Source organism: Alternaria burnsii (assembly GCF_013036055.1).
Source record: "Alternaria burnsii strain CBS107.38 chromosome Unknown 701, whole genome shotgun sequence".
Classification (NCBI taxonomy): Eukaryota; Fungi; Ascomycota; class Dothideomycetes; order Pleosporales; family Pleosporaceae; genus Alternaria; species Alternaria burnsii.
This window is the reverse complement of record NW_024066124.1, coordinates 6,476-72,621: the sequence shown is the minus strand read 5'-3', so window position 1 is coordinate 72,621 and position 66,146 is coordinate 6,476. Positions and strand designations below refer to the sequence as shown.

The following is a 66,146-nucleotide window of genomic DNA, read 5'->3' as shown; positions in this document are numbered from 1 at the left end:
CAGAGCTTGCCATTGGAGAGACTCGTCAGAAGCACGGCAGAAAAGAAAAGTCGTAAACATGCCGTCACCACTTCTCATCGGCATCTCAGGACCCTCTTCATCTGGCAAGACAACACTCTCCCGCCTACTCCGCGACATATTCCCGCCATCAAAGCTATTCATTCTACATCTCGATGACTTTTACCTCACCGACGCCGAGATTCCCGTCAAGAATGGCGTCCAGGATTGGGACTGCATAGAGTCGCTCAACCTACCTGCACTCCAACAAGCCCTCCAACACATCAAAGAACATGGAAACAGCCCAGACTGGTTAATCAGTCAAGAAGATCAAAACAGCGTCGGAGAACACGGTGTACCCGAAGCCGAGATTCAGAAACTAAGACAGGATGTATCGACGTGGCTGGGTAGTAGTACGCCGGGGTGGGAACAAAGACGCATCTGTATCGTCGATGGCTTCCTCCTCTTCTCAGAAGACATGAAGGACATTCGCTCCCTATTTGACGTCAAACTCTTCCTCCGCACTTCCTACGAGACTGCGAAGCGCAGGCGCGAAGCGCGGAGTGGGTATGTAACTATTGAAGGGTTCTGGACAGATCCACCGGGGTATGTCGACAATATCGTATGGCCAAATTACGTCAAAGATCATAGATTTCTATTCAGGAGCGGAGACGTGGACGGGGAGTTGGATGGAAGTGTTTGTGAGAGTGTTGGAATATGTGGCATGCCGAGGGAAGCAGAGGGGGATATGACGCAGTGTTTGCGCTGGGCAGCCGGGGTGTTGGAGCGAGTGGTCAGGGGAACATGAAGGCAGTTTTCAAGATTGTATTATTATGCCTGTATGCATATCACTTTGGAGCTCTTTTGACCACAAAACACGACATGCTCCAATTTCCGAACCAGATTGTTAATACCCGTCAACGCCAGTGCGCCGTACGACCATGCGTCCAGACCTACCAGCCATGCAGAAGTGATGATACACGGATGACAAAGCGAAAAGGCTGACCTGTTAAAGCTCGAAATCACTCATTCCCCTAGGTACTGGACTTGACCTTGTCAATATAGGCTTGTCCCGGGCTCTCATAAGTAGGCACAAAGAAGGTGTTGATCTGAGCTTCTTTGGAGAGCCACGTAGTCATTTGGCTCAGCTCCTCACGCAAGCGCGTGACAGCCTGGTGGTCCATGTTGGTCTGCGCGATGAGTTCGGGCATGGTAACTGCGTCGCCCTCGTCAGCCGAAGATCAAGCTTCTCCTAGTCGTAAAAACACATACCCAGAAGACGCAAGAGGTGCTCGCCGCCGTAGATGTCCGCCAATGGTTTCCCAGCAAGCTCATCAGTCGGTTGTTGGATGCGAGACCAGATGTCGTAGAATTGCTCACGCTCAAAGCGGTACAGAAGAAGACGACCAACACTCTTGTTGAAATACTCTTTTAGTCCTGCTATGACTTCTTCGAGAATGTCGCGCTCGATACTGGTACGGTTGCTGTTATCATTGACGTGCTTCATGTATTCGTCTAATATGACGCCTGCAGGATAATTCGCAGGAAGCTGCACTAGCTGTAGGTTCTTAGTGATGTTCTCCCAGTCGTCGACTAGGAGACTCTTGAGCCTGTCTGGCATGTAGATCCTGACTGCGAGCTTGTTCTGGAATGCTTCTTCCTGAACAGGGTTAGAAAATCACTCCACATCGCTTTTTGCGCCAAGATGCTAATATACATACCTTCTCTAGGTCGTTGTCGCGAACCCTCTTCTGACCGCGAGGGGCAGCAGAGACGGAGGTTTGGCGCTCTTCGCTACCACGTGCCGAACCTTGCGCCTTCTTCTTTGCTGGTGCGGGCTGGGCCCTTGCAGCACGCTGGGCAGCTAGCATCTCGTGCCTGAGGTTGTTGGCCAACTCTCTGTTCTCAGGCGACAGTTTGCGAAGCCGATCCTCAGGAACCCAGTCGTCCCAGCTGCGAGGTGTTAGCAACTGGACCCAACGCCAATCCACGACTCGTTGAATGCTTAAATTAGGAGTTTGAGATGGAGTGAAGATAGATAAATGGCAGTGGTGTTGTGCATGGATTGAGAGAGTGAAGTGTACACGCGGACAGATGTGACTTCCGCAGTGAGGAGCGGAACGATGGGCGAGCGGAGAAAATGTCAAACAAAGTGAAGATACGTACGTGTTCTTCCAGCCCTTGTAGTGCACCCTATATTCGAAGCCATTCTTCCTGTCTTCCTCTACTGGTCGGGCTTCAAGTATCTTGGCCTCGTACAGCAACTCATGATGAAAACAGAAGACTTTCTCGTCCTTTTTGAACGCAGCCTCTGGAGTGGCTGCAGGCGCCATGATTGCGATGAAATGCGATGGATCTGGTGTTGATGTGTTTGGTAGTCAGAAAAGAAAGCGGTCAGGGTGCTTGAGATTGCACGTCCAGGTAGCGCGTCCCTATGGTAGTGATGACAGTCAGACAGAGATGCTCAGCAGCGCAGAACACCAGTTCTCGTTGCCTGGTTAATGTGAGCAAGTCGATGAGCCTGGTAATAGATGGTCCAGTCGATGTTTGCTTAGAATCGTCGAAGGCACGTCTCACGGGAGTTTTCTGGGCACGGGCCAGCACGCGTCGCGCTTTCCGATGAGCCTCCTTCGTTGGGCGATCCCACCACGATCACTGCCTCACCAATCACATGTATGAGTTGCATTTCATCTGAACATAACGTCTCCCACCGTAGTCATGCCGTCGCAAGAGGCCAAGATTCTCGGTGACTTCCTCCTCGCCCCTGCTCCTCTGCGCGACTTCATCACCCTACGCGACTTCACCGACATCTTTCCCCGCGCCCACCGGTCCAATCCCGCTGTAGAAGAGATTTATCGCGAGCTTCAGAGGATACGCGACAAGGATGTTGAGTTCGTCCGTCAAGACATCATCGACGAGGTCAAACGGTCCAAGCAGCTGAGGCGGGAGTATGCACGGGAGAAACGCCAGATAGACGATGCCACCGTCGCTGGACTGGACCCTGTTGCGCTTCAAATGGAGGAGGAGGTAGCTCGTTATACCAAAGAGACTACTACGACCCGTGCTGACCTCATCGCCAGATGTCCGGCCAAGTTCGTAAGAAACCGCACACCCTACAGACGGTCCACTCCGACATCGACGAAGCGTGCCAAAGCCTTGAGGCTCGGATTGCAGAGATAGAGCAAGAGAACAGAACAGCCTTGACAGAGGTTCAAGACATTGTGGGCGCGCTCAGTGAATTGCGCCATGGCCGATTTGCCCCATCGTCCAGCGGCGAGGGCATTGGGGAAGAGGTCATAGCAACGCTCAAGCGACTTGAGGCCGTATGCGACAAACCGGGGGGATGACAATACTTCACTCCTGCATATCGTGTCTCACGTACAATGCGTTGTACAGATGCAAACAGTGTGCTGATGGCTAGGCACTTTGATCCTTGACTGAGTAACAGACATCGCATGCGTAGACCGGCAATTTCGCACATCCGTCGCGCAAGCTATAGGTGACATCGCGCCTGGATGAACAATGCACATCGAACAGCTTTCCGTCGGAACCAAGGTCACGACCGAAGTAGCCAGGACACACATCGGCGCGCATGAGGCAGGAAGGCGGCTTTGCTACACTCTTCGCCGTTTGAGAATTTGCGCTCCTCATACCATCTTCCCTTGGATGCATGTCGGGACATATGCAGCATGATGACATGTTGCCAGTTGTGAGTTTTGGACCGTTCATTTCTTGGCGTATCGACTATGCAACCCGCCGTCCGAGAACGTGACGAGCACTACAACAGCATGATAGACCTAATCACGGCTTTAGAAGAATCACCTCGCTAAATAACATCATTCCGCCGTCCAGGCTAGCAGCCCCGCGTGTATCAAACTTGAGCGACCCGTGATTGGCTACACGAACGACCGCAATTAATATATGTATATGAACAGCTTCAATCCCGCAACCTGTGGCAACTAGTTTCCGCAACAGAGATCTGTCTATACCACGACCTCTATACGTGTCCAGTTGAAGATGAGTGACTTATACCGCGTTGTAGTCCGGTCCTTTGCAGTTCCTCCGTCGCCTTCCATGTACCTGTCGCAAACATGATGCTTCACTCACTTCTAGCAGTATTTATCTCCCTAACCTCCTGGACACCGCCGGTATCTGCCTCGCTCAGGATAACAGCTAACCACCATTCCTTCGGTGGTGTCAACTACCCACAACTCCAATTCTTCGCCCCCCAACACCGCGATGACAGCATCCGTGAGATTGTCAAAAGTGGCGCGCGAGTGATCCGCCTATTCATCCGTCCAGATGCCCAACACCCGGATCCAGAAGGCGAGCTGGGCGGCTTCGACAAATCTCTCTTGGATCAATTCGACGACACACTAGCCGCCATCCACCATCTGTCAAAGGGGCAGGTCAAAGTCATCATCGCACCCCATGACGCGCATGCGCTTCGCGGCTCAAACGACGTTCCCTGTGATGCCTACTGTCAGAAACTCGACGGGGCCTTTTTGGATTTCTACAGCAGCGAAGAGTACCGCAATCTCTATAAAACACGCCTCGAAGTCTTCTTCAAACACTACCCTTCCAGGAACTTTGATGGGCGGTCCTGGGGCTCCCTCTCTGAAGTCATCTTGGGTGTCGATCTGCAGAACCAGCCATTTTCTGGCATCAGCCCGATACCGTCCGGCGAATCCTGGCTCTGTGATATGGCCTCGTATCTGAAATTTAGCATCGGGCTTGATAGTGCTGGTATTGCGGTTATTAGTGGTGGGGTTTCTGGACCACAAAGTGTGGATGGGAACGAGAATTTCCCAGACAGCGTCTTCGACTGCAAGGCTATTGACGTCATTGGCATCCATGGGTATTTTGACAAGACGGCGGAGAGAACGGCGGGGACGCCGTGGGCGGAAATGTTCTTACCAGGGAACACGCTGACAGGGAGGGTAATGGGCAAAGGGAAGAAAGGAAAAGAGGGCAAATTGTTGTTGGTGGAGGAGTGGACATATGTGCACAACCCGGAATTTGGCTTGTTTTACAAGAAAGAAGCGGTTTTTGATCAAGGGAATGCGCTGAACTATCGGGGAATCCCTTGGGTACGTGGCCTCGTTTTCTCACCGACGACCGCCTTTTCAAGAGAAAAACATGCATCGTGATGCTAACGAGAAGGAATCTAGATATATTCCCACCTAACCACCCTTTCCGAGGGAAAGACCTCGCGCATCAATCCCATCCATCCCACCTACACCACCTGGACCGCCCTCACGGACGTTCTCAAACGCTCGGTAACAACCCGTAGTAACTTCAACTGGACCAAGTACCTACCCCCACCCGTCTCCATCATCCCGCCTTCTGCCGACGAAAAAACAGCGCAGCACCTCCAAGCCATGCTCACGGGCTCCAACACGCAAGAATGGAAGCTAAAGCCCCTGGGTCTTTCCAACGTCTCGAGCGTAGTCTTGAACCCTTACATCATCGAGCAGAGCGATTGCACATTCGGCTGTCTGGGCCACTTGTGCGACGCTGCGGATTCATGCTCACCGGACCTCTTGTGCAAGAATAGTGTGTGTCAGCCGTATCCCGAGACACAGCCTGGTAAAGTGGGAGAGCGGTGCAACAGCAAAGCAGTTTGCCAATCGCATCTGAGGTGTGATGAGAAGCAAGGCACATGTCAAGCGTGTTCAGCGCGTAGCACGATACAACCAGCGATCGAGAAACGAAAAAGAACGATTGAGGGCGACGAGATTGAGATACAGCGGGGATTAGTGCATCCAAATGATCCAAATGGGTCGTGCTACACAGACTCTCTAGAGCATCTTTTTCACATTACTCGCCTCCTCGAGTCTACAACCACCGCCACCGCCACCACTTCATCCTCCCCATCGTCCTCTTTGAACACATGCCTTTCACCGTCCCACCACCCCTCCCCGTGTACGTCGCCACTGCACTGTTCGGCCGACGAATACTGCTCCTGGGGCTCCTGCGTCCCCTGTCTATCCACAGACACGTGTCTCGGCGCCCCGTGTCGGAGCAACAATGTATGTAAAACAGGGTATTGCAACGACTACGGCCGGTGTGACTATGTTCCCGACGCGTCGAAGAAGAAGAGTAGTGGACCGGGGGGTGCGAGGGGAAAACGGTGAGTTAGTTTTGCCCCAAACCTACCTTTTTTTCTTTACTACACAGGGCTATCATTTTTTATTTTATTTCCAAGGACGAGAGAGAGAGAAGGATGGCATGAGGTCGAGATGAAAATGGGGACTGGACTGGCAATGGCGTAGTCAGTTCAACGGCTAATGATACGTAGGAATTCGAGGATCGCTGGCGTGCCAAAGGGACATGAGCGCGGACCGGCGAGAGTAAGGGATGAGGCAATGAGGATCAATATACCAAAAGAGAAGATTGCTGAGACTGGGGGCCCTGCTGCTACAGCTACGGCATAACGTTAGTGTTGCTGTGGGAAGATTTTGACATTCGAACGTGTGTGTGTAAGCATCGGAGAGAGAGAGAGAGAGAGACATCCACCACCGGTCCCCACTTACACAACAATTTGCATTGTAGACAAATAGATTTGGTTATAAAGTATGAAACAAGAAGATTATTTACTTTGGTTGGGGTATCGTAGCCTCCATAACTCCGGTTTTTTGTGTATGTGTAGCAGATTGCCTGCTCCAAATCCTCCTTCCTCCTTGGTGTGTCAGATGATTCGATACGACGGAATCGTCTTCGTAACTCGTAGATGGCATGCACAGTATGATGATACTGCCATGAGCCGTGCCGTCAACCTAGCATCAAGCGAGAAAACATGCACCGCCTTCACCCCATCATGGCCGATTACTCTCGTCGTAATTCGTGAATGTGCATGCACAACATGTTTCTTACGCAACGGGCCATGTCCCCTGAACTCTTTGACGTCGAACGCGATGTCGGTTCGAGTCTCTCACTCAAGGGCACATCATCTCGCAAACCACATGGCACGTATTAGCCGACCACGCTCCGATATTTCTCATTCCCCTCAATCAAGCCTTCCAAAAAGTTGGCAGCCTCGACAAGAATCTGGCTCTTACTCAACCCCCCACCCCTCACGGCAGGCACAACCTCATTCAAGTCCTTGTACCCCTGCTTAATCAGATCTCTCCGCTTCTGCTCCGACAAGATGTGATTATTGCGTTTCTGTTCTTCAGTCAAGTTCTCGCGATGAGTCTTTTGCGTCGTAGTGGCAGATGCCCGCTTCTTCTTGTTCGTGTTATTATTGTTGCTGGTGTCGTCGGCCATGGTCGCCGTTTTCCGCGCCTTACCATTCCGCACGGCTTTCTTGGGTGTCACGTTGCTATTCCGTGCTTGGCTCTTTTTCCGCTTCTTCGCTGGGCGGTCAGAGGATTCATCTTCAGATGTTGCTTCGTCGGATCGTTCGTCGTCGTCGCCGCCACCGCGCTGTCCCGGTTTGTATGCAGTAGGAGTCGTGGTTGGCCCTTGGATGCCTGCGACGGCTCGTAGTATGTGGTGTGAAGTCTCCTCGAGATCTTGTATCGACGCCCTTGCCGCAATCTCTTCGCTTCGATGACCGTTCGGCCCCGAATAGCCGGATGGGCTGCCGAAGGAGTTGTCTGTGCCAAAGGCGTATGACCTCTTCAAGTCCAGCTTCTGCAGCGGCGGACCGAATTCGGCTTGGTGCTGTTGCATTGCTTTGCTCGATGACCACTGCGGCGCAAAGTGGGCGTCCATGGCTGGCGTGCTGTGGTTGGGAACCAGAGCGCCCAAGCGTTCGTGTAAGAGCCCATGCTGCGGACCCAATGGCAGAGTGCCGGCATTCAGATCGTGGACAGGATTTGTGGGGAAGGTGTTGGACGTGCTCGGCAAGCCATGGAAGCTGTGTGAGCGGCCGTTGGCATAGGATGGCTGTGCCTGATTGAAGAGAGCCGTGGCTGCCTGGAGCTCATCTTCGGTATTGCCCAGAAAGTTTGCGTGTCGGTATTGTTGGTCCTGGTGGAAGCTGTTCTGGGGACGGGCTTGGTCTGGTATGGTGCTGGTGACTCGATGTACTGTCGGCGGGGCTATGAAGTCCTCCCAGTTGTTGTAGTCGTGGGCGCTCGCTTTGGCGTCGAGGGCGGGTGGCAGCTGATGCGAGTCGAGCGAGTCGAAGGGGTTGGTCAGAGAGAAGAAGTTGTCGAGCTGCTGGTTCTCCATGTCGCTGAGAATGGACTGGCCATTGTTGTCGCATTGCGAGGCGCCGTTATCGAAGAAGTCGTTTGAGAAGGTGTCTGCTCAGTCAGCCAGTGACGTGGGATTAGTAGCAGTGCAACGTACAGCCAAATGGCGGCGGATCTTTGTCGTTCATGGCGGGACGTGGGAGGCCTCTGGCCGTAGCACCCGCGAGCCCCGCGAACGACTGATGCGACAACGCCTCCAGCTTGAGTCGTTGCCGTGGTGGTGATGGAGGCCGAGCGACAGGCGACCGTCTACCGTGTGTCGGCTTGGCCGGGCCCAGGAGTGGCTGGATCGAGACTGGCGACCAGGCTCTCGAGTGCTTATGCGTCTAGAAGCGTCGAGATTGGTGTTGTGCAAAGCTGTTGGGAGAGTCGCGCGCGATATGACGTGAGGAACGAGCATTCGCAAAGGGCCGCTTGTTGCGCAGCCGGCTTCAAATACGCCGTGTCGATGAGCAGTCGCATTCCCGGAAGGCGCCGACCATGAAGCCAGGTGATGTACGCAGGAGTGAGAGACTCGGGTGAGAGAGTTCAAGTGGTTGCATGCGTCTTGTTGCGCGTGAGAAGTTCACCTTCACATGCCAGCGGATCTCTTGCGCCCACCTGCCCACTAGCGCCGAACGGCTCGCTTGCTCCTTCCCTGCCACCCAAACGCCAAGTCCTCCGAGATGACTTGCATTCCCTCTCCACATCTCGGAATGCGTTCCTGGCCTGCTCTGTATTGCCAGGGACGCATTCGAGTCTAAACAGCCTTCAACTTCTCCTGTAACAAGGCCCTCTACACGCATGCTCCTCCATGATCATTCTGCTCTCCTTCATCTCGGACAAACCTTCTCACCGTCTCTCCGCGATCCGAGTGCGCCTAAAGGCCAAAAGGGCAGCTCCTCCGTGAGTATTTTGACTGGCGCCCATTAGTTTGCTGCGGTCCGAAATGCTGCAGTGGCGTCAAACGACTTTCTTCTCCTTGGCCGAACCTACCGTAGTTCCCGTCCGATCACCTCTAGGTTTGGCCATCCCAGGGGTCAATCTGGGGAAGTCATGGCTGTTTCTACAGCCCATCCCCTTGCATCCTACAGCCTAGAGTCATGAACAACGGGTGTTTCCGATTTGACCCGTAACTTCTCCTCACTCTACATCGATGCAGCGATCGTCTTGATCACTGCCTCGGCTGCCTCGCAGCATCGATCTACAGTGGTCATATCGGAGAGCCCGAGGCTCGTACGACACTAGACTTGCTTCGGTTTCCGAAGAGCAGCTGTTCTCCCCATACTTTGTTGGTGGTTGTGGATTCTTCCCATATTCTAGAGCTCGATTGCTGTCTTACGTCACGTTGAAGCCTTACTCACGCGACAGCAATTCAGACCCAACAAGCCGACTTTACCACTGGCGTCCAACGTACCAGCCAGGCATTGCCTTGGGATCCTTGAGGTTACGAATAATGGCGATTTTTGCATCCGACCGCTCAGTATTCCCGACTCGTCGGTATGCAAGGTGCACACCATATTCGTCTACTAATGGAAACAAACCATGCTTTCAGGGTGTGTCAAAAGCCTTGAGCAACAACGTACATCCAGCGTCCGCTTTGATACTACCTTTATACTAGCTTTACCGTCATATGCGTCGAACTGAAGGCATTCCCTAGGTGCAGAATACTGCTATAACATGTAAGCTGGCATGCATGGACAACCAATCTACATCACCTCTGCCTAGCCCGATCGGGTCCATAGCGCGAGTTTGCCATAAATTTACCAAGTTTGAACCAAGCCAGCACCAAGATGCACAGCCATCACCAAGATACTTATGCAAATCAGACTTGGAATACCACCGACCATGACCGAAATGGGTTGTTGTGTTTATTAGCTCAAACCCGCTCTTAAAAGAAAGCAATGTCAGCGTTCAAGAAATCTTTCTATACTGAACTAGCCCAGCATATCAACAGCCTTCGGTCTTCTTCACCAGAATTGGCGCCATGGACTATTATACCTTTCTAATCGTTTTCTTGGTCATTTTCACACTAGTACTCTGTCTTCTCTGGAGCCCGCCTCCAGTGCTGCAAGAACCAGCATCAGCGACGCTGCCTTCGACTTGTCAAAAGCAACACCTACGGCGAGACGACATGGTCTGAGACAACCCTGTACCTAAGGCGACACGATCCCGTCATTTTCCATGTCACCTAATAGAAACCAAACGACGATATCCAAGCCACCAGAATACGATCAGGCCCACCATCCCAAAAATCCCAAGTTAGGCCCTTTCTGGTCAAAGGCGCGAGTCCAGCAACAACGAACTGAAAATGACGGACAATGTACAATGACGGTATTATCCTCTGAGCAATGAGTCAAATCGCTATTCCAAAGAAGATGAAGCTAAAACGTGCCTGGTATATATGAGCCTACCATGCCCTGCCCCGCAACAATTCTACATCCCATCTACCATGGATCTAGACATCATCGCGCTGGTGATGGTCATACTAATTTGCTTCACCGTAGTGCTATGCTACGTCTGGAAGCCACCACCACCGTTGCATTCGTCAGCCTCATCCATATAAAATCGCATCTCCCGAAAGCCGCGACAGGATAACCGTGCTCGACCGCTCTCATTATCAACGATCCATGAGGCTACCGATTGGGAGGATGCATCTGCGATGAGTACACTGTTTGTGCGACCTAGACTTTTTCCGCTCTAGACGAATAGCAGACTTGGCAAGTTTTTTTTCCATCCTCCTTCCTCTTCAAAACGAACAAGAAACAAGACGATTGGCCCCATGTCACTACGATGGACGGCAACAACGAGAATTCAGGAGTTGGAATGGGACAATCGAATATTGGGAATGAGTGTGGGAAGGAACGCCAAGAACGAAGATAGTGTACGCAAGACTGGGATATCGTGGGGATGAATGAGGTAGAAGATGAATACAGTCAAGGCACGTAGGGGTGGGGTGGAGTGCACCGAGATGGTAGAGAAGAGCATGTAGCCATCAAGGATCCCTTTAGGATTGTCCTATGTATAATAAGAGACAATCTTAGGTCGTGAGAGTAAAATGACCATGGTACTGTTCTTCCCCTTCTTCTTCTTCTAAACGACCTTACAAGATCATTCTTGTTACTTTCGACTTGACGCTTTCACCCGGAAGCGGATATTGAGGCGTGATTTCTGATCTCTTCCAGTATTGGTCCAATACAGCCGCGATGCTTGGCCATAGCCTGGATCTTGTATTGAGAAGATTCCATTCCTTGGATCGCCAAGTGTGTGGTAGTGATGTTGGACGGCAGTGTCATCTGCTCGACGACCACGGAGACAAGTGTATTACGCAGCCCCATGATCGATTACCATGTGGGTATGAACAACCGTCGTGGCGGACGACTGCCCCTCTCTCCTAGTCGAGTCCCTAATGCAATAGCACAAGACCTTTCGAGAGTAATCGTTTTCGTGATTGGTGCGCCATCGTTCCCCTTGTCCCAATTGCATTTGGGGTTTTGCCAAAAATAGCCTCCCCACTCACATCTGCCTCATCCAAAGGGCAACAACACCAAGCTCGCTCCAATGCCCACTGCAATAACCATACCCGGCACCGCTCCAAACATCTTGCCCGACCCCGCTGACGGAAGCGGAGCCCCCTTCAACTCCATACCCGTCGGCCTTGCTACCACGTCCGCCGCATCAAAATACGCATACTTGACCCTCTCCCCATCCTGCAAATTCTCATTCGTAAGCACACTCGCCTCGTTTGGAAAATCCATGATCGGGACACTCGGATAGAAGCCTTTATTCTTGATAATGTACTGCGCCAACGCATACAAGGCGTAATTCTCCGCGTTATTGGCCGCGTCGTAGCTCATCTGTGTAGAGAGAATGGCGAGGAGTTTGGAGCGCGTGGCGCCGTATGCGTATTTGAGCGTTTGGCAGTCGGTCGGGGTTTCGGGCTGTTCGTTGAGGACGCCGGCGAGGACGGACGTGTTCATTGCGCCTTGGGAGGTGACGAGGAGCCATTCGCTGGTCGAGTTGGGAGGTGCGGGGACGGGGCGCTCGACAACTGCGGTGCCGATGGAAGAGAAGTGCATGACCATGCGTGCCCAGAGGGAGGCGCGGTTGTAATACTCCATCAGACGATCCTTTTCCATCTGGTTGTCGGCTTTCTTGTTTATGCGGCCGGTGAGGGAATCCATGCGGAAGTAGTCCCGGCAGAAGACGATGTGAGGTTCGTTGCCGATGTTGTAGGCTGCGTGGTCGCCTTCGCGCTTGTTTCCCTTGTCGCAGAGCTTCATGGGATCGTCGCAGCGTATGTGAATGTCCGAGTTTACGGCGCCAACTCCTCCTTCTAGGACGCCGTAGTTTGCCGCTCGCTGGAGGTTCGTGGCTATCATGTCTGTGTAGTTGGCCGTTATCGAGGGGCTGAAGAACTCTCGTGCAGGCTGCGAGGTAGGATCGAAGGGCGTTGCGGCGGCGAATAGACTTGTCATCTCCGAGAAGCCGTCGCGAATGTCTTCAATGTCGGAGAAGTCACAGCCCTCGCCGCCGGTGAGAGCGGTTGCATAGGTAGGCCTGCCAGCGCCTTTGTCGTCGCCAATAACGCCATCTGGGCTTGCGTATGCGCGTGTCACGAGGGCGGCGACGAGTATGGGAGGGAGACGTAAGAGTGTGTGGAGCGTGAGCATGTCGACGAAGCCGCCGGGGACAGTTCGGTCGATCGAAATGTTAACGCGAGATGTTGGGAATTGCAAGCATGGAGGCCGTGCCGATCTTTCTCGAAGCTGGAGGGAGATGGTGTTCCTGTGGCAGTGGACCGGCGTTCGTCACACGCGAACTGGGCGAAACGGGGGTGTAGAAGCTTCAAGGATGGCCGCACAAGAGGCCGTGACGTTGGATAGGAAAAGTAAAGCGCATGAAGGAGTGCCGGCGGCCGGCAAGCATTGCAAGGTTGGCCCCTAGTTTTCCGACCGTGCTTAGACGCGCTGTAACGGTTAGGTCTTCCGACACGAGATACTGAGACGGTAGCCCGGATATGTGACCGACGCTGAATCATGGTGTTGAGCATCGGCCTCTAGGTTGGTAATCACGGAATTTCTGGTCTCCTTCAGAGAGAAGTCTTGCTTGAGCGACATGTTCATGAGCGCTTGTGTCGTGCAACGTTGCTCTCTGATCGATGTGTTCCTTTGTTGAGGTTGTGTCGCAGGTCACTGAATGAGGCAAGTATCGGCTCGCATGTGAAACACCAAGCATAATGCCAAGACCTGGTCGTGACCACCTCGCCGCGAAAGCATCGTCACAATCTTATGAATTGCGACTGACCTACATAACAAAGCAGCTTTTATGTAGTCTGCATTTCATTTCTAGTGGTACAGTCATAGTATGTCAAAGTTAATGGGTGGTTGATGGTCAAATGGTTTGGTGGGTCGGACAACGGGGGATCCTTCCGCCAACGCCGACATCGCCTGCTCTTTCTATTCTACAAATTACCAACTACCAACACCACACTTTTATCAGGTCGCCACACGTCTATCAGGTCAGAGCGCCACAGCTATGTCTGCTCTACGGGATGCAGAGTGATCGCCGTTCTTCCGTCGATTGAGACTGACAGCTTAGCCTCACCTTTGTGGTCTGCCACCGCAGTCTGTGAGCCCAGCCTGTAAGCTCTACCTGCCTTCATGTTCTTGAAGCCTAGAGTGAAGTTTCCCGCCCTTCTTCCATTATAAAGCACTAGTTCGACCGATTCTCCGTCATGCGAATACGCCTTTCCAACGAGGACCTCAGGGAAGGGCACGTCATCCAGAACTGGAGCGCGAAAGCAGTGTTCTGGCGGTCCATCCTTGAGAAGACTATTCCAATCGCCATGAGCACCTAATCTGCTCCTCAAAGTATTGATCTGGCCAAGAGTGGATAGACCTTTATTCTTCAGTGCGCCAGTGCGCGTTTCGTACACCGGAAACTGCTCTTCGTCCGTCTGCCGTATCAACTCGTCGCGAATCTTATCATCCCCAAATTCGGTTGCGACGCTTGCCATGGCGACTCGGACATAGCCACGACCACTCCTGTAGTTGCCGGGATCAAGATTGTCAGCTCCAACAAGATTTGTCAACTCGAGATGTCCGTCGTTTGTCCAACACAAGTTTTCCTGCTTCATGATCGCCCAATGGCGATGTGCAACGTGCGGAAGATATGGTCCGCAGAATACACTGGGAGCTACGTCGGAGATTGCGCCTGCAAGTCCAGGAATCGTGAAGCCCGTCAACTCACTTCGAATTGGCAAGATCGTGCCGTCGGCGTTGGAAAACTCGCTGGCCAGGGCCGCTTCGAACCGACCTTTGAGCCTAGCGCCGTAGTCGTTGCCCAGAACCTTGTCAGACGCGACTATGCCACTTATGCCTGCAGATGTGGGAATACGAAGTCAGTGTATGTCTATGTCTCGCATGCATTTCGTGCAGGCAGCTACTTACCCACCAAATTACAGAGCGAGTATATCCAGTTCGGCTCGCATGGATAGAGATTGTACGGATTTTGGTCCATATTGCGGAAGACGGCATCAGCGATCGAGCCCAAGTCGTATTTGTACCGGGCGCCATCTGTAACAACAAACTCCATTGAGTTCTCCTTGGCATATCGATCATCACGAGTCACGATCTGGTACAGTGCAGCTCCGAGCAGGATGTATCCAGATACCATCTGCGGGCTATTAGTCTCTACCGGAACAGCCGAGGCTTCACTCACAATGTTGTCTTCCTTCACAGGATCCCAATCTAGCGTGAACTTCCCCATGAGTGACTCCCATTTCCAGAAATTCATCACCCTTTTCGACATGGACTTTTCGATCAAGCCCCTCTCTGCTTTGGAAAGATAGCCGTGGAAGTTCGGACAGTAATGATTTTGGTAGGCTGTAAGTTCATATATGCCCTGGTAGAGCTGATATCGAATTGCCGAAGTCTGGAACTGATCAATCACATCATGGTAGGAGAAGTCATCTACGGGTGAAAGACCTAATTCAAGTACCCACTGAAGGAATCGGAGCGTTCGCTCGTCGGCCTCTCGTGATCCTGGAGGTGGAGCTGGCTGGGCCTTGGCCTGGTTCTCTTGGACTGCGTTTACCAGGTATGCATTGCGTTGCTCGCGCCTCTTTTCGGCTTCTTGATTTGCAGTCTGTGTCTGCCATGTTACATATGTTATGCCGAGGATACATGCCCCTGTAACGATGGGTCCTGCTGCTTCCAATACAGTGTCCCTCGCAAGCGCAACAGCAAGCAGATCGGATCCTACCCACAACAGAATCGGAAAAATAAGTCCGCCGCAACCGAACCACATAAAAAGGATAAGTGGAACAGCGCCTAGTGTTAAAAAAAGTGCCAAGATGGAGGGAACGGTGCAGACTGCAACGAAGCCTGCTCCTGGGAAGAGAAGACCGATTCCAGCCACACGCGCTTGTGGATCATCGATCTTGTAGAACACGGCTAGGCCTGTGAATGTGAGAAAGGCATACTGTACAAGTGTGCGCGTCTGATGGTATCTCTTGGCCTTTCCTTTGCCGCATTGCTGTGGTATCAAGACGTCTATATCGGTTAGTCTATTGCTACAGCATTCCCAACAGAGGTGACGGCGAACCCTGAAAGCGAAAACTTTGCGCGGGTGCATGATTGCTTCGAATAGTAGGTAAGTTTGACTTCAAATCTTGCGATGTGGGTGCAACATCCGTGAATTCGGTCGTGGTTGTCGTCGTCGTCATCGTCGTTGTAGACAGCATTGCGTCTCGAGGCTGGACAAATGCGATCGTGATAGCTTCTTCTAGTAATCCTGCGGATTTGAACGCTCGATCTATCAGAACCCCCTTTAAATTGTCAATGCTCCTCATAGCTGCAACTTCTCAATGGCTCGGATATCCTAGTGCGACTCGAATGCAGCGACTCAGCACAAACCAATGGCGTTGCGAGCGTATCGCTACAAACCAGGTCTTACAATTAGTGAACATTCATCGGCCCTTTCCCGGCTCCTTCTTTCCAGCTTGTATCCGTACATTGGCCTGCGTCATCTGAGGGGTGAGTGGCTCCAAGATGTGGGGTACAGAGCCGATACAAGCGGGGAGGCAAAGCCGCAACACATCGTGAGGTTAGGATGCGATCCATCCGGCTCGGGAACTGACAGTATCCGATGCAACCAAAGGCGCTTACAGGATCTTGGTGGGCGACAGTAGCGTTGCTACTCCAGTCGAATTGCGAGACATACTGCAAGAGTCAAGTAATCTGTAGCTTCGATATTCTTCACAACCGAATCTTTGCTTCAGTCCAGCTAGCCAAATATGGCATGTTGTATCTTGACGGCTTTTGTCATGAACAGAATCATCAAAATCTGCGATACTTTTGATATACGCTTCCTTGAAATCAAATACAGCGATGCAGAAGACAGCTGCGCTCCGGCAGAGTCGGTGAAGAAGAGGACAGAGTCAAAGACATGCCGCATTAGCATTGGTGGTATGACATGTGGTGCTTGCGTCACAGCTATCACAAAAGAGCTGGACAATGTTGTTGGTGTTCTCAGAGCGAATGTCTCGTTGCCTCTTGGGCGTGCCAGCATATTTTACGATCCCGCCTTGACTACCTCTGAGAAATTGATGGAGGCAATCCGTGTTTCGGGTTACGAGGCTACACTCGGGGAAAGAAGTTCAGAGGAGATTATGCAGAGACTGCGACAGTCCAAGGAGCTGCAGTCACTTCGAGATGCTATATCCTCAGCGAGTGTATGTTCTACACTCATTCTTGGTCTGGAATATGTCCCTACATTCTTGGGCAAGTTCTTCTTGGCATCTACAAAGCGTGGAGTGATTCCCTGGCTACTGCTTATGATGGCATTCAGAGTTCAAGCTTGGGATGCGCGGACAATCCATTTCCGAGCATGGTCAAGAAAGAGCAAACTGGCTGTCGCCATGGACACGCTATTGAGTCTGTCACTAATTCTCGGCCTTGGTTTATCTGTATTGCAAACGGCATCTGGGAGGTTGGCGATGAGCTCACAGCCATATGCATCCTCGGGCTCTTTTCTGACTGTTGTCATCCTCGCTGGTAGATATCTCGAAGCAGTCCTACGGAAGGAGAGTAATGCGCACTTGATAGCGCTTTACGAGATGAAGGCAGAGAAGGAACTCTACCAAATCTCTGGAGCTGATGTTGTGCTGCCTGCATCGCTGCTGAAGAAGAGCGACGATGTTGTCATTATGCCGCAAGCTACCGTACCATGCGATTGTTATATCGTCGAGGGGAACTCAGCCATCGACGAATCGACTATCACAGGAGAAGCGTTGCCTGTAACAAAAGAGATGGGAGATTTTCTGCTTGCAGGAACGAAAAATCTATCCCGTCGGCTGAGGGTCGTCATATGTCAGGATCAGAGCGAGTCATCCCTCGCCAAGGTTATCGAAGGTGTGTCCACCGCCAGCGAGCAGCGACGCGAGGGCATGGAGCCACTCGACATGATCATGAAGGTCTTTGTGTCTGGGGTCATGCTGCTAGCTCTCATATCATTTGCGACTACTCTCATCTATCACTGGGGCTCACCGGGCTTGGATATCGTCACAGCCGCATGTGAGCGGGCCATGACTGTATTGTCTGCTGCATGTCCTTGTGGGATAGGTCTGGCGACTCCGTCCGCAGCCATGGCTGGTGTCGATGCTGCATATTCCCAGGGTGTCCTTTTGAGTGGCGGTATCGAAACGATGGGAGCCCTATGCAAAGCCACACATATCGTTATGGACAAGACCGGAACGCTTACAAGAGGCAATCTTGATGTTGTGAGCCACCGTTTCGATGGAGGAGTTAGGTTCAATGAAGATGCATGTTTTCGGCTATTGGCGGCTGCAGAAGCAGAAGACGCTCGTGTTCATCCCGTTGCGAAAGCAGTCTTCAAGTGGGCGCTGACCATGAGCAATTTAAGCGGTATGGCACGCTTCTCAGAACACGTGAATAAAACACGCAATCTCAGATCTGCCACTGGTAAAGGAACGAGCTGCCAAGTCCAGATTTTCGCCAACGTCTGGACAGAGGTTAGCATAGGATCGGCGGCATACCTGAAAGAAAGCGGCATCGAGGTCGCACTCGAAAGCATCGAAGCCTCCAGAGTGTACTTTGCTTTTGATGGGCGGTATAGTGGTTACATATGTGTTCAAGACACCATCCGCCCCGAAGCTTCTTCAGTCATCCAATCTCTCCTGTCAGACGGCTTGCAAGTCACTATGTTGACTGGCGATACCGAGCCCGAGGCCTCGCGCATATCATCAGTCCTTGACATTCCCGTCCTCGCATCACGCGCCTCTCCTTTTGACAAGATGCGGCACGTTCAAGACTTACAACAAGAAGGCCATCGCGTCGTCATGGTTGGTGATGGTGTCAACGACTTCCTCGCACAGTCAAAAGCGGATGTGGGCGTGTCTGTATCGTTGGCACAAGACTGTCTGGCTCGCGCAGGGAGCGTAGTCATATTATCAGGCAACTTGGAATGTCTTGCTGCTGCGTTCTCCATCTCAAGACAGGTGGTTGCTCAGGCGAGGATAAATGTAAGATGGGCTTTGATTTATAATTTCATTGCTCTGAGTCTGGCCTTGGGCTTGTTCGAGAGCTGGGGCATTGTTGTTACACCGTAAGTCAAGTTATCCAGTAGAGTTTTTCAAGAAGCTACTGACCATCGTTTAGTCCTGTGGCTGCCAGTATGATGGCCACGTCAAGTGTCAGCGTGCTCTCTATGAGTCTTTGGCTGAGATGTCGGCTGCGAGTCAACAGAAGTTGAAATTGCCAAGGATGGGCTACTCCTCCAAAGGTAGCAGTGAACAAGTTTCCCCACGTAGCTCACAGGCTTCAGTTGCTCCGGCTTAGTACAATCTTACGCCCTGCATATACGATCTCGTATCGTTAGCTCATCGGCATTTTAGCCTATAGACAAATAATCCTACGGAAGAATTCACTTGGGCATATAATTGATTAACTAAGAAACAGGCGTATCTAGCCCGTATGACTATAAAGTTCAAGACCTGAGTGCTTTCTTCCATTATGCACTTCCCCTTGTGCTCTACCACCACCCAATACTCATATCTACCTACTTCCTCCTATCTGTCCTTGTCATCTACGGAAACACGCCCACCACTCACTCTTTGTAGCCTCCACACACCAACACCTAAACTATCACCATGCATTTAAGCACCTACGCTACACTCCTCATCCCAACGCTTGCAGCTGCCGGCCGCCTCGGTGGCATCGACATGAACCGCGCTTGCAGAGACCAGTATGGAGGCAGCTGGTCCGCATACGTCTCACTCCAAGGAGGCGGGTGCAACGCCTGGAGGTGTGCTTATAACGGAGGGGAAGCCACCCCGCGCAGTATAGATACGCCGAGGGCATGTGTGAACCAGTATGGCGGCGGAGCGTATGCGCTGTGCTATAACGGCGAGTATGATTGGAGTTGTTTTAGAGACTGAGTTGCGGAGCTGTGAAGTCTATGTTCGTGTACATTGGGGTCAAGTCCAAGGTCATGAGGACTTTTACAGTCAAGTTTGCGTAAACGAGGGCAAATGTGTCTTCCGAAAAGTTGATACGGTCTGGTAAAACGATGTTAAAAAGTCTCTAGCGGACAGGTAGATGAATGACATGATGCCTCTACCCACAGTCAGAAACACGTCGCGGCGGATAACAAGGTTGACGACTGCTTGTACGTTGCCAAACTGATCTCTAAAAAAAGCCTGCAGTTGCGGGGAACTCTTCAAGCTACAGCAGCCAGGAGGCAGGCGTGTCAAACTGAAGGATTTTCTACAGTACCCTGTAGTCTCAGTATCTTAAGCCGCTATTTGCAACGTCGTCCGCTCGTGCAGCGGGTTTGTTCTTGGTAATAGTGTCTTTAGCGCCTTCTAACCATCTGTATATAGCGGCGTGGTCTAGCACTACGCATCTCTAAAATCATCATAGGCTAGCAGCCTTCTCTAACCCTCCCCATATTGCGGCGTGGTCCAACCTCGTGCATCTCTAGAATGTTTTAGTCTTTCCTATATTGCGGCGTAGTCCAGCACTGCGCATTCCTAGAATCACTGCACCGTAAGTAGACTGATTTTGACCTGTTTAAGCTTTTGAAGCAAGCATTAATCAAGTCAATTAGAAAGCTTGCTTCCGGGCATCTTATGACTGTCAACACAACTTCCCCATCTGTGTGACGGAAACTCTAATGGGCCCGAACGAGTTAGTAAGATACGTTATCTGGCGGAAATGGTTGCCGACCTTGCGCTCTTATTGGCTTTTTCTGGCCTACTGGGTTTTCTGCCATACGGGGAGGGTGCAGCTTCTACCTGAGAGAGCGGAAGGTCGAACTCTGGCTCCGCAACACCTCTGCTTGAGGAGCATGCTTCGAACATAAAAGGTGCGTTTAGCCCTCTCGTTAGTTGAGCCATCATCTGCTTGTTTTCTGAAGCTCCTCATTCGTCCGTCTCTATTGTCACGCACCACCTCTAGGTAGCATGCTCCTCCCCAAACTAGCTGCCTTGATAACTCTTCTCGCAATCACTACTGCTTCACCTACCCCTCTAGAGAACAAGAGCGCCGATAACGGGACGCTGTCCGCGCTCGTTAAATACGAAGTCAATTGCGAAAAAGGAGGTAACAAAGTGCCACGCTGTTACGAGGGAAGCTCGGCTGGCTGTCGTTGCTCTAGCAAAGGTGTCTACAACTGTCAGGATGCAGAGTGCAAAAGATACTGCGGGTGCAGCCCGTATGTGCTCCCAAACCTCCACATGCTCACTGTTGCTACTTAACAGAGTCGCTCGTCATCCTGTCTTTTCGATCTCTGTGACCGCGATACTAATGGTGGTTATAGAGTCTATTTCCCCCAATGCCCCCACTGCCCTTAGGCCAGAATCACCAAGTGCCAGCTTCACGCCGCATGAGGACTTTGACATCTCCATTATTTGGCAAAACTTGGATGTTCGGAGCGACTTCTCCATATTTCGCAAGGAGTCGCAAGGACCGATTGAGCGGATCATGGTCGACTTTGCAAAAGTGCTGGAGAGTGGCTTGTTTGAGGTGGTGAGTGTGAATGCGAGTAAGCATCTGTTCTGTGTGACGGTTTACTGTGAAAAGAACAAAGATGAGGGGGTGTCGGATCAGGTTTTCAAAGTACTCTAGGGCTGCGCTAGAATGGCGGGTATGATTGGAGTTGTTCTGGGATTGAGTGAAGGTGTCAGGCCAGGCGCTTGGCCCTGTCGGGTAAAGCGTCGCCCCGCCATTGTGCCCTGCAGCTGGCGCATGGGCTCGACGTCAACGATGCAGTCTGTGCAAATGGAATTCAAGCTTTTGTCCCACTCTCTTTGCGTCTGACTCTTCCAACACGCTTCCCGGACGTGAAGCTTCTACCCACCCGACCTGATCGTCGCGTACGTCATCGCGCGCCAGCCCGAGCACGGTTGTAGTCATCCAGTCGTTGTAGTCATCCCCGCTGTCTCCACTGTCGCACGCACCTCTTGTTCAACCATGGAGGACAACCTTTCTGCCGCCCGAGCATCTCGGCGCCACCTCGAAGAGCGCCTTCGCAACGACTGGGAGTATCCCGACGTACCCGCAGTATGGTCCGCCTCTGACGAGGAAGTGCGCGACGCTGCCGATTTCCGCGAGCGCTACTACGGCGAGTCTGAATCTGGCGACTCGGATCACGAGGACGAGGGCGAGGGCACCGGCCCATACAGATTCGACAACCCAGAGAGCATCGGCGATGCAGTAGCGAGCACCAGAGAGGCGCGCAGGAGGCGTCGCAAAGAGAGGCTCGAGCGCGAAATGAAAGACAACGAGGGCTTGCGCATTTGGGTGCAGCGACGAGATGTGTGGACAGGCGCAGCGAGCGTCAAGAAGTACGGCACGAACCGACAGCGACACGCGGACCGCCCGTCTTCTGCAGCAGGCTACTCGTCCGAAGAGCATGCCGTCACCCCCACGGGCTCCGAGGCACACTCCATCACCAGCGCAACACCCGACACGTTTGACCTCGTCCCCGTCGCCGCGCCCCTCCTCGCCGACAACCCAATTCGCGCATCCATCACGCCCAAGGCCTACAAGGACATCTTCCAGAAAATCGTAGTCTCGTCGCGCACGCCCTCGGTCCCCATCAACCTCGCGGACATGACAAAGGCGCTGGTGCAAGGCTGGAAGGACACGGACGAATGGCCTCCGCGGGTTGGACCGCCCGAACCTCTTGCTGGTAAGAAGCGTTCTGTCACTGGCGCTGCATCGAATGGACACCACGGTGGCTTCATTGCGCGACATCCTCATCTAGAGAAGAGCGTCGACGGCATGAAACGCATTCTACATCTCAACGGGCATCATGAGCACGGGCATGGGGAGAGCAAGGCTGAGGGTTGAAAGCTGAGGCTGCAAAGCACTTTGTTTGGATCGAGTCAGTGTTTGTTCAAACAACGCTGATGCATCCCATGACAGGCAATCTCCTCTTCCATCACGCTCCTTACAGCGGGTCCAACGACAGAACCAACCATCAAGCGCCTGCACCGGTGAACAGTGTGGATTTGCTCCGCGCTTCAGCACTGCAGCGCGTCTCATCGGCCAATACGAACAGAAGCAACCTATGGTCGACTGGATAGGACATGGCGCATGTGTATCGTCTCGACGTGGCCTGGACACGATGGGTGTTCGAATTGCAGCTACGCTGGCATTCGCGTCAGCATCCTACCTTGACCGTTGTGGAATGTGTCAAAGAAAGCACTCGGTAGACAACGACGAGCGCCATTGCCTCTTTCGATCTTCATGCTAGAACCTCATACATCTCATTGCCGCAAGGTTGAATTGTGATTTTGAGTTTTGCAGAATTGGAGACGGTTGAGAGACACAATCGGGGATTTAGTTATCGGAACCCCTCAACACAAATCAAGCTTTTTTTCTCTCATAGATTAGCCGGCAGAGTCCCATGTCCATTTATCTGTTTGCCTTGAACTATCGGGAGCACTAAAGCGCGTGTTACCCATCCGTAGCGGGATCTACAGTCCTTAATTCGGCCGATAGCGTAACATCGGGCTATCGGCCGCTGGCGCGAGCGAGCGCCGTCACACCTCGTGCCCGCCTTGCGGGGCTGTTGAAACTCTGCGCGCAGTGCTGAGTGGATCGTAGCCCTGTACAGACGTGCAGGCAGCCATAATCTAACGCCATGTCCATGGTAGTGTCTCCATCTATCTCGCGTCCCTCGGGGGTGTCGGCAGCCGAAACTCGGACTTAGACCCGCCATGGAAGGTGGGAAAGGTGCGCGAGGTGGAGGATGCTGGCCTATTGGGGTATTTGTGCAGTACGTAACCGATGGAATGCGTGAATGATGATCGTCCTTGTAACGAAAGTGCACCGATGCGAGGGTTGGGAATAGACTTGTTCCGGCGAACGCATAAGTGTTTGCGATGGCCGTCCCTTTTCTTGATTCTGCCCGCTTGCTTCCTTTGATAATAAAAGGATCTTCGAAAAAGACTTGGTTCCTTCTCCCCACCAAGACCGACTTACCATAAGTTTACCAAACATGCCGGGCACACTCCAACCCCAGCAGCCTAATGGCGACGTGCCTCGACGCCGCGGAGTCTATCTCCTTACACACCCTCGCTCAGCATCCAATCTCTTCCAAACCATGATGGCCAAGCAACCTGGCTACCAGAATAGTGGATACAAACTCTTCGAGGCTGGTTTCGCTGCCTTGGGAGAACTTGAGAAAGGCAAGCTGTGCGAGTGGAGCGAAGAAGAGCGGGGGAAGTTGTATGATAGTTTCCGTGCGGCGTTTGCAAAGTTGGAGGATGAATTGGATGATTGTGCAAAGAATGTAAGTTTCCCAAGGTCTACTTTTTCCAACTTATCAGGAAGAAAAAAAAAAGCAGAAGGAGCAAGAAGAAGAAGAGTGTCGGATGAAGTCAGAGGTTGTGGGGTTCGGAGATATATGGGATGGGGCCGCCGCCACAACCGTACCGCACGTTGTCGTGATCCTGCCGGGCGATGGCGTGCTCGGGTCGGCCCATCCATGGATCTGATAACACTCCAACCCCGACTTACCTCTATCAAAGGCTGACTGACTAACCTCGACAACGGCAGGGCAAACAAGCCTTTATGAAGGAACATGCAATCCTTCTCCTCGGCCCCGACAAGATCTTCCAATCCATCTACCCAGACGACAAGGCCCCCTCCCTAATCGTTCACCAACGCAACGCGCCCCAAAATGGCGACACCGTCCCCACAAACCCGACCTCCGTTCCCGACAACCTTCTCTTGTCGCTGCAGCCCATCTTCCAGATCCGGCATCCCATTCTAATGTTCCCGTCTATGGTGCGCGCCCAACAGGCCTGGAAAGCTGAGACACGTCCTTGTTCGCCGTATTGTAGGGCAGTGCTCACGCTCAAGCATTCGCGTGCGCTGTACGATTGGTACGTCAAGTACGGACCTAAAGCTGGCATCACACCGCGCGTCATTGATGCCGACGATATTATGAATAACCCTGCTGCTGTGCGGCAGTTGTGCGAGCAGACGGGTTTGAGTGCAGATGACGTGCAGTACGAGTGGTAAGCTGACATCCCCCTCCTTCCTTCTATCGGAATGTATCAAATCGTAGATGAAGATGGTGTAATCAAGTGTTATTCATCTCGCTTACGTGACTGACTATGTGTTTTAGGGAAGAGCGCAAAGTGGAAGATCCGCTCATGGCGAGGTTCTTGAGCACAATCAATGCTAGTAAAGGGATCAAGCCTGGGCTGGGCGCCAAGGGGAAGACGCTCGAGGCTGAGAAGAAGAAGTGGGTCGAGGAGTGGGGCGAAGAAGATGCCGAGGATATGGCGAGGTTTGTGAGCGAGGCTCTGCCGGATTATGAGTATCTGCATAGTCGAAGAACGGTGGGTGAGGGTGTTGAGGCATAGGGTAGTGTCAAGTAGCAATGGGTAATAGGAAAGCAAGCCTTCTTCTTCTTCTTCTTCTTCTTCTTCTGATCTGATAGACGTGCTAGCGATAACCCGCAGGCTTCACGCTGTTGAGTTACACTATGTTGTATCGCAGTAGAAGTGTGTTTCTAGAAACATAGCTTTACTATATGCAGCTGTGTATATATCTATATAGAGACTTTACAATTTGTAACCAAAGCTATCAATCTTATGTAGTTCTGGAGAGCTACTATAGAGCTCTGTATAGTTGCCGTGAAGCTCGACATTAGTCCTCTTCTTCTTGTTTTCTAGCACAGCACTTAGTACTTTCACTACGTTAAAGAGAAGAATTAAACATCTTATGAAAGCGGAGTACCCTTTCCTGCTACTGTAAATTGTGTTAGAGCCATATAAACATCTATAGAGAATCTAGGAGTCTACAATGCTACTAATCTTTATAATCTCTGTTGTTAGGAGCTAACGTAAGCTGTAAGGTAGAGCTTGTTATCCCTTCTTGTTTGGTTTTTCTCCTGTGTAGGGTGCTCATAAACTAGTGGTTCGACCTCAAAGGTTCGCTCGTTGACTCAACTGTATCTGTCTTTGACTCCTGCGAAAGCACGATCTGCGTGCGACTAAAGCTGGCCTTTTTCGAACAATACGCCCAGCTAGCGGCTTGCCAACAGACGCCGTCTTCAAATTCGCATCTAGAATGGTCTCTTTAGCCATTCCGATGGTCCCCCTCTCTTCTTCCGAGTCCGTGTCTGCTCTCTCCAACACCACTTCCCCAAGTTTCGCGTTGACCGTCTCCGCAGTAGTCCAAGACGCGTCCATGCACGTAACCAAGGCATAAGTCTTGATAATCGAATGGAAATAGCCAAAAAGTAGATATGCCGGAAAGTACACAATGTCCATGGGATATTTTCGAAAGTGGGTAGAGACCTTGATGAACTTGAACGCGACAATCCAGAGTGTGAGTGCTATCGCGCAAGCAGTAAAATAGTTCGACCTCTCAGCTTGATGCAACGTGCGATGAAGCAAGAAATACATGCTCAACTCGTGGAAAAGCGATTGTCGAAAGAACCACATAAGCAGACTATACGACATGAACGGGTGCCGTACCCACGTCGATCTATCCATCAACTGCGCTGGATTGCTCCGCCAAGTCGTGCGTGTCCACCTCAACACCTGGCCCAAGAACCTGGGCCACTCCCCCAATTCCGTTGTCATCAGACTATCCGGCCCAGCCTGCAGTCCAACATCCCAACCATGTTCAACCAGCCAGCGCGTGTGGAACTTGTCGTCATCTGCGTTGAGCGGCTCTTGCATAAACGGTAACCGCTCGTTGAGATAGGCCTCGAGGAACAGCGGAGAAGCGTAGATGGCGGTGCGGAAGACGCCGAAGCGACCGGGCAAAGTGGATAGACCACGGTCGATACCGTATGTGCCGCGGTACTCGTACGAGCGACGCGCCAGGTACGCCATGCCCATGAAATTCCAGAATCCGCGCAAAGAACATGCTGGGTGGGCGTGGTGCCGGGCTCGTAAGTCTGCGCTTACGGCACCGACGTGCACGTCTTCAAAGGGCGCGAGCACGGAGGCGACGAATACGGGTGACGCGGGCCAGTATGTGTGGTCGTCTTGCAGTATTACGAGACGCGATGAGACTTGTTTGAGGGCTTGGGCGGTTTGTTCGCGACGCGAGGCTTTGAGGCGGTGGGAGAGGATGATGCGCTGGCCATCTTCTGGGAACAAGGCTCTGGATGCGTTGGATTGTTCTGCGGCTTCTATTCCGGCGGTGGCGATGATGAGTTTAGGGATGTTCTGGGAGAGGATCGTGCGGATGACGTGGCGGAGTGTCGAGGACATGAGGTCCGTTGTAGGGATGATGACTGTAACATCGGTGGTGTGGTAGGTCGGCGATAGAGGTATTGGTGTGGGCCGGTATCTATATGTGCCGTACAGACTAATGACAACTCGGATGTATCGCAGGAGGAAGATGGAAAGGAAGGATAGTGGATAGACGTTTTGCTGGAAGAAGCGACAGATTGGCCACCAGAAGAAATGGTCGCTAGAGGGTATCAGCGATGCAGCTAGATTACGTATGACCTGTGGTGTCAGTGTAATGAGAGCTGTTTCTGCTGGGAAGAATGTTACGGACGACATTTCAGGATAGTGTTACCAGGATACTGTTAGAACAACTTATCCAAAGTAAGTAAGGAATGGCGATTTATTAAACAGATTTATACAATTCCCTGCTCGCATTACGATGGGCTTTTGTACCGCAAGAAATCATGGAATAGAAAGTCCCTGTGAACAACCGAAACGTGAAACAACCCGCCTGATTTGTGTGTCTGCTGGATAGAATGCCAGAAAGTGAAGGGACATGAGTGTCCGAGTATCCAACTATCATGTTTGGTACCAAGGACGTGATTTAAAACGCCCTTAGAAGCGACAGGCGTGATCTTCCCAAATGGTGAGATTTCTACATCTGCTCGTATGCTTCAATGGTAGATGGCTTAGCACCAATACGCTTCTCTTTGACTCTCTTCTAAAGCTCTAGTCAGTCTTCTCTGCTCTTCTCGCTCTTCTTCTTCCTGATCCGCAAGACTGATCTGTAACGCGAATTCGAGTTCCAGATCCGCCTTGTGATCATCTTTGTACAGTGGCGATTGATAGGGGTCGTTCAAGGGGGGATGTTGAGTGGCTGTATGAGTTGGCTGAGCGCGAGTGGGGAGGGTGTTGTTAAAAACAGAAGTAGTGCGAGTGGTCCGTGATTGGGTGCCTGCGGTATGAGGCGACAAGTAGACGTTATCGGCAGAATAGAACTCGTAAGTACTCGAGGGAGCAGCGGTACTAGTGAAGTCTACTGGAATGGTCGCAGGTACTAGAGGTGACTGCAATGTGTGTGTGGGATGTGTTGGTTGCCACTGGGAATTGAGTGGGATAGTCCCAGGTGCCAGTTGCGGCTGCGATGTGTGTGTAGGGTGTACTGATTGCGACCAAGGATTTGTCGATTGCCACTGGGGATTACTCATGGGCAAAGGCGTTGGGTTCGCTGGTGGCATAGTCATCCGTGGAATCGAGCTGGGTAAGGGAGAGAGCAGATCTGTGTCTGGAGTTGTATATGGTATGTCATAGCCTCCGTTGCGTTGAGCTGTTTCTCGAGGCGTAGAAGGTGGACTGGCCATATTGCGTTGTCCTTGTGGCTGTTCAGGTGGGGACTTTGTGCCAAAGGTCTTACGATGTTGTAGCGAATTGGGCAATACTTGTTGTTCATGTTCCTGGGTGAGAGGAGACTTATCACGCCGTATGCCCTTGGATGATCCAATCCAGTGGGATCGCCGCTCCTCGCCGCGAAGACTCAGGCTTGATAATTTCTCTTTCAAACTCAAATCTCTGGAGACCTTCTCGGGCGTAGCTCGAGATAGAACGTCATCTGATTTGCGCCGATCTTCTTCGTTCAAGACATGCGGTTGTGTACAGAGGTTCTGCTCCGAGGTGCTGCCTGGCGCTCCGGGTCTTAGCAACGTCGATCCCTTCCCACTCAACACGTTGATTGATGGGATGCCTGGAAGGCTCACAGGTTTCGATATGCTATCCTTGGGCGATCCTTCTACCTCGTTGTCTACTTCAACGCGGTCAATTTCCCTGAAGAAATCGCGAGGGAAGCCGCTGATCGAATAGCCTTTGGTCCGACCTGTTGAAGTGTGGAGATGGAGTCTGATGTCCGCATCTCTCTCAGATGTTGCTACTGTCAGCTCAACCTCTTGAATGTCAAGTGCACCATGGCTGGCCATTCTCTCAATGCGCGAGGAGTCCAGATTGATCTTGTCTCTTCCATGCTGTTGATTGCCATCCCAGGTATCGAAGTACGGCTGAAAGTCTGCTCTCTGATGCTTTTTGAAGAACAAACCCATCTCCTTTGCCCAGTCTGATGATTCTTCGAAGCGACATCGTAGCCTACCTTTCACTTTGGCGGATCCCTGAGACATATCTCTTGTCGCGTGCGTTCGTTCAAAATAGAAGCTGCTGGCGACCAAGCGGAAGACAACATCCTCGATATCAGCCATGGCTTCAGGCCCTTTAAGATATCGAGAAACATCTGATTGGAGTCGATCAACCTCGATTACGTCATCCAGCCGTGGCGGTGTTCGACCAATATCTGGATTTATGCGAACGTAGCGGCGAGAATCTTCACTATGAGCAGTGCTTCGCTCCATCCCGTCCAAGAACTGTTCCCACTGACGCTCGCAGTGTATTGAGTCTCCCAACTTGTTGATCGCTGCCTTGCCCAATTGGAACATACCAGCAAAGTGTTTAACCTTAGCTTTGACTTTGCCATGACTAAGCGACGGGCTGATATCGCGCTGCATGTTGAACCTCTCCGAGCGGGACCTGTCTACCATAGCCTGTTGATGCTGCGATGTGCCGATAGATAGCAATATATCCGGATGATTATCTTGAACATCTGGCCATAGTAGTTGCCGCTCTCGATTTCCCACCTTTACTGGGTTGTTATTGTAGAACGCTCCATCAAGATAGGTCTCTCCCGTGAACGGATGAACGAATGGCTTGAAGAATGGGGTAGCAGCAGCAGTTGCTGCTCCAGCATGCCATGTTCTCATCTCAGCATCTGGCTCGCTGGGTCTCAAGAACTCGTAACTCTGCTTGTCGTCTTTAGGACCTCTCCGGCAGTAATTCGCGATCACAATGCCTCTGGTGGCCACTTCGTCTGTGGTTGTCACGGCTACCCGAGCTACATTGTCTGAGCTCTCGGCCCCGCCAAATAGATATCCATCTCCAAGTGACTCGCGCAAAGCTTCGTGGAACGGAGTAGTCTTCCAGGTGCTGCCGTGATGAATAGTAGCGATGTATTGGAGGGGGGCGATGCCATGGAATTCCCGTGGCGAGAACGCTTCCTTGACGAGACGCTTGAACTCCTCAATGCACTTATCAACAGACCATTGCTTTACAGCAAGAGCCAGTGCAATGATTCCACCGGTACTTGTCCCAACAATGAGATCAAAGAAAGCACTGATTGGAATATTGACGCCTAGCTTTTGTTGGATCTGGCAGAGAACCTCAAGCTCTGCGATTCCACGGATACCTCCCCCATCGAGTGACAGAATACGAACACCTGCAAAATCAGGCTTCATCCGAATCCTCCAGGGACTTCTCCAATTGCAATCATCGATGTGCAAGGGACATTCTTTCATCTCCATGGTGCAATTCCTGACTGTGCCGAATGCTTTGACACATTCAGTACAGAGGACATGACCACATCGAAGGACATGTTCGGGAGACCGCATGAGACAGCATAGACACGTAGAGTGACTATTGAACTTTGACGCGCCACCGACGGCACGGTAGAAACTCGATATGTTGCGGGCATGCAGTCTTCGAATAGGACTCAAGGGACCAGTCTCCTCTGAGCTGTCTTCCTTACGCTCTAACTCCTCTTGCACATCATGCAATCTGGTCTTGAGCGAGTTTAGCCATACGTTCTTGTAATTTTCCACAGTGAAGCTGGACATGTAGTGACCATGTGTTACCTTGCCTCGGTTACCAGTCTGGTGACCCTTTTCATGACTCTTGCTCACGTTGACACATCGTCCCCTCTTAGCGTGGGAGAATTCGCAGGGCCAATGTGAGGAGCAAAACTCTACTAGAGCATCTTCGAAGTTTGGCTGATAGTTTGCGAACAGGTCGTGTGGTTTTCCCTTTCTGTAGGTTGCGCAGTCATAGAGGAAGCAAGAAGCCACCATGAAACTCAAGTTCTCGAATATCCATTCTCCTGTTCTATTTGGATACTGCCGCTGCATCACGATAGCAACGCGAAGAATGTGGCCACCCAGGTTCTGAGGTATCGGATTCCGAATCAAGGAATAACTCTTGAAGTCAAATGGATGGTTTAGGTCTTTTGAGAAATGTGTGAATGCTTTCTGGATATAAAAGCTCAGATCCTCGGCTGATGATAGAAGGCCAACTTTCTGCTTATTCAGATACGATGCTTTGCATGTTTCCACAATGGTGTCGTGCAGTTGTGATACTTGTTTCGAGAGACGAGGCATATCCTTGGCTTCCGGGAGACGCACTACTTGGAACGAAGCGTAGTAGCAGTGAAGAAGATCGCGAAGACTTCTGATGGGCCTATTTCTTTTCCTCCATTTCTCTACAAGCTTTGTGACTTGAGCGCTACTGTATGCTGGATTTATCAAGTGGTCATTATTCTCGAGCAAGTTATTCGTTGCATCTCGACTCGTCCACAGGTTGGATGGGATGCGTGTGTTTGAGAAGTTGAGTGCGATGATGGCGTGAGGAAGTGTACCTTGATTTGTACTAGCTTCGAGCGAGGACGACGCCCAGTCGAGCAGCTTTGGAAGTACGTTGTGCTCGAACGTCCTAAGCCGTCAGCCATAGCTTCTGATCCACTGGCTTCGGGCAAACTTACTTCGGGTTGTTCAGCACGAAAACGACGACATCGGAGAACGTATAAAGAAGGCGAGGATAGAGCTGAGTAACGGCATATTGACGAGTTCGTGTCTGGTCTGACGTTGCCCATTCTAGTGAACGTGCTCGTAAGCCCAATTTCCGAGAAGTATCTGTCTTCGTCTGTCTCCGGGAATGAGCCCCGATTGGGATGCGCTCTCCTGCATTCAGGCCTTCGCAGTCCGCGTAGAATATTGGTCTCTCTTCTTCCCAAGTAGCGGGATCAACGTATAGATGAACATCTGCAGAAGTGGGTGTGGAATCGTGGAGCGGGCTTCCTGGGACTGGTGCTTTAAACATGGACTTGTTGGCTTCGTATTTCGCTTGGTCGTACTCGATCAACATCTTGATCAGAGTACTCTTCCCGGCGCTAGTCTCGCCAATAAAGGACACGAGTTGTGGATACCTAATCTGGTCCGGGTTTGGCGAGTTCTTTATCAGTTGCTTGAAGGTATCAAAGTCCTGCAAGAAGGGCCCATCGTCCTGGAATCTATCGATTCCTAGAAGGTTGTCAGTCTATCCATCTTATCTTCCGTTCACGGTGGCTGAGATCAATGAATGAATATCATGTTACGCAATCTTCAGTGATTTTCGAGACTCACCAAACCATGTTGTGTTCCTGTCTTGGCTATGGAGTTCTTCGAGATCCAACTCTGTGGTTGGCATCATCAAGATCTTCTCAAGGCGTGCGCATTGTAAGTACTCTTGGTACTTTAGCTGCCTGTGCTCCGAAGATACATGTGTAGGTTGAAGTGGCCAGCATCTATCGCACAAGCAGCTCTTGCAGTCTGAGCAAAAGAACAATTGTCTCTGCCGATCGTTTCTATCGTCACATCGTGGATCCATGCAAACGCCTTGCTGGGAGGTTGTGGAAGCCATGTTGGAGATGACATGAAACTGGGGTGCAGGAACTGAGCAGACAAAGCTGGGGCAGCGTGTATGTACTAGCGCTACTCGCTCAACTTAAGGTAAGAGGGGAGGGCCGCGAAATGAACAGGGACAAAGAAGCGAAAGGAGGGCGGCAGGCTCAAATACCGTGGTCCCCCAACCATCCAGTGGTGGCGTAAAGCCAAAGTGATTTTGGGGCCAATAGTCCACTCGAGTCTCACATCCGAGATATGCTTTGGGAGCCTTGTCGCTTGAAAGCCGTGATGTGTGTGTACGGTCGTAAAAAAGACTGCGAACTTAGAGGCGCAGCCTCTAGACCAGGCGAACACATGATTACACGCCTTTACGTAGCGCTGTAGTAGCTATCCGGGTAGTATTGACTGATTATGGCATTCAAGAAGAAGCTACGACAGCCTAAGGCAGAAGTCGACCAGGCTGCGGCTGAACATCCACGCCGAGAAAGTAAGTCAGCTGTGGCTGACAATGGCTTATTACGCGAAAGGCGCAGCTCACGCGAAATTGATGCGCAGCCCTCAAGAAGGAGAAGCTTATGAACGAGGCTGAGTCCATGGCTATTCTGCCAAGTATTGGGGTAGCCATCGCTTGGTGCAAAGGCCTAGAATGAGAGATAGTAGTAATGGTAGTGGTCGTGCACGTGAGCGGCTCCCAGCCGCAATAGAGCACGGGCTGTAAGCGGGGTCCGTCCAGCCCGTGGCGCAAGACTCAGGACTGCCAGACGACGGGGTAGCGAGCTAGGCAGCCATTTCAGAGTAATGGCTGTACAATTTATTCCACGAGTGGTTTTGTTTAAAGTCGAGAGCCTTTCTGCCCGAATCAGGCTGCCAGCTTCAAAGTACTGCCACTCGCTACCGCCTTACACTCCGATAAAGCGGGGTATCTCTTTTTCTGCGTTTATCTCTGGTCCGAGGTATTCATTGAGCATTAATCTCCAACATCAAGCATCAAATCCGTAAATCAAGCAAAAGTGACTGCTATATAGAACATCAACTCTCCACTATCGATATTGGCCATCAGCTTTTGGTACAGAGTATCGGCTCTCATATCAAGCCTTCGTCTCTGGTATCGAACATTCTGGAAGATGAATTCTACTCCAGTGCTCAAGCTAGCCCTTGTCGATCGATGTCAACTATATGTTGAATATCAGACCCCGCTAGAAGGATTGAGCGCATACCTCTTACCTTTAGACACCAAGATCGGCAACCACGAAGGAAGCTTCCATCCTGGTGGAAACCGTTTTTGTTCAGTGCTCGGAACATCGTTCTAGAGCAGAACATTCTATGCGCTGAGCTGAAGAATAGTCATGGGGACTGGTGGTACGATCAGCTCGAGGTGGTCGTTAATGTTTCAACGGATCGTACGCCAGTGAGCTTCTCGGTCGGATTCCGCCGATATGATCCTAACCGCCTGCAAGGATGCTACAATCTCAGACTTATAGATCAAAGACTCCTCACGGCCGAGTATCTTGGTTCGAATGGGAAAGCAAAGGACATCTATATTGATCTAAAGCATTATCTCGGAGTCAAAGATGGTGCTTTCGACAGCAAGGGGCGAAACTTCTCAAGCAGCGTAAAAAATGCTCACATGATTGGCACGACTCTGTGCGCGACTCACAAGGACGGCCACCCAATCTCAATCGCGTTGTCCAGAGTGCTACAGTTTAAAGATGGGTCATTCTCGCCTCTCAAAGTGGCGAAGAACGAGGACTTGGACTATGAAGTCTTGACGGATTCGTCAGATAGGAGATGGCTACTCAACGCGGATCCTCCTAGACTGATCAACTACAAACAAAAGCGGGTATGGTATCTCATCGCAAATTGCCTCGATTCACGTGGTTCATATCAGGAATCGACTATCAGACTCCACGATATAATCGGACCTGGCGATGAGGAAATGTGGACTTTCTTTTCAGAGAGGCCGATACCTGAACATGCACGCGAAACAAGACTTGAGGACGGAATCTTAACTGCTAGCTTCGATGCGGGTGATAACAAATGGATTCAGAGATCATTTGATTTGGCCGAATTGGTGACGAATGAAGGAGGCGCATTAGTCAAGTGAGTGAAATCTTTGCTTAGACAGAATCCACTGTTTTGACGCACAAGGAAGACGGGTAACATATCTGACATAGCGTTGCAGACGCAAATTCGGCTCAGAATGCCCTCGGTGTAGCAACTTGTTCTATTCGGGCGCGCTCTATACCCCTTCCTCGGAATCGATTATACAACTCAATGGCCCAACAACTTCGAAAACCCGCCATTGTACGTTTTGCAAATTGGTCGACAAAGCTACCAAGGAGTACGCACCTGCTTGTGATCGGCACGAGATGTGGGTACTGACTCGCGATCGCTGGGGAACTCGCGGGTCTTTGGATATTATCACAAAGAGGGAGGTGCTGCTTGTAATTCGAGGTTATGGAATGGAAACTAGCACGAGAAGAGCCATGTTCGATCGGCTAGTACATGGAAAGCAAAACGTACCAAAATGCGTCGACATAAATTGCGCAATAGTGCTTCATGTTGGAGACCATGTAGAGGTAAACGAGAAAGAGGCGGCAAAGACACGTGCGCCAAAACGTTATCGAACTATTCCACGGAATACGCATGATCTTTGTTGGCTGGATCCAGGTCGAAGATGGTCGACGATTCGGAGCTGGATCAAACTCTGTCAAACAGGACACGAAGGTTGCTCAAATCCGGCCTCGCCTCTCCTTCCATCACGGTATTTAGACGTTGGAGTGAGAGAGTCAGATCCTGTGAGACTAGTCATTTCCAATGGCGAACATGGAGAGTACGCGTGTCTAAGTCATTGTTGGGGTGGTTCACATCCCTGCACTTTGACAGAACAAACCAGAGCGGAATACACCAAGAGAATTAGCAAAAGCGACCTCACACCAGTGTTCCTCGACGCGATAAAGGTCTGCAAGAAGCTTGGCTTGAGAAGACTCTGGATTGATTCGCTCTGCATACAGCAAGACAGCAAAGAGGACTGGCGTTATGAGTCGCAGAGGATGGGGCCATACTATCGCAACTGTACCGTATGCATCGCAGCTACAAGCTCTGCCAATTCGAAGACGAGTTTCGAGATCGCAGAAAGACCTTCGATGGTGAGCTCATCTAGTACAGATCCCGAAAGTGGACCTTTCAATCTCCTTGCTTACCCTCTCGACTTGATGGAGGAAAAGCCTCACTTTGGCCACTCGAATAATCTGGAAACTGCCCTTGAAAGCTTTCCTCTCCTTACCCGTGCATGGGTCTTACAAGAGCGTTGGCTATCCCCACGAGTACTTCATTTTTGCGGCTCTGAAGTCGTGTTTGAATGTGCTCAGTTAACGACTTGCGAGTGTGGTCAAGCAAGACAATCCTTCGTGGACATGATAAAACCGTCAACGGATGTACGAATGACAACAACATCACACGAGGGGCTGATATCCAAGCGTATACAGCTTGCAGATTTTGGGTGGGATCTCTGTGTTACGACATACAGCGCTTTGAGAATTACGTACAGCACGGATCGCTTGATTGCTATATCTGGTCTGGCATCTACGTTGTATGATATGAGATACAAATTGAATGAAGGGGGTGAGCATGGGAGGCTGCCACTGTACCTTGCTGGACTATGGCAGACGGACCTCACCAGAGATATGTCATGGTTTGTGGGATCGACTATGATCTCTAGGAAAGACAATGACTCCAGATCCGAAGCAATAGGGACGGAGAGAGTGCGCAAATCCAGGCCTACAACCTATATTGCACCTACTTGGTCGTGGGCTTCGATATCGGATCCTATACGATATATCTACATGTCTAATCCAGATCCGCAGTTCACTCTCCTAGATGCGCAAATCAACTTGGCCACCGAAGACATATTTGGACCTGTCAAAGAAGGCTGTTACCTCTATTTGAGAGGGAAAATCACGACAAGTTCCTGGGAATTGACAAGCGATGCTCAAAACATGTCGATCTATCGTCTCAATGACATTGTTGGCACCCAAATACTTGGCGAGACAGACCGGCTAGGCGTAAACTTTTCTCCGGATTATGCAATCGCTAAGCCCGGTCCAAATCAGCTACACCCAGCAGCGATGCTTTACATATTTCCATTGGTGAGGACCGATGTGACCTTCACCATAATCGCCAATACAAATGAACAGACTGAGCTGGATCGAGAGTCGAGACTTGCATTATGTCTGGTCTTGAAGGCTGTTGACACACGATTTGGGAAGGCACGTGTGTATGAGCGAGTTGGCTTCACGGAATTCACAAATTTTCAACCTGGAATCAGAAATGTCGACCCTAATAATTATTCAGACGAAGACTTTTATATCATCTAGTTGGAATCATAGTCATGATGCAGATAGAGGTCTTATTCTCCTCATTATTCAATCTGTCTACTACCCGGGTGAAGGGATCTCGGCAGTAGTTAACAGTATGCCGCTTGGCAGCCGAGACAGTCAACTTTTGCGTCGTCAAAAGCGAACTGCCTCAAAACAGGCGACAACTTCCAGCGTGCAAAGAGCAGTGGTTTCTCTACCAAGATCTGGCGCAGCATTTCTCCTCTCTTCTCTGCACCAGGCCATTTGCCCTGCCACACGCGTACATAAGGTACCATAATTTCCAAGGCCTCCCTAACCCACCTCCCTGCTCTTTCCTCACCAATCCTCCCCTTTTGTACCATCCGCCTCTCCAGCTTTCCCAAGAAACGCTCTCGCTCTTGCATGTTCTCTACTAGCGCAGCCTGCATGACCGCTAGTAGGATATGTGACCGGATTGAACAGTCCAACTCATCCACCTTGATTGCCCCAGCTCCTAGTCCGGCTGTCTCCTCAATCGCAACAGCGGCTAGGAACTCGACCTCCTCCTCACTTCCAATCTCTTCCTGCCACCCCCTCTGCAATGCTTGATCTGCAGTCCCTCCGTCCGGTATCCCACACCAGAAAAACACCGGCTTGCTAGGTTCTGGTTCGACAACCTTACCCATAGAAACCTGTGCGAGGTACTGTGCTTCCAAACTGTGTATATCATACAATCCCGACGCGACATTGAGCCCAAAGTGATGGGGCCCCCATGCTTCGCGGTTGTCCTTGCGAGGCGATGGGTCAGATGTGGGGCTTGAAGATAAAGGGATCTTCTCCTCTCCCTCCAGCTGGGTGTTGGTGTTCGTGGACAACGCTTCTTGTTCCGATTCTGCGATGGGAGGTTTGTAGTACTCGTCTAGCCAGAAGCGCGCATGTGGTTCCGAAAAGGGGAGTGTGCTAGGGTAGGCCGCGTGTAGGCGTGTCAAGACTGTGTCAAGTGTGCAGAGGGCTATTTCAGTAATCGTGTCAAATGAAAGGAACGGTTGCCTGGAGCAAGTCCGCACCACAGTATAAGCCCAGCGGGGCAGCTTTAGGACGTGTTCGGATACCGGACTATCACGCGGCAGACACAGTGGGGAGGACGAGTCCGGAAGATCCTGGAGGTCGGGCATGCGGTAGAAGCGTGCTGTGTTAGGTTGGGTAAGGAATGCGGTGGAGTAGTAGGAGCGCCAGACTGTGGGATTCAGGAGGGCATGGTACTTAGTGTAGAAGGCGTCGAAGTCTGAGAAGGTCAGAGGGTCGTCTCCATTTAATTGGTCGGTCCAGTGGTAGTAGGCTGCTGCGATCTGGGCGAGATAAAATATATCCAAGGTACTGTTTTATATTAGTCACACACATGCAGGTGCTGGGTACATCGGTATGAGATTCTCATATGAGGATGTAGCTTACCGATTGAAGCGGAGCTCGTCCTCACCAAAAGACCAGCCATGCGCATGCAGCTTCTCCACAACATCGAACACGCCCTGGCCGTCCCACAGCTCCTGATTAATATAAATGTATGCGATCCGCAAGACATCATCGTGACATGTTACTGGCACGATTTTGCCTTCCACATTAGCCAGAAATTCTTTGGCTTTATCGTCCATTGTAGTGCCTGTCGTACGCAGAATGCATTTGCTGGAGTTGATGTTTTGAAATTCGCCTCTAGCGCTGGGAAAGTAACAATATTGAGTGATAGGCAATGTCGTCAATCGCGCTGTTTATATACGAGATGCCGAATGGAGCTAGGCCTAGTCGGGCTAAAGATCCACTGAACCTTGGAACCGTGGGTACCCTCACACTAGTTTATGCAATATCGATATCTCAGTCAGACAGAATATTGATAAGCTCTTGAGGTCTTTCAAGCGAGCCGACGATTACATGAACGCATCATGTTATAATGTGAATCAATCTGCGTAGTATGCAGAACGCCTGCGTAGCTACGGTTATGGAACTATCGTGCTTGGACCAGCAATTACCTGCTGACCATATGTCATTCGTGTTCGTTCTGATTTTCAGACATAAGACTTAGATTTGGTGAGGATTGTAGCTGCGTGCAAAGGACTCCGCTACCGTGATAAGTCTACCTTCCAATTAACCACCCGTGTTTATCCCGAAGCCTCCCCTTCGATGCCCACATATCCTCACCTGTCGCCCCTTAATCGCTCATTACTCTTAACTAGAGCTTCTACGGTTTATATGTCCACTTTCCGTAACGTGGGAGGGAAGTTACGAAACCCCAATCCGCCGTAACGATTTTGCCAATGTGTTTGTTTGCCTCGGTGTCCCGCTCGGCACACTGCGCGAGATACACCTTGCCAGTGTCGATAAGGGCCGGCGGGATCAATCCTTGGGTCCTTTCTAGCCGGCCTTTCACCTTGGCGAAAACCACCGTGTTCTCGACCGTCGCGCCTGGAAGGACGGAATCGATGAAGCGTGCTTTGTTCTTCTCTGCGGTGTCCGATGCGTCAGCATTGATAGCAAACCCAAAGGGAAGAAAAGGAGTTGAACACGTACTGCTGACTGGCTTCGGGTACCACAGGTCAAGGGGCTTGCATGTATCCTTTGTTCCATCCTCCACGTCCTCGGGAAACGTGTAAAGCTCGGGGACGTAGACCTTATTCCATATGTCCCATTCGTCAGCGTCAACCGTCAGCACGCGATCCCATTTCCCGCCGCAATATAGTACGAGATAGAAGCTGCCAGGGGGTTTGACGTCAACTCCGGAGTATATGGTACACCCATAGACAATCGTTGCGCGCCAGCGATTCGTCTAAGTATACACACAGTTGCTACCGTTTGATGTCTAAACACACTACTATATCCCATTGTACCCAGTATATCTTAACAGAAGCGGGGTACTCTCAGCACAAGCCTTAAGATTCATGACTAGCAGAAGATAGAGTAGCGAGGAAGACATGATTTTAGAAGTATCGATTGTATAATGTATGTGACGATCGAGCTGCAAGCTCAACTGGCGATAGCATAATAAGGAGGTATTAAGCAAGCAGATTTCGAGCTACTAGCATGATGTGAAGGGTGTCTAATAATGACAAGAAATTCTCTTATACAGTAATCCACTCGTAGTTTTGCAGTTTCGAGTCATCAGGCTTATCTTCCGGGAGCAACTTGTAAGCCTTGGTCTTCCCGATAGTCCAGGCAAGCGTGTCGCGCACTTTGATCCCCCAGGCGGTCTGCGGGAAAGCAAGCTGTGGAAATCCAGGCGGCAGACTTTCATGCTTTCCTTGGATCTTACGGAAATTCTCTTCCCACAGCTTGAGCGCTGCTGGGATGCCATCGCTATTCTCTATCTTGCTGAGCTCGCCTGCTAAGTGGTATGCACCTTCGACAGCCAGAGTGACTCCCACTCCGAATGTTGCGTGGGCTGCATCACCGAGGAGTACCGCACGGTTGTTCGTCCATGTGGGGAGCTTGACATACGCTGCGCGGCTCATGTAAAAATCGTCGCACCCGTCCATACCAGCCAGGATTCTCTTGGCCTGCCATCCTGCATCGTGGAAGGTTGCGTGTAGAAATTCCTTCTGCTTTTCGGGCCCTCCATCCATCGCTGCTTCGGCAAGCGGATCACGTTGTCCATGTGCTGGTGTCGTAACGCACATGTAGCATCCAGTGGTCTTCCCATTGCGGTGCGGTCGTGTCATGAGGCCTAAGCCTCTCGGTGCGTTGTACCAGTACCAGTGCTTCGTGTCTGATTCTTCACGAGGAATGCTGAAGTACGCAATGTACTGGCCAATGAAGTTGTAGCTATCCTTCCGCGTTTCTTCGTCCAAGATAAGAGACCGTATCCGTGATGTTGAGCCATCTGCACCAACGATGAAGTCGAAGCTATCTTTTGCTCCACTATTGAAGGTAACATCGACTTTCTTATCCGTTTGTTCCACGGCTGTGACGTAGTCTCCGTACACATAATTGACGTTCTCCATGCTCTTGGACGCATCCACGAATAAACCACATAGGTCGGCTCGCAGAATCTCATACTCGGATGTGAAGCGGTTGTCGCCTTTTCCGAACTCGGCGATAATCTTGTTGGAAGCGTTGACAAGGCGAGTGCCGTCCTCTGTGGTGTTACGTGCGAGCACACTTGGTAACAAGCCCATCTTCTCGACGATGGAGATAGCTGCACCGCGGATCTCAATAGACTGTCCCGTGGTTCGAGGAGATGGTGATCGTTCCAAAACCGTGATGGAGGCATTGAGGCGGGTCCTAGCTAACCAATACGCAAGATTGGATCCGGCGATGCCAGCGCCGTTGATGAGGACTTTAAGCTGAGGTGTTTTGGAAAGAGACATTGTTCTTGTGAAGTGTCTAGAGACAAGTGATTGCAGCATATTGATGGAAGCGACAGCGCTCAGTTATATACCTTGAGGTTGCAATGTCGTCGCATTCAAGGCGTCCCTATCACGGCTTGGTGGGCTGGAGAGGACGCCTAACCCGAGCTCAATCTGGCCCGAGATGCGCTCAACCCGAGCACGATGACACGTGCACTGCAACGACGCTTACTTGGCCTGAGAAGTCTATCGCGATTAAGCAATCGTTAGCGCAGCGCAGCGCCATGTTGTGTGATAGAGTATTGATGACCCAATAGCGCTGAAGAAGGAGTGCCGCCTGGAAAGTGGCGGGTTATTGGATCGGTGGTTTTTCGCCGGGCCAGCTCGTTTTTTCCCCACGTATTTCGAAGGTGGCATGTACGGACGTCCGTAGCTCCCGAAGTGTCCGGAGTTTGTGACAATGATGCAATAAAGTCATAAAGGCTTTCGCGATAGCCGTTTCGTGTTCCTTTTGCAATACCTGGCTTTCTCTCAAGCTTCTTCACACCACCGTACTCCAATCCGCTCTCCACAATGGCGCGAATCCTCATAACAGGCTCTTCTGACGGTCTCGGTTTGGCCGCTGCTAAAAAGCTTGTTGCAAATGGACATTCGGTTGGTTTGTGCCACCCTGACCCTGCCCATTGTTGGCTTGCTGACGCGAACAAGTCCTCCATGCGCGCAATGCTCAACGTGCTAAAGACGCCGAATCCGCATGCCCCGGCGCTGAAAAGGTTGTAACGGGCGACCTGTCGAGCCTCTCCGAGACCAAGAGCATGGCAGAGGAAGTGAACAAGCTTGGCGCATTCGACTGTGTGATTCATAACGCTGGCTTGTATCAAGGCGATTACCGCAAGACAAGCGAGGGCATCCCTGCACTTGCAGCTGTGAACACGATTGCGCCGTATGTACTCACCGCGTTGATCAATCGCCCGAAGCGCTTGGTATTCATGTCTTCCGAGATGCATCAGATGGGCTCTCCTAGTCTGGACGACATCCTTTGGACGAAGCGGGGCGAGAGCGAGTATACCGCAAACGCGGCCTATTGCGCGAGCAAGCTACACAACGTCCTGTTCGCCAAAGCTTTCGCGCGCAGGTGGCCCGATGTCAAGAGCAACGCACTAGACCCAGGCTGGGTGGCTACCAAGATGGGCGGCAGTTCAGCATCCGGAGACCTTAATGCAGCTGTTGAGAGCTACGTTATGCTTGCTGAAGGAGAGGAAGAGAAGGCTAAGAAGAGTGGAAGCTATTTCCATCCGAGCAAGCGAGAGGGAACACCCCACAAGGCGACATTAGACGAGAAGAGCCAGGATAGGCTACTCGAGATCTGCGCTGAGTTCTCTGGGGTCACATTGCAAAACGCCAACTAGTATTGTTTGAAGCCTTCTCCGCATCATCTCTCAGAAGACCTCGGCTTGCACGTTGCAAGTACTCATCAAAGCTCAAATCTGATCGATAATCTACGTGGGAAGTAGACGAACCTGCTAGTAGCGAAGCCTGCATAGCTACTTTCGCCAATGCAACCTCATTATACGGTGTTATCGCCCCTAGTGACCGCCGCTGAACGAACCTCTTAGCCTCCACTCCTGTCACCGTTGTCACCCTATTCAGCATCTCCATCGCTATCCTCATCTTCATCGCTACCATTGTCATCCTGGTAGTCTTCACCTTCGTCCTCATCTTCACTGCCTTCAGCGTACGCACCCTCCTCCAGTCTGCGTCTCTTGTTCGGTGGCTGGCCTTCCTCATGTCCACGATCGCCCGCATCCTCTTCTGCCTGCTCTTTCATTTCGCTAGCCTCTTTGTTCATCATATGGTATAAGTCGTAATCGACGAACGAGACCCGCCCATACTGTGGAATGACTGGGGGGACCGAAACTTGCTGGCCCTTGTGTGTACGTAGCGCGTACATGATTTTGTCGATGGTTCGAAGCTTCCGTAGGGCGCCAGTGTTGATGATGGTGTTGGCAAAGCTGTTTACACAGACCAACTTCCAGACGTGCACTTTCTTGTCTTGTCCGATGCGATATGCCCTTCGCTCTGCTTGCATAGCATCCAGAATATTCCACCAGGGCTCAAAAAAGATGACGTGTGGGGCTGAGGTCACCGTGAGTCCGGTGCCGCCAGCCTTCGCCTGGAAACACATGGGAACCTTTGAAGACGTGAGTGGGCCCTGCCATCTGTACAGCATCTTGTCTCGCTGCTCTCTGTTGAGCAACCCTGAGAAGATTGGAACTTCGACATCATAGCGGCGGCACATGGCTTCAGCAATGTTGACAAGGCCTTTGTAAAAGCGACTCCATATCAGGATCTTCTCTCTAGGGTATCTCTTCTGAATGTCGTTGTAAAGTCCCATAAGCGCTTCGCAGCGACGAATGAAGACGTCGACATCCTTCGTCCTGCCAACTTGATCCAAGAACAACTGATGCTTGGTCGACTTCTCTGTACTCTTGGCCTTCCTACTCTTCTTCGTCTTATCGTCTTGCGCCTCGATAGCCGGTGGATCTGGTGCGTCTGGCTCCTGAAACTCGGCTGTGTCGTCTTCGATGTCCCCCATGTCTTCCATATTCACGTCATCCTCATGGCCTACAGGTTCACTCATAGACAGGATTCTCAGTCCCTGGAAGTCGCCCTCGAGTAGCCAAGTCGTCATGGCTTCCGTAAAGTCCTCTGTGTCGATGGCGTTCACGTCTATGCCTGCCCAATGTGGCAGACGCACAGTCTTACCAGACGATATTGTGTTGGCATTGAGATCGCGAACTACGCTGATGAAGTTCGCTCTAGCCTGCTTTAGGTCGATTGGCCGCTTCTTCATCGCAGCCTTCTGTCGGTCGCTGTAGGTCGCGAGAGCGGGAAATTCTAACTCTTGTTCGGCCCTGGTGCAAATTCCCATTCCGGAGCGGTAATCATCGTCATCGAGAACCCTTTCCTCGCCGTGGCGCATGCGTACGACCCTGATGGAGCTTCAGATAAGACAACCCTTTTCCTACCACGACAACGTGTGTTGAGAGCCATAGTGTGGGTATAAAGAATCGAGAAGCCTACAATGCTTCTAGTTCGTATTAGGATGTCTCTCAAAACTCAATGTAGACTTTAACGTAAGGCATAATAGCGCTGTTTTCCTTCCGGTTCTTCAGTGTGTGCGCTTGGTTGAGGATGGTAAAGCGTGGCTGGTTTCCCTGCTTCTGAAAACTATGTCATGCGAGGGCGCATCATGTAGTGGCTCACGTGTGTGTGTGTGTGTGTGTGTGTGTGTGTGTGTGTGTGTGTGTGTGTGTGTGTATGAGACAACGTCGCTTCTCGTGCACAGGTCGTATGCACAGCCTTTCCTGTGATCGCCAGGCTCGATGTGAAGGGACCGAGGATGACCATCAATGCGTTGTTTATATAGTGGGGCAACCCTACCTCCTTCACATGCTAACCCTCTGACACATCGCAGTGCTAATGTTATGCTCCGAAAGCGGAACGTTTCAATTTCCACCTTTACTTGCCACGCACGTGGGATTTTCGCTCCGTGGACCTTTATCATCCTCCCGAACTTCACCACTCTTCTTACACTCCTCTTCCAACACGCCACTACCTTGATACTGCGCAGATCAGCTTTTAACATAAGATCAGTCCAACGACAATGCCGATCTATACCTTGGAAGATCTGAAGAGACCACAGGCTGGTAATCCCAAAATCGGACGCCGGTTCACAGACTTGAGACCAAAGGTATACCATCATCATTCATGTTCACCGTGTAGTACTAACGTATTGTTCAAGCCTGCACCACCCAAGACCAAGCCTACCGAGATCGACAAGGTCACGACCAGGAAGGCGGCGAAGAAACCAGCCAAGATAGCCACGAGCGAAGACCATGACAACGATGATGGCGATGATTACTATGTGCCCTCGGAGTATGATCAAGACTCTGACAGTGATGCAAGCAGCATCATGTCGGTCGATGCCAAAGATATGGGTGATGGCGTACAAGAAAAGCTTGATAGAGATGGCAAGGTCATCAGAACTCGAGGCCAAGTCAAGGACTACGCGCTTGTGGAAGAAGCAGTCAAAGCGGACGAATCGTTCAAAAAGGCTGGTTTATACTTCAAGCAACAGTTCAAAGCTCTGCTCGCCGAGCAGGTATGTTTTCCGATACCGAGATGTAAACAGGACTAACTAGACATGCAGTACGTCAACGCAAAAGCTGAAGTCGATGATCCAAATGTTCCAACTGTCGAATGCGATCTCCAGGGCCCGAATGACGATGTGGAGGCTAGTTTTGGCCTGCAGCGCGCACCAGATCAGACCAGGGAGGAGTTTCTCACGTCCATGACACCGGATTATGTCTACAAAGAGGGCAACAAGATTTATTCACCCGCCTACAAAAAGTCTATTTGGAAGGAGCCTCACAAAGGCAAAGACGGAACTGTCGAGTGGAGAGCCACGGAAGCTGACCTGCTTTATGTCTATCCTGATGGCTCAATTGCATTGCGCCGGAGATTTGACTTGGAAACTTCTGCGACTGAAGGCATGCGACCTAACAAGAGGAAGCGGGTCGAAGAGGACGGCAAGGAAGAAACAGAGTGAGAACTGTTCTTCACGGTGTACTGGGGAACGGGCGGACGTTTGGTGGTGGTCGTAGAGGTCTTGACATCTGCGAGATGGCGTTGAGCTGCTGAGACATGGGCAGGCTCCTCGAAAAGTGTTTTTCGGCTTGATTTCTTTGATGGTACGGGCGTCGGAACAAAAGTGGATTTACTTCAGGCCAACAGGTGATTGGGAAACTGGTGGTATGGGCCTTATGCGTTGGTTTCTAGTCATTCAGTATCTAGCAAGTTATGCGTGCTATCAAGTCCATTACGAGCATCATGACAACTTTTCAAGTTTCAAGAAGAGTAGAATCCACTATATATTGATTGTAGCAATCGATATCGGTACTGCCGGACGAACAAGAGTATCGGTTACGGGTGTCCAAGAATGCCCGGGCCGATCCGAGAGTGACAACCAGACTAATCCTTGCTTCTAAGTCTTGCATCCCCTTTCGCCTCACACTCAAAGCATTCGCCCATTCCACGCCACAGAAGTCGGAAGGAGCTCACAGGCTTGCAGAGGTCGCAGACTGAGCACAAAGCTCCCACCTCTGACAGAGGCTGCCTCCATGCGGCGAGAGATCCTCCTTGTTGTTCCTGTCCCCCTCGTCCAACAGTAGATGAGCTGGTGTCGCCTTCGGGGTGGACGGATGGATCTGATTCTTGGCTACCCGCCTCGACATCGACATCGCTGTGTGCGTCTTCGTGGTCGCCATGGCCGTGCTCCTTGCTGTGCTCCTCGACATCCGCCATCTCCTCGTCATTGCCAGTCTTCCTTTTGTCCTCCGCTATGGCTTGCCTGGTTTCCAAATCCCCGGACATGATAGTACCGTCGGGGTTTACGAACGTCTGTGTCTTCGGTTTTCGTGGTTCCCGGTACGGTACGAAAGCGTCTTCGTCCGGCTCATCATCGTTGGCGATAGGCTCAATATGATCATACATGCCTAGAGACTGACATTAGCACACGGTATTTGAGCAGCGAAGATGATGGTACTGACGCTGATTCTGCCCCTCCTCGTCATCCTTGACAGATGGAACCCATGACTTGCCCACCTGGAACCGACCGTCCTTGGTACCAGCCTCCACAAGAGACTTGGCAACCTTCTGCATGAGCTGAGTACACTGTGTTCTCGCAAGGTCTGTCTCGGCCTTTCGATACTGTTGCACGAGATGGTTAAGTTCCAGCAGTGCCACCTGTACCTCATGACTCTCTTCTGGGAGGCTTGGCCGTTGGATGAGTAGTCGCGTCGCCAAATTGGTGCCAGCTAATATGAGACTCCTCTGTGCCGCTGCCGCCTTTGCTGTTTGTTGCTCCACTCCCGGGTCGCCCTCCCTCATCTCATTCAGCCTTCTGGTAGCTATCTTTGCTTCTTTGCATGCAACCAGAGCGTCAGCTATATCTGGGTCGACGAGTGGCGCTGGCGCTTTCGCGCTCCTCTTCTTGGGCTTTGGGGGCATTCTGTTTGGCGGTTCTGGTGTTGCTTGCAACTGGAGAGTTTGTGGCAGAAGAAGAAGTGAGATGAGGTGAGGGGTCCACGTGAGGAGACCAGGTGAAGGCGGCGTCGTAGGTTGCGGTGAGAGGACGCGCCAAGGCCGCACGTGTATATATCAACACTGACGGCCTACTCCTCTCTTCCACCTGCACGACACTCCACTCCATAACGCACACTCACGATGGCGCCGCACACCAGTATCCACGTGCAGTATGCATTCAACACGGCCCTTATAGGAATCGAGGCACCTGACAAGCCTGAGCACCAGTTCATACGCGTGTCTACTTGGGGTTCATCCGCGTGAACCGTGATCCAAAGACGATGGTAAGCTCATATTGTGTCGAGTTCACAGTGTACACACGCTCACTCCGATCAGTTGTGCGAAGCATACCCCATAGATTCAGCTGATGTCTTCTATTTCCGCGAATACCGCACAGATTCAATGACTTCTGTCCAAGAGCGCGGCAGGCTCTGGGTCAAGAACATTAAGGCCTACATCGCCCAAGTGTTGAACGAATCTCTCAATAACGGCGGCTTTCGACCTGCGAGGTCCACTGATCGTGCTCAGTGGCCTCGCCGAGTCGCCAAACTTGTCGGCATCCAGGGTATGGTCAACCAATTGGCCAGCACTGGTTCGGAGAAGCTCGTTGACGCGATTGAGCTTGCTAGTCAAGGAGCGTCCAAGGCATCTTAAGGCGGAAGCCTTGAACAACGTAAAGCCGTGCGAAGCCTGATCGACCTTGATGTGGACTTTAACCAAGAAGCTGTCGCCAGCGCGCAGAAGCAGCTTGCAGTACGTCCCAGCAGTATTACACCGTCAACTCTTTGCTAACTAACCACAGGGGATGTTCACCACCCTGGGTCAGAGCGGATACTTGACAGTCGACATGATCCTGGGTTACGGCAAGCATCTCAGAACCCATCAGACCCCCATGACGTACCACACACTCAAGGCCAGCCTTAGTCTCTACATCCAGTACCAGCGAAACCACCCGGACGGTGACACCACCGACGACTGCGAATCGCACATGGCAAGCAACATGAGTCTGTTCCACGTGAACACTAACAGTCCGCCGCCAAAATTCAAAGAGGTGTCGACAGATCAGGAGATGTGGTTGAAAGACCACATTGAAATCATGCAGAACATTGTCGACTCCCATCACACCGGCCTGAACACCCTCATTGACTACTCCTGTGGCACTGCGAGTGGTCCCGACACCATGGACCAGCTATGGGAGAACTATGCGAATTCACCTGATACAGATGCAATCAAGCATTTTGCACTGCAAGCTACCCGTTACTTCGCGAAGGCGGTTGCTTTGGAGTCTCTCGAGGTCACGAAGATTATGGAAGAGTACATTGGCACTCTCAAGGAGCAGCTCAAGGAGATATCAGACACACAGATTATCGCTGATGACGATGGCATGGATGAGTAAATTAAAGGCCATTTTCATTCGCGGTAGGTGCGGGCAGGCTTATCGGGAGACAGAGGAGATACTACGGTGTTCTTCTTGCTTCTTGCTTCTTGCAGCTCTTGACCTGAGCAGTGTGCCTTCCACCACGTACAAGGAATGACGCAAACATCAGGTCAGTCTCTAGCGTACTCTAGGATAGATACTAGTCTTGATTCAACTCTCTTTCTTCACCTGCAAGGCTCAAGGCATGAAAGAGCCCATCGCGAAGGGTGTGCGCTCCTAGTGGGAGAACGAGTGAGGTAAGCGATATAACACACTTTCGCATTGGTAAAACCCTCTAGATACAATGGTCAGAAGACTACAATGTCCTCAATTCATACAAGTTTTCTTATCAAGGAATGATGTAGGCTATAAGGTAGAGCTTGCTACTCCTGTATCTGTCTGGTGTTCTCTTTGTATGAGGTACTGATGAAGCGGTGTCGACATGTCCCCACCGACGTATATAATAACATTCGCGCAAAAGAACAGAGCATCGCTCTCATTATGTGTGTTTACTCTTCTGGAGGCGGGATCTCAACCGAGTCTTCAGGGATGTTATCAACGTCGATGCCAGGATACACGACACCGCGGAATTTGGCCATTTGCTCTCGCATCCTCTGGATCTGTCCGGGCGTGAACTCGTACCGGCAATAGTCGTCCGAGTACGACATGTAATTGTCTAGCGTAAAGTCAGCATTAATAACCAATGTTGTTGTTGTTGTTGCGCAGGTGGCTGGTCGACTACTTACGGATGGAATCTAGACCAGGCTGGTCAGGACATGAGTCGCTGTTTGCGTAATCAGTCAGTTGAAATTGTACAAAGCGCGGTGGAATGAGCTGCCTTACCGTCCAATGTCGCATCCACCTGAGACATCGGGTGCTTGCTGGTTTGGCGTGTCTGCGACCTGAATATTTAATCAAACGGTGATTTGAATGTGAGATGATGATGGAACCTACGTAGTCGTAGCTCACAGCGCAGCCAAAGTTGAAGACATGGTAGAGACCACACCACTAGTAATCGTCATGTGAGCATTTTTCGGGAGGGCTTCGTGAGAGTCAAGATAGACACTGCACTTACATGACCGACTTCGTGGACAAGCGTAATTCCCTCATTGAGAGGGCGACTGCCCCCTAGGAATGCTGTGTTGTTCTGGAAGACGCCATCGTAAGATGCCTGTGAGGCAGGGAGCGTCGCCCAGGCAGTCTCTGTCGTGTTGACGACACTGTTACGTCGACGTTAGCTCTCGTTGCAGGGCATATGGGTATGCTCACTTACCCCATACTGTATATGTTCAGCGTAGCAAGATCGCCCTGGCGCAGAGCTGCCGATACCTCTCGTTCAGACGGACGTGCTTCTAAGAGATTGTTGTACCTGGAGAATATCAGATTTTGTACCTTTGCAACGTGTCTCCGCTGCCTTGCCAATACTCGTTGATCGTGCGCGTTGTGTTCACAAGGTTGAACTGAAATCCAACAGGTTCGAACGCATTGTTCAGGACCTCCATCTGCGCACTGAGCGCCGCGTCGCTCGGAAGGAAGTTAACAAAAACTCTCCGGCGTTCACGATATCGGAGCATACCTGATATATCCCTCTCCTTCGATGTCGCCAGGAGTTATGACATGGATGTAAACCTGCGGCCTCGTTAGCATCGCGCGCTCTCCATACTTGAGTTCCGGAAACAATCGCACATCAATAGGCAATAACACAGTCGTATTGTCCACCCGTTTAGAATAGGGTTTTGGGTGCAGATTGCGACGCTCAGTGTTTGGAGAGACCAAAGCATTCTCAGTGCCACCTACCGAGGCTCTAGGACCAGTGTCAGCCAACAAATCAATCTTAGAGATCAGTTTTCAACCGCTTACAGAACACGTCCGGTGGTCGCGAGGAAACAGGCTAAGATTGATGCAGCAACCATGTTTGCACGACAGAACTTTATTGCGATGGCTAGACATGACAGCAAGACGAATGATACTAATAGAACGATTGGAACAAGACGGACGTACATTGTATGGACACTCCGAAGCGCCTTGGCAGGTGGGTCAAAGTAGCCTTGTTAGTTAGGTCGTAGCTATAGTTACCTCCAGTCGCGTGGAATTAATGCCGGCAGCGTCGGCAGCTTGGCGGGAAAGACAAGGCAATAACTAATCAGCCCGCTAGGATGTGTAGCGTGCACGGACCAGTATCTGATTGTCTTGCAGTTCTACGCGCTGCCTGTTTGCCTTCCTACTATACCTTGTAGATAAATCACTGAACTACATTACGGCTGAGGCTACAGAAGTATCCACCAACACGTTCGGTGCCTTGATCGACCTTGCTTCTTCGGTCATGTCTCAGACTCGTCGACCGGGCTGCGCGCCACGTCTGTTACCGAGAAGATGTGCAGTTGAGAGTCAGAGACCTGAGATGGAGAAGGTACAGCTTCGTTAAGGTGGACTATGATTTTCTTAGGAAGAATGGTGACCAAGGCGATGAATCACCTCTACCTAGGTAGTATTGGTAACAGAGCGGTATCATGGGGGATATGAGGATGCAGAGCGTATCGTCTGATTGAAACTGCGGTGTGACGTTTCGTGGTTATACCTCGTGGTATCCACTGCCCACTGGCCCGAGCCCCTGGACACATTGTAGGCGATCATGTAGTGACGGGATCTTTGAGTCGTAACGTATCTTCGCAAACAGCCTGTAGAGACGCAAGCTTTGCTGTACTTGCAATATTGATCCCAGACTTATCTGTCAGAGCTTCGCGGACTCCATCGATCATGATTTTCTTCTTCTTCTTGACGTGCATTCCAATTGAGAAGTGGGATCTTGAGAGTGTTGCAAGGTTCTAGCTCCAACGCGAGAGTATGTATTGGCATGACTAATTTGACAATTTGTCGTATACGACCTCTTGTGTATTCGTGACAACACCTTCCAGGAACTGGACGACAGGCCGTTCCTTTCCGCATGGGCAAAGACCAACTTCCATTCTTGTCTGTATTCCAAAGTGCTGCTCTAGTCCTTCTTCGCTCGATCTATCCCCCGATTTCTCCAAATCCATCCCCTTAACAGAAGCAACCGAGGTTGCGAGGAGCGAGGCATTCCACACGCACAGGAAGACCTTGCGGGATGCACCTGTTTGTACAAGGGGCACGAAGAGCCGCGAGCTGAGCATTGCATTCTTCGAGTGAAAAGCCGCAAAAGTTCGGACCAGGGTCGCAGGAGTTGATAGGGCGCGTCTGACGCTTTGTCAGGATGTGCACATCTTCGGATGATGGTAGGGCTCCCGCGACAGCGAGACTGAGGAGAGCGGGAGCAATGAGAGCGAACTTCATTGTCGTGGAAAAGTATTCTTAAAAGAAGGGTGGTGCTTTGTGCTGAAGGTTGGAAAAGTCGCGTGTGGGAGATACTGGATTGAATGGATAGACTGTGTTGTAGTCGTGACACAAGACTTTATAAGCTGTAGAACTGAACATGATATCTGCCTAGCGAAATGTAAGCCGCGAGCAACCGGACCACATAAAGTATCTTCCAAGGTTCACCCTGGCAAGGTCTTGGGCGTAAGCGTCGAAGAGTACCATGCTGCGTAAGACGATATCTGTCATTCTTCTTCTGCAGATGCCTTCGATGTTGTAGTGGGCTGTTTAACAGCACAACATTGTTATAATTCTCAGGGTAACTGTATGAAGCGGTTTGCAGCATAGTCAAGATTAGTTGGTGAAGCTACAACGTGAAGATGAAGTCACTATCTGTGCGTTGCGACGTCTAGCGCCAAGAAGCGATGGAGCCAGCTTACTTCCTTGACTACTCGAGAATCGCCGGATCGGTAGTCATCCGAGCTATGAAATTGTCTAGTACAGTCAGCTGGGATTACGCTATACTTAAAACAGTGTAGATTAGTATTCATCCGTTGCCAATCTATTACATGAGTAATTCATGATAACAGAGCAGGCGACACAGAACAAAAGATGGAAATGCGCAAAGCTGCTCAAGACTCGAGACTGAGGAATAGAGACAGTTCAATACTTTGGGTTGAATGAACATGAAGCTAATCAATCACCAAAGTCTTACGCAGAATGTAGAGAAATAAAGTGTTTGGAAATCAAAGTTCACTAATCCTCTTTTCTCTCAAATTTGGTGCAGCACTAGAGAGTCAGACTATCGGACCGCGAAAGGATTGGCCTACTACGTCACCCTTTACGGAGTGCGGAGTGACAACAAGACGCACAGTCATCCTACACAAGCTGTCTCCAAATACCCCGTGAGCCTTTTTCCTTTGCTGAAACCTCAAAACTAGTATGCCGGAATTCCTTTCACCGACATCGTTCCCGCCCTCTGTCTGGGCCGTACGGAGACGAGGCACGAGATGATGCGTCCAGGAAAGGATCGACCGGAGTGGCAACGACGCGATCCGCGGGGGTCATCTCGATAGGATACATTTCCCTGCCGTTCTCTAGTTCTGCATCATCTGCCACATGGTGGTGATGAAGCCTGCCGTGGCCGAGCTTGCTATGACATTCGTTGCAGCGACGTTTGTGACAGCAGCAGCACAGGTGGCGAGAAAGCCATGAACGCGGCATCTTAGCGCCATCGCCACGAATGAAGCGACCTGGATGAACAATGTTCCATACCAAGATGGCCAACCACATTGGTGTCGACTCCAGAACGTACAGGAGGGGCTCGTTACTCGGAAGAGGATTGCTGTGGTCAAGACCACCAGAGAACTCAGCGAGGCGGTAGACGATTCGAACTGTGATCGCCAGCAGACATCCATAGAGCGCCCCGATCAACCACCTCCAGCTACCTATCTTGTCTGCAGTTAGTCGTCCGACTCTTTCTGCCCGTAGCTGGTCGCAATGGAACTTGACGACCAAGCCCAAGAAAAGAACAATGAAGCCCTCTTGCATACCAATTCCGCCCATGTATATGCTCAGGCCCTTCTTTTGTGCATCCGCGCTTGCACCAGGGCCAGCCATTCCACCACCGATGAGTTGAACGACGAAAGAAACGATATCTAGGGTGACGAAGACCAGAGCGAGGATAGAAGGCGAGAGAAACCAGACTTTGCGAGTGAGCGAATAGAAGTGAACCATTCGAGCAAAGACCATGTATGCAAAGGCATTGACCCAGATGGGAGCCACCAGAACTAAGATCTGGGCAACAGTCGCAATGCCAGAGGATTGCTGGTTCTTGGATCCGAGAGCGCGGAAAGCATATGCACCCATCTCCCACAGAGAGGCCATGATGACAACCCAGCAAAAGCCGTTACGATACACGACTGCTTGAGTCAGGTGTGCGATTGTGAGGATGCCAAACAAAATGGAAAAAGCCACTGCTGCAGCGAAGTTCGGGAAGTACACCCATAGCGCATTGCATGAATCCGCGGGGACGTAGCCATCAACGCCCGGAGTTGCGTATGCACTGAAGCCAGGGGTGCAGGTCTGGGTAGGGAGGTCGAGGGAGACTGGTGGTATCGACGGCGCAGCGATTGATGGTAGGTCTAGTGAGAGCGGAGGTATACTTGGCGCGAATCTATCATCGCGGCGGGAAGGCGGTACTACAATGGAAGGAGGCGAGGTGATTGTGCTCTGAGCAGGTATCACTGCGGAGGGGATGAATGCCGGTGATGCGGCAGATTGAAGAGGCAGCAGCAAGATGTTGAAGAATAGAAGCGAGAGTCTCATCGCATGAGCGGCATAGAAAGTAACCTGAACGTATGGATGTAGTGACTAGATGATGACCCGATGCTGAAAGCGATTTATCTATATAAGGAGACATACTTATAGCCGCCACATACTGATGAAGAGACATCGTAGTCGTTACCAATACGGGTAGCGCGAGTTCAGTCGTCGTGGATGGTGAGGCTGAGAGCCTGAGGCGTCTGTGCCGCGGACGGTAAGGCGTGCAGTTTTCGAAGTTTCAGTAATTGATGATTACCCGGCTCGCAAGGTATACCTATCTCGTGCTGCAACAACCTTGGCGACTGCAGGTACCCACCAATAAGCGACTTCGATTAGATCGAAGACAGCTACAAGCGAGTAGACTTCATGCGATGCCCACGCCGGTCCAGGCGGCTGCGACCGAGACAGCCTTGCAGAAAGCGAATGTGCAAGGATCGCAATCCTCCAGCCCCCGCATCACACACCAACTCTACTACGACGCGTACTGCACAGCAAAGCTAGCAGACTCCACTACATCCCAATCTTCGATTTTTTCTACGTCACCAAAGATGCGGAGCGCGCTGACTTTCATCCGGTACGAGCCTTCATCAAGTACCTCCCCACTCGCCATCAGCCCATTGAAGTATGCGCGAACTTCACTCCTTGCGATGTACGTTTGCGGGAATCCAGCCAATGCACCGAGGTTCTTAACACCCCGGAAGATCTCCACACGCAGCAAAGGTGACCCAACTGTAGGTTTGATGTACATGTTCGGAGTCGCGAACATATCACCGCGATCAGTCATAGGTGGGTTCTGAGGATCTGGTCGTGGGATGACGTAAGACGCGTTGGCGGGAGCGGGCGCGTATCCTTGGGCGAGGTAAACAGTTTCCGATGTGAGAACGGGAATGGCGTGCATACTACCCCCAACACCGAGGTAAGGGAGAACGAGCTTGTCGCCCAGGGCGATGAAGCCACTGTACACGGGCAGTAGAGTTGCGTTAAGTCCTGCAGGTGCTGTGAATTCGACGGTGATGTTGGCAGACTGACCGGCAGGAATGGTGATGCTATCGGAAGAGAAGGATACGGTTGCCCATGACTCTGCGATGGTGTTGGGGAATGAACCAACACGCAAGACATCGGCTTTCGGATCCATAGTGTACATCGTGACGGCTTTGCGGTGTTCCAAACCAAACTCCTCTTCTGCGGAGCCAGTGTTGGTGATGGTGAAAGTATGAATGCCAACGAAGTGGTCCGTGTCGTTCAGTATCAGACTATCGACATTGATCTCGAGGGTAGTATGAGCAGCATTCCAAGCCTGCACAAGTCCAGATCCTTGTTGTGCGACTGGGGCGAGGATGTCGGGATGAGCAGTCTTCCCGTCGTGCCAGGCCAGTGGCTTGGAGGTATGTGTGAGGATCCTGCGGAGACGCTTTGGTTCCAGCTTGCCGTATACTTCCCCGAGTAATGCGTAAACACCCGCAACTAATGGCGTTGACATGCTCGTGCCAGTCATGACGCGGTAGCTACCCAAAGCCGTTGGAAACGTGCTCAGAATGTTCTCTCCAGGTGATACGAGTTGCGGTGACATACCAAGCTCCCAGCTTGGGCCCCAGCTGGTCAGTTCGCCTGCGACATAACCACCTCGCTCGTTGTTCTCGAGCACCTCAAGGTAGGTCTGGGTTCTGTTGGCTGAGATAGTCACAGAGACTGTGGCGCCTTGAGAAAGTAGAGAGATCCAACGCTCAGCAACATATGGTATAGCCTTGACGACACCCTGAATACCATCGGCGTATACATAAGGTTCGTCACGCATGGTCAGATTGCTGCGCTCGTAATACACCATAAATCGCGCACCCTTTGCAGCGAGGTTGGCGCCCTGGTCTTGCGGGTAGCATTGAGTTGCTCGTGAATCCTTGAACTCCAAAAGTACGATGCGCTGGCTCAGATCTGGCGTGTCGTCAGGTAGCGGCTTACAAGCATCTTCTACGTCGGCAGCAGACCATAGTTGAAGTGTTGTGTCGTTGGCGAACTCGGGAACGCCCATCAAGAAACCATAGCTGACGGTGCTGTTGGAAGTAGCGTTGAAATCGGTTGTGTAGGAACCTCGTGCAAGGAAGGTAGGAAATTGTGTATTAGAAACCGCTCCTGTGCCCGTAATACTGGTTCCCGTTGCTGGCGTGGAAGCGTAGAACATACCCTGGCCACCGTCATTACCCTCAGAAATGACGACTGGAATGCCGGAATCAACGATGCGCGAGATGATGGTAGCGCGTACGTCCTGCGACCAGCCTGAGGCGTCGCCATTTGAGTAGGAGATGATATCTGCCCCGTCCTCAACGGCACGAGCAAATGCCATAAGCTCAATCTCATTGGTAGATGTTGATGCGCAACCCCACATTCGGTACGCGCCGAGCTTTGCCCCGGGTGCAGATCCAGTGAAGCCATACTTATTGCCCTCGAGCTGAGCGGCGATAGTGCCTGCGACGTGGGTGCCATGTCCAGCGCAGTTGTCCATGGGATCGTCATCGGGTCTCAATGGGGATGTGCCGGGGTTGTAGTCGTCGCCTGTGAAGTCATACCCAATCTCAACGAGACAGCCTGGACCAAAACAACCACCAAGCGCTGGATGGGTGTAATCAACTCCGCTATCAATGATAGCGACACGATATCCTTTGCCTGTGACGCCCTCTTTGTGCAGCTTATCAACCTGAGTCATGACATGAGGAGAAAAGGTATCCTCAAATGTAGTTTGCCGCTTGACGTGTTTCTCCTGAGCGGGTGCTGCGATGTTATTCTCGCGTGAACGTGTCGTGATACGAGTCGGCCAAATATTCTCCACCTGTGGTTGTGCCCCCATCTGACGCAGGAAGTCCCACTCGGTCGAATTTGAGCTTGAGCTCTTGAGCTGAAAAGATACGCCATTGAAGAATCGGAAGCTCAGATTCATGCGATGTTCGACATTGACGCCGCTGGCTGCGAGGGACGCGTAGAAACTCTCTGGTGTTTCACTTTCGTTCGCGAATTCGACGATGTAGGCACCTGGGAGAACGTCGCTTATCGCTGGCGCGTCGTTCGCCGTTCGTTGTACGATGGCATTCGCGTGGACACGAGCATGTACTAGTGTTGGGGAGACAAGCTGCGCACCCATCAAAAGGGCCGCGATGACAGAAGAGAACTTGCCCATGGCCAGAGTTGTGAACGAATGTAAGATTGCGCATGAGCAATCGCGCCCACGGCGCCCATGATATCTGTACGAACACCAAGCCCATAGCGGCGCGTGGATGCCGTGGAAGCTTTGAGAACATGTCCGTTATCATGCTCGCCTCGTATAGCAGGGTCACGTTGCCTAATGTGCCTCGTGTGTGCGGAGAGAATAGAAACTCCAGCATGCGAGTCTTGGACAAGATCCACTTCCAATATCAATCTTCGGCCTCTTTGCCTAGTCAGGAACGCGACCGGGGGATCAATGCTACGCGCGGACCAAGCTCCACCATTGTGAGAAGTTATTGTACAAGCCCCAGTCTGACATTGAGACCCAATCAGAGTAGCGACCGTGCATGTCGCATACCATGTCTCGTGACGCTGCTTCGTGTTCTTGATGGTGGAGGCCACGGTAAAGCTAACGGGCGGGAGGCGCCGAACGCGCCGCAAATGGCTCGTTGCTCGAGAAGCTGTGGGTCGTGATGTTCGTGAGATCAGCGAGCGTCGAACGAAGTATCATCGAATGTCGCAGCGACTGTTGTAGAAGATGCGCATGGTAATGGAGGGTGCAATAGGTGGCGGTGGACGCGAGGGCTGTAGCCCTATGGGTCGCCTCATTGACGTCATGGTTGCCCCCCTTGAGCAACAACTCGCCCCCATCTGCGGAAGCAGCCGTTTCCGTCCAACCCAGGTAGGCGACAGCTACACCGAGGCTCCCTACTTTAGCGTCATGACCATTGCCACCACGAAACGTCTCGTTCGAATTTATGAAGGTTCTCCTCGTTCCCTGAAGCCCATTTACCACCCTGTGCAGACAGCTCGTATAGAGTTCACGGCACTTATGTCCACTCGTACACGTATAGCAATGAAGTGCGACTGGAGCAAGGAGAAAGAGAAATGCATCGAAGAGACTAGATTTGGAGGCCCTGGGATCTATTTTCTAATGGTTTCTGTCACAAACTACTACTGCTGGAAAACGAATGAACTGGTTCGGTTGTGTTCTCCGCACTGTTGCCTTCCTGAAGATATCCAATATATCTTTCATACTGAAGCACCAGGACCCAGAGTCGTGGGTAATGGCACACTATCAGCATGAATCCTTGCGGACGATGACATTCCATCCAGTTGGATGGAAGGCTTGACTATAGATTTCGACAAGTTAATCTGTGCCCCCACAAAGAAATTTTCAGATGAGTACTTACCCTGCTACTTGGACTGAAGGGGAAGGTGGGACGCCGACGTCTATTCCTCTCACTGTGCACCTATCTACGATAACTTGAGCACCGTCGGCGATGGATCCAAAAGAAGCCAATTCCTTCCGCTCAGGGGTCTGTTCTCATCAGCATTTGTAAACGGGTTCAAATAGAAGGTTTCTCGAAGAGCTGGACCGGAAAACATACATCATTACACCACCAAATAGCACCCGTATTTGCGCAGCTGACTCTGCCACAGTTTCCTGGACCAGGTCCGTTGGCTGGTCTTCCACTAAGACCTCGCAAGTACTTGATACCATTCGTAATCCTGAAGGGGTTCCTGAGGTAGGGAAAGTTGCCGCAACGTACGTCCTGGGGGTCGAAGTATGTTCGCTTCTCCAAGGTTTCAGCATTCGCGTTATCGAGTCCGGCCCTCCATGTAGGGCTCAGCGTGTCGAGTTGCTCGGCAACCTGCTCAATCGTACCCGAGAGAGTGACATTGGAGTCATCGGGGAGCGTTATCTCCCATGAGAGGTCTTCGACTCCATATCCAGGGATGCCGTCTGCGTCTTTCCGCGGCAGAGTAGCGCCAAAGATCTTGGGAAAGTCAATCAAGTCCCTAAGGTATTCATGCTCTGGCTATACTTACGGGGAGAGCAAAGAGAGTAAGGAAGATAAGGGAAAACCGCATTTTGAGATGTCTGTAAGCAATGAAATCGTGATTTGCACTAAGTATAATGATGAGCTGCTGTGGTCAATGGAAGTGCGTTTTTCTATCCTTCGAGCTTGTTCACTAGAATGACTAGAAATGTCTTAGACATATATGCTAGTACCTTTGCACTAAGAAGGTGAATGCAACATTGTTGTTGGAACGGCACATGTCCTAGCCTCTCGCGTTCGTATGTGAGGTCTCGTGCGGTTATTTCAAGGCTAAGACCATTTTAAGAAGGCGGTATATTAAACATATCTGCATTGTCTTCATCATAACGAATGATTACCCATATATACTACGTCGTTCAGATGCCGTGGCAGCCGTTATGGCAACTTCTCTAGAGCATCGTAGCCATTCACAACCGAGTGTAGTGGAGGAGGTCTTTGTCTCTACTGCGTTGCCGAATTTCAGCCTAAGCTATGACGTTCTCGACTGTCTTTTTCTCGCAGTCTACAGTATGGAAGTATTTCTATTTTAACCAAAGGTAGTTCAGTGAGTCGCCTGAATATCATCAAGCAACGAACCGGAATGTATTGATCTGGTAGCGCTGCCATCTCTGCCGCAGTTGCCGTGTTTTACAACAGCCAAGATTGAGCCTTAGAGCTAATACGTTCGCCAAGCCGAGCAGGTCGCCTGAATGTACCCACCCGACAGACCAGTGTTCTTTGCTATAGTTACGCTAAGATTCTACATCCTACGCTAGGCAGGTCGCCTTGATATAGCCATCCGACAGATCCGTCTTTGCAAAATTAGTCGCACCACTATTGTTGCTTTACAACATCGAGGACTAAGATCGTAGGCAATGATGCTTGTGAGGCAGATTTCTGATGAACCGATTGGTTCACAATCTTACCGAAGCACTAATGACGTAATTGCACTTCGTCGATCGCAAGCGCAGTCTACCGTCAAAAGCCTTTCGGCCCGAGATATTCTGAGCGCTAGAAGCATCGGAAGGAGAGACTACGAGCATATCAGAAGGATCAAAGGCATGCAAGTCACACACACGATATGGTTGCGGCGTATAAAAGATAGTCCTTTGCCTCGAAGATTGAAGTGTCTTTACAACATACTTTCAATTGCCTCTTTGGTCAAATATCTTCCCAGTGTACGTCCAATTGTATCCTGTATCAGATATGAGGACCGGCTTCGCTTTCGCACTACTATTTGCCGCTAAGGTACCCTCTCTGCTTCCAAATCGCAACCTTCATTTTGACTAAGTTAAATGGACAGGTCTTTGCCCTCGAGGCGCCGATTGCAGGTTATAGCGTCGAGCCTTTCGAATGGGAGGTTGACTATCCCGACGGCATCAGCTTGATCAACGGCACCCTCGAAGACGTCCAGGCCGAGACAAGCAAGTACCCAGACTTTGCTATCCGTTCCGACAACACAGTGGCGACAGATGCCGAGTTGAAGAAACGCACCGATTTCAGTAACGCAAGAGCCATTTGCGGAAACTACCCAGAAGCACCTTCTAGACAGATTAATAGTAGGATAAACTATCTTAGGGGCCTTAGCGGTCGGCCTAGTAATGGTCCAGGACCCGGCGCTTGTGGAAAGGTTAGCTGTGCATACAGAAGTGCTATTTGGTGGTGTAACGACGTAAGCGACTGAGATTCCTGTGTATTCTTGAACCTCTTTGCTTACTGCAGATGCTCCGTAGGCTACGTCCACAAAGACTCTTAGTTCATGGGGATCCATCGCAGATGGTGCTCGGGAAATCGTAGACCGTTGCCAGCACACCTTCGAAGGTAATTTCGGCTACTCAGGTATGTACATCCATTCCTAGATATCTTCAATTTCTGCATTGATTAGCGCGTGGTATTCTGTATAACAATCTGATTTGCACTTGCACTTCTACCCTACGCTTTTATTATCTGGCGTGTCATACTGCTAATTCGAAGATTCTACAGTCTCGGGACAGATATTCCACCATACCCAGTGGAATGTGATTGTGTGCGATGACAAGTGCTAATGGAATTGGCTATTGGGCTTTTCAGCTAGAGAGTTCTCTATGTTAGCTAGAGCTTAAGAGTATACAGTAAGACTGGAAATCTTATATCATTTTACACGCCTGAGCCTTCATACATTCCGCGAGCCTACGTCACTCATCGCCACGTCATGGTGCTAGCTGAATGGTCTTTTGCGCATCGCCAACTTCACCAGTACTGGCCCTTGCGCCCGTAAGGTGAAGAGCATCCAAGGCATCATTAGATAGCGCGTTGCACATCGCCGTTTCTCTTACAAGACTGCTGGCAAATAAATCGCCGCCAGCAGCATCAGCAAGCTCCTTCCAGCCAGTGTACTATATAGTGCAAGCATGAAGATACCTCTCGCTTTATCTAGCTCTTGTTGCTCGCAGGCCAAGCTTATAGGAATATCTTCGACGACCTTTTCCATTCGAGCGAGCTCTTCATCGTTGATATTCTTGTTAGCCTGCAGGCGGTCAAGATCTTCTTTTGTAGCGTAATTACGCGCGCTGCGTTCAGGTCATACATGAGTTCATTACAACAGAAAGGGAGATGTTGTTGAACATCGGGAACGGGAAGTTGACCCGGGTAGTGGCGGAAGCACTGTTTTGAATGGCTGCGGACTGGATGATCTTGAGCTCCCTTGACTGACCGATGATTGACAACGGTTATAAAGGCGTGAAAAGCTAAAAGATGAATTCGGTGTCCACCTTGCGGCCCAAGAACGGGCGAGTGTCGGAGACACGACCTTGAATCAGGGAGGGTTCAGCGAGAAAGCACAGCATGTAAGCGTATTCAGGCGCAACTTACGTCTTGGGCGAAAAGCATCGATTTAATAGACCTTGCCTGATTTATGTTATTGGGAACTATCCACTTCGTATAGAAGGTAGTTTGAAGACGCCACAGCTCCGCGGAGCCGAGGTTGGGCATCGCATCTACCGGCGCTTCTCGCCCTATAAACAGTCAGTACCGAGCAATTTCGGTTTGAGTACGACATACCTACTCGCAGAAGCGTGACCTAGCAAGACTGCAAGCGGCCAATGTGCGAACGGTCTCATGTTCTGCGTTATCGCAGCAGCCGCGTTTAATGCTAGTGTGTAGGACGAGAACTTTCTTACCCCATGTGCTTCTCGAAGATAGGAGCGACTGTTGTAGAAGATGCGCATGCTAATGGATGGTGTAACAGGTGGCGGTGGGCGCGAGGACTGCAGTGGTGTTGCACCCTTGTCATGCCAAGACTCTTCCACGACTCGCTGTTTGCAGAAACCGTTTACCAGCCAACGCTTACGATATGTCATGGCTGGATGCTCTGTCGCGCAGTCATCATCGCACAATGTGTAAAGGTGAAGACTGCATGCATATGGGATGATATCCCAGTAGATCATCTGCCGCTCAGTAAATACGGCCGCAGTGTACGATTGAGAATCAGGCACCGTCTCGACCCATCCAATCATGGCGTTGATCAAGACAGAGTTCAAGCCAGTTGGTAGCATGGAGCAGCTCACCATCCGACTAGGAGATAAGCTCACCAGAATGATGCGCACGCGTCCGTGGAAGAGACCGCCCTGCCATGTGCGAATTGCGCGACCTGCGTACGATTTTCGGGTTTCGGTTTTGCGCTCGGCCAAACCCGAAGCAAAGACTATCAACTGCGTTTGATGGACTTTAGCCGAAAGAAAAGAAGTCAGGCCAGAAACTCGCCAAACCCGCGACGGCATGTAGTACCGCAAACGCGCCAGACCGAATTGAACGCCATGCTGTGATGAGCTGAAAACTGGACTTTTCCCACTCGAAGCTGCATTGCAGAATTGCGACAATCTCGCGACCTCGAATTCTGCTCTCGGAACCCATACACAATGTCTGGATCATCCCCGGAGCCATCGCTCCTGCACCGTTCTTTGGCGTACCTGCCCCATAGGGTTGTTTCAGCTTCAGGCCACTACCTTTTCCTAGAGGACGGAAAATCTATTCTTGATGCTTGTGGTGGCGCTGCTGTAGCCATAATAGGCCATGGAAACAAGGAAGTTATTGCAGCTACAGTAACACAGATGAGTCTTGTCAGCTACGTGCACACGGGTGCATACACCACAGGCTCTGCCGAAGATCTGGCCAGGTGCATCCTTGAGCACCAAAGCGCAACCGAATGCAGCCCTAACAGGCATGATCTGACCAAAGCTTTCTTTGTTGGCAGTGGCAGCGAGGCGAACGACGCTGCAATGAAGTGTGCTCGTCAGTACTGGTTCGAAAAGAACGAAACGCAGCGGAGGATCTTTGTCGCAAGGAAGCAAGGATACCATGGAAATACATTTGGTGCTATGTCTGTATCTTCCGTTATCGGACGCAAGGTGCCTTACGAGCAGATCCTGCTTCCTAATATCTCTTTCGTTGGCCCGGCCGACCACTATCATGGTGCCAAAGATGCAGAAACGGAAGAAGAATACGTCGCGCGACTTGTTGAGGAGATTGAGCAAGAATTCCTGCGACTTGGACCTGAAAATATCATATCTTTCATGTAAGCTTTCCTGGACTCCAGTCGTGCGGCTTCAGAATGAGCTAATAAGTCATCACCAGTGGCGAGACGGTTAGTGGCGCAACCCTAGGTGCCATGGCATCACCGAAGGGCTACTGGCCTTCGGTTCGTACACTTTGCGACAAGTACGGCATACTCTTGCATCTAGATGAAGTCATGTGTGGAACGGGTCGCACAGGCACCTATTTCGCTTTTGAGCAAGAAGATATCCAACCGGACATCGTCACAATTGGCAAAGGGCTTGGAGGCGGGTATGCTCCCATCGCAGGCATGCTTATAAATCGCAAGATTGTAAACGCTCTCAAGGAAGGATCATCGGCATTCAACCATGGGCAAACTTATCAGGCACATCCAACTTCGTGCGCTACTGCTTTGGCAGTCCAGCAGATCATCAAGCGCGACCACCTCGTAAACAGATGTGCTGTTCAAGGACAAAAGCTGGGCCGACGTCTCCAAGACACGTTTAAAGAGTGCAAACATATTGGAGACATAAGAGGACGTGGGCTATTCTGGTGCTTAGAGTTCATGGAGAATACGACCACAAAGAGGCCTTTCCCTCCGCAAATGGCTTTTGGATCTACACTGCAGCTTGCTGCGTTCGATCTGGGTGTAGCATTATACCCTGGTGTCGGTACGGTGGACGGCTTGGAAGGAGAGCACATACTGGTTGCGCCTCCATATACTGTAACTGATGCAGAGCTGGATGTTATCGTCTCAACTCTGAAGAAAGCATACGACAATACTGTGCAACAGCTGGTTGGATGCTGATCGATACGTTCTGCTCCAATGATTTATAAACATTCTGTATTTGGCGAAAGCCCACTGTAGACGAGATATCCACTATCTTCTTGATCCCAAAACGGCCATAATTGACTCCATCCTATATTTGAATGTAATGCCATCTCCGACATGTCCCCATTGTAATTTGTCTCGCACAGCCCTTGCTCTTCTAAATGTGTGAAAATGCGGTCCCGTGTGAGAACCGCGTCAGGGTTCAGGTCCCGATACTCATCGACTGATGGCCTTCGACGCCGACAGTCATGCATGGAAGCCTCTAGGGCATCGAAATCCGTTCTTGCTTTTCCTTGGTACCTCTCCAAGTGAGCACTAGCATGATCGTACAATTGCTTGGTACGCTGGCTCGTCAGCCACCAGCGTTCTCCAACAGGCCAAATCTTGCGGAATGTATCAAGCCAAAGGAGATTCTTCTCTACAAGGGATCGACCGTCTTGCAGTTTATCGGGGCTCATCCAGGGGAAAGCCGATCTGTACATGTTCATGGTTACTGCTGAGAAAACACAGAAGCTTGGGAAGGGCGTATGCAGCGAAGCGTCTGCATTATCCAGGTCCTCCATGATGGTAGTTATAGAGGCTGCAGACGCGAAAAGCTCAGTTGCTCTTGTATCCCACCATCCCACAGGTGCATCTGGGGGAAGCAGTGGAGGATCAATTGGTCCAGAGGGTCGATCGCACATAGTTGGCAGAAACGGGAGGTACTCGCGATTTAGGAAGATCAGACTGTCACATCAAAGTCTCAGATGAACTTTCTTCCAAGAACGTATGTGTTTACGCACCTGATGTAGTAGACTAGATTGACATAGGCGAAAGGCTCGGCCTGTTCGAGCGCAGCATGGCTCTCCACGGAGACCTTAGGGAAAAGCATCCGTTCTTCCAAAAGGCTTCTCCATGCCTGTAATTCTTGATATAGTGACGCCCAGGGTGACGTCGGATTCCAGGGACAATTTGCAGGAAGACTCATATCAGGCAAGAATCTTCCTCCACTAATGATCCACTGTAGGATGCGTGCCCATATATCGAAGCCCCTAACGAGAACGTTGTAGGAGTTCGCCATATTTCCAGGCATGTCATCGAGTAGACTTTGCCCAGCTGTGGCATGACGTGACGACACTGGGGGCAGGCCAAACACGAAGTCTTCGTCTGAAGAAGGCCAAGAGGTTCGTAGAGAATTGCATGAAAGGGTATATGGCTGAGGCATTCCTGAGAAGATCAAGCGATCCATGATAAAGCAGCTCCACAAGGTACGATTGTACACATTCAAATCTTCAGGGGGATGTTCTGTAGAAGCGGTCATGAACTGTAGAGACTGCATCATCCTGATAGCCATGCCACTGCTCAGCCAGGCTTGCTGTCGGTTCCCGATCCCCCACTCGTACATGGAGAGTACCAACAGCGTTTGAACAGTCACCAAGCTCGGTGGCGTCAGGACCGTCAT

General features: G+C 51.1%; 24 protein-coding genes across 24 annotated transcripts in view; 11 read left to right on the top strand and 13 right to left on the bottom strand.

Moving 5' to 3' along the window:
* Positions 1-58: 58 nt before the first annotated feature.
* On the top strand, positions 59-805 carry GT037_009851 (p-loop containing nucleoside triphosphate hydrolase protein; the record flags this gene model as incomplete). The annotated part of the gene is made up of 1 exon (XM_038934898.1): positions 59-805. The coding sequence occupies one exon, from the start codon at positions 59-61 to the stop codon at positions 803-805; it is 747 nt and encodes a 248-aa protein (XP_038782312.1).
* Positions 806-1,031: 226 nt separating this feature from the next.
* GT037_009850 (4 histone acetyltransferase eaf3 mrg15 subunit) lies at positions 1,032-2,330 on the bottom strand (the record flags this gene model as incomplete). The annotated part of the gene is made up of 4 exons (XM_038934897.1): positions 1,032-1,213; positions 1,270-1,657; positions 1,719-1,950; positions 2,164-2,330. 4 exons carry the CDS (start codon positions 2,328-2,330, stop codon positions 1,032-1,034), a joined length of 969 nt encoding a protein of 322 aa, XP_038782311.1.
* Positions 2,331-2,715: 385 nt separating this feature from the next.
* Positions 2,716-3,344, top strand: GT037_009849 (uncharacterized protein; the record flags this gene model as incomplete). Its single annotated transcript, XM_038934896.1, has 2 exons — positions 2,716-3,024; positions 3,078-3,344. 2 exons carry the CDS (start codon positions 2,716-2,718, stop codon positions 3,342-3,344), a joined length of 576 nt encoding a protein of 191 aa, XP_038782310.1.
* A 744-nt stretch (positions 3,345-4,088) lies between these two features.
* On the top strand, positions 4,089-6,434 carry GT037_009848 (glycoside hydrolase family 5 protein; the record flags this gene model as incomplete). The annotated part of the gene is made up of 3 exons (XM_038934895.1): positions 4,089-5,087; positions 5,169-6,130; positions 6,299-6,434. 3 exons carry the CDS (start codon positions 4,089-4,091, stop codon positions 6,432-6,434), a joined length of 2,097 nt encoding a protein of 698 aa, XP_038782309.1.
* A 538-nt stretch (positions 6,435-6,972) lies between these two features.
* On the bottom strand, positions 6,973-8,329 carry GT037_009847 (uncharacterized protein; the record flags this gene model as incomplete). Its single annotated transcript, XM_038934894.1, has 2 exons — positions 6,973-8,252; positions 8,299-8,329. The coding sequence occupies 2 exons, from the start codon at positions 8,327-8,329 to the stop codon at positions 6,973-6,975; spliced, it is 1,311 nt and encodes a 436-aa protein (XP_038782308.1).
* Positions 8,330-11,707: 3,378 nt separating this feature from the next.
* Positions 11,708-12,853, bottom strand: GT037_009846 (uncharacterized protein; the record flags this gene model as incomplete). Its single annotated transcript, XM_038934893.1, has 1 exon — positions 11,708-12,853. The coding sequence occupies one exon, from the start codon at positions 12,851-12,853 to the stop codon at positions 11,708-11,710; it is 1,146 nt and encodes a 381-aa protein (XP_038782307.1).
* An 863-nt stretch (positions 12,854-13,716) lies between these two features.
* On the bottom strand, positions 13,717-15,909 carry GT037_009845 (uncharacterized protein; the record flags this gene model as incomplete). The annotated part of the gene is made up of 4 exons (XM_038934892.1): positions 13,717-14,561; positions 14,633-14,858; positions 14,904-15,736; positions 15,789-15,909. 4 exons carry the CDS (start codon positions 15,907-15,909, stop codon positions 13,717-13,719), a joined length of 2,025 nt encoding a protein of 674 aa, XP_038782306.1.
* A 570-nt stretch (positions 15,910-16,479) lies between these two features.
* GT037_009844 (uncharacterized protein) lies at positions 16,480-22,558 on the top strand (the record flags this gene model as incomplete). Its single annotated transcript, XM_038934891.1, has 4 exons — positions 16,480-18,809; positions 18,863-18,915; positions 21,024-21,248; positions 21,624-22,558. The coding sequence occupies 4 exons, from the start codon at positions 16,480-16,482 to the stop codon at positions 22,556-22,558; spliced, it is 3,543 nt and encodes a 1,180-aa protein (XP_038782305.1).
* A 1,153-nt stretch (positions 22,559-23,711) lies between these two features.
* GT037_009843 (uncharacterized protein) lies at positions 23,712-25,086 on the top strand (the record flags this gene model as incomplete). The annotated part of the gene is made up of 3 exons (XM_038934890.1): positions 23,712-24,005; positions 24,272-24,735; positions 24,846-25,086. The coding sequence occupies 3 exons, from the start codon at positions 23,712-23,714 to the stop codon at positions 25,084-25,086; spliced, it is 999 nt and encodes a 332-aa protein (XP_038782304.1).
* A 1,129-nt stretch (positions 25,087-26,215) lies between these two features.
* On the bottom strand, positions 26,216-38,487 carry GT037_009841 (uncharacterized protein; the record flags this gene model as incomplete). The annotated part of the gene is made up of 7 exons (XM_038934888.1): positions 26,216-26,317; positions 26,362-27,154; positions 27,610-31,488; positions 31,538-32,075; positions 32,178-32,296; positions 37,118-38,152; positions 38,228-38,487. Coding segments are annotated over 7 exons (6,726 nt in total), but the record flags the coding sequence as incomplete, so codon positions are not given.
* On the top strand, positions 32,850-34,542 carry GT037_009842 (uncharacterized protein; the record flags this gene model as incomplete). Its single annotated transcript, XM_038934889.1, has 2 exons — positions 32,850-32,925; positions 33,749-34,542. 2 exons carry the CDS (start codon positions 32,850-32,852, stop codon positions 34,540-34,542), a joined length of 870 nt encoding a protein of 289 aa, XP_038782303.1.
* Positions 38,488-39,005: 518 nt separating the features above from the next.
* On the bottom strand, positions 39,006-41,127 carry GT037_009840 (flavoprotein monooxygenase; the record flags this gene model as incomplete). Its single annotated transcript, XM_038934887.1, has 2 exons — positions 39,006-39,590; positions 39,889-41,127. The coding sequence occupies 2 exons, from the start codon at positions 41,125-41,127 to the stop codon at positions 39,006-39,008; spliced, it is 1,824 nt and encodes a 607-aa protein (XP_038782301.1).
* Positions 41,128-41,679: 552 nt separating this feature from the next.
* On the top strand, positions 41,680-42,515 carry GT037_009839 (uncharacterized protein; the record flags this gene model as incomplete). Its single annotated transcript, XM_038934886.1, has 2 exons — positions 41,680-41,764; positions 41,815-42,515. 2 exons carry the CDS (start codon positions 41,680-41,682, stop codon positions 42,513-42,515), a joined length of 786 nt encoding a protein of 261 aa, XP_038782300.1.
* A 233-nt stretch (positions 42,516-42,748) lies between these two features.
* On the bottom strand, positions 42,749-44,089 carry GT037_009838 (uncharacterized protein; the record flags this gene model as incomplete). The annotated part of the gene is made up of 1 exon (XM_038934885.1): positions 42,749-44,089. The coding sequence occupies one exon, from the start codon at positions 44,087-44,089 to the stop codon at positions 42,749-42,751; it is 1,341 nt and encodes a 446-aa protein (XP_038782299.1).
* Positions 44,090-44,773: 684 nt separating this feature from the next.
* On the top strand, positions 44,774-45,718 carry GT037_009837 (uncharacterized protein; the record flags this gene model as incomplete). Its single annotated transcript, XM_038934884.1, has 3 exons — positions 44,774-44,860; positions 44,912-45,271; positions 45,320-45,718. The coding sequence occupies 3 exons, from the start codon at positions 44,774-44,776 to the stop codon at positions 45,716-45,718; spliced, it is 846 nt and encodes a 281-aa protein (XP_038782298.1).
* A 422-nt stretch (positions 45,719-46,140) lies between these two features.
* On the bottom strand, positions 46,141-47,178 carry GT037_009836 (uncharacterized protein; the record flags this gene model as incomplete). The annotated part of the gene is made up of 2 exons (XM_038934883.1): positions 46,141-46,664; positions 46,719-47,178. 2 exons carry the CDS (start codon positions 47,176-47,178, stop codon positions 46,141-46,143), a joined length of 984 nt encoding a protein of 327 aa, XP_038782297.1.
* Positions 47,179-47,394: 216 nt separating this feature from the next.
* Positions 47,395-48,649, top strand: GT037_009835 (uncharacterized protein; the record flags this gene model as incomplete). The annotated part of the gene is made up of 4 exons (XM_038934882.1): positions 47,395-47,490; positions 47,590-47,891; positions 47,943-48,006; positions 48,056-48,649. The coding sequence occupies 4 exons, from the start codon at positions 47,395-47,397 to the stop codon at positions 48,647-48,649; spliced, it is 1,056 nt and encodes a 351-aa protein (XP_038782296.1).
* A 530-nt stretch (positions 48,650-49,179) lies between these two features.
* GT037_009834 (uncharacterized protein) lies at positions 49,180-50,583 on the bottom strand (the record flags this gene model as incomplete). The annotated part of the gene is made up of 10 exons (XM_038934881.1): positions 49,180-49,346; positions 49,417-49,454; positions 49,514-49,572; positions 49,625-49,678; positions 49,746-49,890; positions 49,944-50,039; positions 50,096-50,194; positions 50,247-50,299; positions 50,357-50,474; positions 50,531-50,583. The coding sequence occupies 10 exons, from the start codon at positions 50,581-50,583 to the stop codon at positions 49,180-49,182; spliced, it is 882 nt and encodes a 293-aa protein (XP_038782295.1).
* Positions 50,584-52,960: 2,377 nt separating this feature from the next.
* GT037_009833 (rta1 domain containing protein) lies at positions 52,961-54,331 on the bottom strand (the record flags this gene model as incomplete). The annotated part of the gene is made up of 1 exon (XM_038934880.1): positions 52,961-54,331. One exon carries the CDS (start codon positions 54,329-54,331, stop codon positions 52,961-52,963), a length of 1,371 nt encoding a protein of 456 aa, XP_038782294.1.
* A 469-nt stretch (positions 54,332-54,800) lies between these two features.
* Positions 54,801-57,494, bottom strand: GT037_009832 (subtilisin-like serine protease; the record flags this gene model as incomplete). Its single annotated transcript, XM_038934879.1, has 1 exon — positions 54,801-57,494. One exon carries the CDS (start codon positions 57,492-57,494, stop codon positions 54,801-54,803), a length of 2,694 nt encoding a protein of 897 aa, XP_038782293.1.
* A 1,104-nt stretch (positions 57,495-58,598) lies between these two features.
* GT037_009831 (uncharacterized protein) lies at positions 58,599-59,395 on the bottom strand (the record flags this gene model as incomplete). Its single annotated transcript, XM_038934878.1, has 4 exons — positions 58,599-58,653; positions 58,714-58,841; positions 58,912-59,301; positions 59,354-59,395. The coding sequence occupies 4 exons, from the start codon at positions 59,393-59,395 to the stop codon at positions 58,599-58,601; spliced, it is 615 nt and encodes a 204-aa protein (XP_038782292.1).
* Positions 59,396-60,549: 1,154 nt separating this feature from the next.
* On the top strand, positions 60,550-61,027 carry GT037_009830 (uncharacterized protein; the record flags this gene model as incomplete). The annotated part of the gene is made up of 2 exons (XM_038934877.1): positions 60,550-60,591; positions 60,647-61,027. 2 exons carry the CDS (start codon positions 60,550-60,552, stop codon positions 61,025-61,027), a joined length of 423 nt encoding a protein of 140 aa, XP_038782291.1.
* Positions 61,028-63,239: 2,212 nt separating this feature from the next.
* On the top strand, positions 63,240-64,681 carry GT037_009829 (aminotransferase class 3; the record flags this gene model as incomplete). The annotated part of the gene is made up of 2 exons (XM_038934876.1): positions 63,240-63,895; positions 63,955-64,681. 2 exons carry the CDS (start codon positions 63,240-63,242, stop codon positions 64,679-64,681), a joined length of 1,383 nt encoding a protein of 460 aa, XP_038782290.1.
* Positions 64,682-64,704: 23 nt separating this feature from the next.
* The window catches only part of GT037_009828 (uncharacterized protein), a gene marked incomplete at both ends in the record, with an annotated part of 1,523 nt that continues 81 nt past the window's right edge, over positions 64,705-66,146 (bottom strand). The window contains 2 exons of the mRNA XM_038934875.1: positions 64,705-65,431; positions 65,488-66,146. The exon at positions 65,488-66,146 is cut by the window's right edge and continues 81 nt beyond it. Of these exons, the coding sequence (XP_038782289.1) occupies positions 64,705-65,431; positions 65,488-66,146 (1,386 nt within the window). The remainder of the gene's footprint in view (positions 65,432-65,487) is intronic.